Source organism: Artibeus jamaicensis, unplaced genomic scaffold (genome assembly GCF_021234435.1).
Source record: "Artibeus jamaicensis isolate MK-2021 breed Jamaican fruit bat unplaced genomic scaffold, CSHL_Jam_final contig_1284, whole genome shotgun sequence".
Lineage (NCBI taxonomy): Eukaryota > Metazoa > Chordata > Mammalia > Chiroptera > Phyllostomidae > Artibeus > Artibeus jamaicensis.
This window is the reverse complement of record NW_026521249.1, coordinates 1-63,510: the sequence shown is the minus strand read 5'-3', so window position 1 is coordinate 63,510 and position 63,510 is coordinate 1. Positions and strand designations below refer to the sequence as shown.

At 36.0% G+C, this 63,510-nt stretch overlaps 1 protein-coding gene across 2 annotated transcripts; it reads right to left on the bottom strand.

Annotated features, from left to right (window-relative positions):
- Nucleotides 1–12,321: 12,321 nt before the first annotated feature.
- SLC35F5 (solute carrier family 35 member F5) lies at nt 12,322–58,481 on the bottom strand. Of its 2 annotated transcripts, none has more exons than XM_037127115.2 (16): nt 58,281–58,481; nt 57,400–57,508; nt 57,109–57,250; nt 51,956–52,099; nt 51,116–51,178; nt 49,043–49,124; nt 48,081–48,271; nt 34,569–34,650; nt 33,509–33,596; nt 32,172–32,236; nt 28,564–28,668; nt 25,233–25,392; nt 19,804–19,894; nt 16,140–16,294; nt 15,563–15,656; nt 12,322–13,135 (listed from the first exon to the last, which is right to left on the bottom strand). In XM_037127115.2, exons 1-15 carry the CDS (start codon nt 58,318–58,320, stop codon nt 15,581–15,583), a joined length of 1,593 nt encoding a protein of 530 aa, XP_036983010.2. In that variant the 5' UTR covers nt 58,321–58,481; the 3' UTR covers nt 12,322–13,135; nt 15,563–15,580. The 2 variants fall into 2 exon arrangements, with proteins under 2 accessions (XP_036983010.2, XP_036983011.2); XM_037127116.2 differs by having other exon boundaries at nt 57,400–57,490.
- Nucleotides 58,482–63,510: the final 5,029 nt, after the last annotated feature.

The following is a 63,510-nucleotide window of genomic DNA, read 5'->3' as shown; positions in this document are numbered from 1 at the left end:
AATAGTCTTTTTGTTAATAAATGGAAGAATAAAATTATTGGGTTTTTAAACAAATTTGAGGTAAAAATCTGCATTAAGTTATCCACACCAAGGGAGATATATCTAAAAGAGTGCTTGATTTATCATAAACATTTCATCTTTCTAAAGTACTCTTTCATTACTTCTGGGCTTCTGGGTCTGGTAACTGAGTTTAAGTAAAGCGATTTCTCTACTACCCACTACTTCTCTAGGAGTATTTCCACTTAGGTACTGATTACTCGATATTGACTGATTACTCGATATTACCTATTAGATAAAATTTCAGTGCTGCAAGTTGATCAGAATGATGCACCCTTGTTTATGTAAAAATACAAGTTTCAGTATGCTGATATTTGATAACTTCAGCTTTACTAGCCAAAGGGGATTAAAACTATAGTATAAAACTTTAGAGGGGACTTCTGCCAAGATGAAGGCATAGGTGGAGATGCCATGCTTTCTCCCACAACCAAGTTTAGAGACAACAAAATGTTAGCAACAGAAAACACAGCCAGAACACAGAAAATTGAACTTTTTAGAAGTCTGGTAACAACAAACTCTTCAGCCTGACCGGTAAGAGGGGCAGAGCCAGCAGCTGGCGGAGCGGGGTTGCACAGGAGAACTCGGTCAGACGGACTGAGGCACATAGATCCCAGGTGTGGGGTTGTAACAGGTGGATCCAGTGTGACCCAGTGAGCAACCGGTGTACCCAGCGAGGGTGCAGGGCAGCAGGTTGACTGTGGTCCTGCATTCGTGTGCATGTAGACCAGCGAGGGAATGGGCGGTGAGACGGGACCAAGCAGGCCCCAGGGGCGAAAGGCAGCAGAGGGGGCCGCCATTTCCCCGCTCTGACCCTGCCCCCATATACAGCCTCACAACCCAGAGACCTGGGCGGCCCCGCCCTGGTAAATACCTAAGGCTCCACTCCTCATAATTAACGGGCACAAACAGACCAAAAATGGCTCAAGAAGATCTCACAGCCTCACAGCTCATATATCTAAGCGACGAAGAAATAGCAAAACTATCAGATGCACAGTTCAGAACACTGGTGATTAAGATGCTCACAGAACTGGTTGATTTTAGCCACAAATTAGAGGAACATATGAAGGCTAAACTAATTGAAATGAAGGGAATTGCACAGGAAACCAATAGTGATGAAGAGGAAACTGGGACTCAAATCAAGGCAGTGGACCAGAAGGAAGAAAATAATGGCCAAACAGGAAATATGAAGTAACAAGAATTCAAAAAAATGAGGAGAGGCTTAGGAACCTCCAGGACATCTTTAAACGCTCCAACATCCGAATTGTAGGGGTACCAGAAGGGGGAAAGGAACAGCCACCAGTGGAAAACTTATTTGAACAAATAATAAAGGAGAATTTCCCCAATCTGGCAAAGGAAATAGACTTCCAGGAAATCCAGGAAGCTCAGAGAGTCCCAAAGAAGTTGGACCCAAGAAGGAACACACCAAGGCACATCATAATTATATTAGCCAAGATTAAAATGAAGGAGAGAATCCTAGAAGCAGGAAGAGATAAGGGGACAGTCACCTACAGAGGAGTTCCCATCAGCCTGTCAGTGGATTTCTCAAAAGAGACCTTACAGGCAAGAAGGGTCTGGAAAGAGGTATTCCAAGTCATGAAATCCAGACCTACATCCAAGATTACTCTATCCAGCAAAGTTTTCATTTAGAATGGAAGGACATATAAAGTGCTTCTCAGATAAGATCAAATTCAAGGAGTTCATCATCACCAAGCCCTTATTATATGAAATGTTAAAGGGACTTACCTAAGAAAAAGAAGATAAAAAAGATGAACAGTGAAAGGACAGCAAACTCACAGTTATTACAACCACACCTAAAACAAAAGCAAACTAAAAGGACAGGTAGATCAGGAGCGGAAACATAGAAATGAAGATCTCATAGAGGGTTAGCAACAGGGGAGTGGGAGGAGGAGAAGGGGGGCAAAGGTACAGAAAATAAGTAGCATAGACGGTAGGTAGAAAATAGATAGCAGGGGAGGGCAAGAATAGTATGGGAAATATAGAATCTAAAGAACTTGAGACATGTGATCATAAACTATAGGGGGAAAGGTGGGGGCAGGGGGTGCAGGGTAGAAGGGAATGAAGGGGGGAATAGAACAACTGTAATGGCATAATCAATAAAATTTTAAAAAAAAGAAACAACAGTATCAGCCATTTGCAGCTGGGTGATAATGTGGTGTATGTTGAACAGTTATTTATTCCTTTTGGGAAAATAAGGGTATAATTAATAATCTGTAATATTATTACTTGATGCAGTGATTAACCAAAAGATCCAACTGTACCACAATGCTGTTCTATAAGTCAAAGAAGTACCTTCATCAAGGCATCAGATTTTGATTAAGATCAGAAGGGGAAGGGAATGGTAGAGGGAAGGAGAGACTGTGATGATGGAGCAGAAGATGTTAACTGTGTATATCGTGTTACCTGAAGTATGACTGTTTCTTGAAGACTTTAAAAGTTCATGTGATTCAGGAAACTCTTCTGAATGATAAAATCAAGGGACCCCTCACTAAAACAGTTTGGAACAGTTTATTCTTTCAACATTCTTCTGTTTATTAAATGAGGTGACAAAAATCTCTCATCTTCCTACCCCCAATATTTTTTACTGTAACTATCTGCATGTCTCATCAACTGGAATATTAGCTTTCTGAGGAAAGATGCTGCAGAATATAGGCATGTAAATAAATATGCCCACTGTCTGGGAACTTAACTTCCCGTTGGGTACAATAAAAAAACACCTATGAGGATAACTAAAACAAAACAAAACAAACAAACAAACAAAACCTATAATATAAAACTTTTTTTTAACTTAGGAAATATTTCACATTCAAAACAAAACTTCACATTCAAAACATCCTTCAGAAGAATGACAATAAAGAAATACAAATGAATATACAAGTGAAAAAGTCAGTTTATAGTTGTGAATATGTGAAACAGATTTTATTATTTATTAACTATTATTTTTCATACAAACACCTGTAAATCTACCTTTGTCCCACCCTGTGTATACCTGGTCCCACACAAATATTGCTGCCTAACCTCTAACACTGATCTAAATTTAGGTGATATTAGTTGAACTTTATCCTACATTGTATCCTAGCACTTGATTCTTTTTTTTTTTTTGCCATTATCAGGTATATCGTGTTGTACTTAATGACTTATTTTCAGTGCCTGCCTGCATTTTTCTCTAGACTCTTTCTGCTCCTGTTTTTACAGATAGGTATTTCTAATGCAGCTGCAGCGTCCATGTGTGGGAAAGGCCGTCCCTCCCATGCCCTCATGTTCATTCTGCAGGACTTCAGCAGTCAGTAGTTTGAGACCATTTTTGGTGGATTTAAATGTTTTATTTTTTTAATATTTTATTTATTTACTTTTCGAGAGAGGGGAAGGGAAGGAGAAAGAGTAGGAGAGAAATATCAATGTATGGTTGCCTCTCATGTGTCCCCTGCTGGGAACCGGCCTGCAACCCAGGCATGTGCCCTGACTGGGAATCGAACCTCGAATGTCTAGTTTGCAGGCTTGCCCTCAATCCACTGAGCTACACCAGCCAGGGCTAAATGTTTTATTCAAGCCAATTAGTTATATACACTTTTTATGAAATGTGCTCTTCTCTATGTTTACAGAATAGCAGATTTAGACGGTGGGGGAAAGGCCAGAGGACCCTAGTGATAACTATTTTCTTTAACAAGATGGAATTAAAAGATGAGAGACTCTAATAGTATTTTAGCATCCCCAAATTTTAAGATTACAAATTTACAATAGTGAATATGCCAGTGACTGTTTTAAAATAAAACCTGAGTATTTACATGCTATAAAAATTATATGGTCACAATTTTATTTCAAATTTGTTTTGCAGCTTATTTAATGCTATCTGAAAATCAAGCAGGTAATGAAAACTATGTTATTTTGAACATGTATTCTATGAAGCAATGTACTGGAGACTCTAATAAGGCCAGTCACTTAGAAAAGCTAGTCCATTTATCTGATATACTCAGGCTCCACAAAACTGTCATGAATTCTAACTGTGCTAAAATATAACTCTTCAATGCTGCTTTATATATCCAACTGAAATTTTTTTAAGGGTTGCTAAGCCCTAACAAAAACAAAAACGTAAGTATAGTCTATGCAGTATCAGTTACTACTACTCTATCTATAAAACGCCTAGAACATATAAGGTGCTTGGCATTGCCTCTTGAACTAGAGAACTTCAGAATCACAGAATCTGAGAACTGAGAGGAACTTGGAAGACAATGAGTTTAGCACCTCACTTTCCCCTTTCAGAATAGCAAAGGGAGGACTGACCAGGGGAATCAGCATTTATCAAGTACACAGGCATGGGAAGCTGGGCACTTCCAACTTAACTACATCATTTCTCACAGTCCCAGGTAGGGAGGAGCATTGACAGCTAAGGAAATATAGGCCTACCTGGATTAAATAATTCCCCCCAAATAAATACACAATTGGGAAACAGAGGAAATCATCCCTAAAGTTAGCACTCCTTCCTCGAAGTCATGATTCACAAAGTATGGTCCTGGGACCAGCAGCAGAGACATTACCAGGGGACTTGTTAGAAATGCAAATTCCAGGCCTACCCCAGACCTACTGAATTAGAAGCTCTGGGGTAGGGGGCCCAACAAGCCCCCTGGAATACTGATGCACACACAAGTTTGAGAGCCACTGCCAATCTTTAGCATGTTGTCTCTATGAAACTTTACCTGGAGTGTGTGTATTAAAATATAAATAATTTTATATTTAAGCTACTACAAAAGTCAAAAGAACTTAGTGTATTATTGGGTTGGCCAAAAAGTTTGATATGGTTTTTTCAGTAAAATAAAACACATTTTTCATTTTCACCAATAACTTTATTGACTTGGATATTTTGTGTATGTCAGCTGTCTCCTGCTATTGGCTTCTAGTGGGTAGAGACCAGAGGCCTCCTACACATCGTCTACTGCATTAGACAGCTCCACAGCAAAGAATTATTTGTCTGAATGTCAATGGTACCATGAAACTTTGCAAACCACTTTTGACACATTTGATTGGACACAGTATCTTCTCCATACACTAATCTTTTTTTTTGCATTTCGGTTGTTTTTACCTGTCTCAAAATAATAAAGCATAATGTGTCAAAATGTTGCTTATATTCTTCTACCTTCAATATTAAAATGGCTACACAGAAATTTACCAATTTTGATAAGTTTTTTTAAATGCACGTTGATATGACAGCTGTCACATTACAATCTAACGAAATTGTTTCAAATGAAGTTAAAGACAACTAAGCACTACTATGGAAAAGACGTAACAGACTTCCTGGCCAACCCAATATTTATACCAGAATAATTAAGACAAGGATATCCTTCAACAAAATTTAACTTTGGATGTTACATGGTTTAACAATTGACAATGAATTTTTTCATAAGAAAAGAAACTGTGAAAGCTATTCTGAGTAAGAAAATAGTGTTGATAAGATTGTAAAGAACAATTTTCATATTGTCTCAACAATAAAGCTCTTGAAACAGAAATCTGCGAACCCTGCAAGGACCCACTGAACTGAACAAATACCTTTGCCTGACTGACTTGATTACTATTTGCTATAATTACAACTAAGTATAGGGAAACCAAGTAGAGAAATGTTAAATGCTTAGCATATAAAAATCTAATTTAAAAAAAGGAAAAAGGACTTGTGGACATGGACAACAAACAGTGTGATGATCTCAGGAGGAGGGAGTATAAGTGGGATAAATGGTAATGGAAAAAAACAATAAATTAAAAAACAAAGTTAATAAAAGCAGCTCTTAAAAAAAGAAATCCCATTAAAATTAAATTAAAAACTAAACATTTCATAAAGTACCTTGTTAAGAGTTAATTTGGGAGTTTTACTTTAAAGTCCCAATTTGGAAGTCTTTCCTTCCCAACATTAAAATATCATGAAGGAAATGTCTTCCTCTGATTTGTTTCCACCCCAAATCCCCAACTCAAAAATAAAATCACATTCACGGTACCAAAAACCCAAAGTTTTCGTTGGATAGTTTGCCATCTCAATTAGCATTCTGGCAAATATGCCTAACCAGAGAATACTAATTACATTTTATATGTTATTTACCTTAAATGTATGCCAATGATTTTACTTGGCATTCTAACAGTTAATGTATAGTGCATACAGAAAATTTTATAGAAAACCATTATTTTAAAATGCAACAGTGTTTTAATGGTGCTTAGCTTTAAGATACATAAACTATAATTTTTAATCAAAATATTACAATGAAAATAAAGTAATCTAATAAGAGTTAAAGTTAAAATAAAGATTTCAATTATCATGCAATCCTTATACCCAATGGCAAAACAAAAAAGCATCATGTTAATACAACAGTAAATTCCCAATAGTCATTATTTGCTTCTAATTTATAACAACTTCATCCTCTGCCCCCAGTTTATGACAGATTCTTAAGATTTAAAGGGAAATTACCTGTATACATATAGTACACAAACTAGGAAACACTGTATTATTAATTTGTGTGCAGCTGCATGAGGGCTACACTACAAAAAAAAAGAGAAAATGTAGGTCTATTTTAACTCTATGTAAAAATATACATCAACTTATTTAAATGGAATTTTTGGTGCTTAACAAACATTGAAATAGAATTCTAACTTCAAATTCTGTAAACTAAACTCATATATGTCATGTCACCATTTTAAAAAAACAGCACATAATATACTAGCTAAATAAGTTAATCTGCAGATGTCACAGGTAATATTCATCTCTTATTTCTGTGACTTTCCTAAAATATTATTTAGTGATAAAGAATCTCTCAAAAGGGGATAAATCAAGGTTTATAACAAGTGAAAATGCTTAAAATAACATTTTATTTATTTGCTATTACGAAAAAAGTATTTCTAATGCCTACTTTATTCTATGATATTTTGTTTCTTCAGCCCTGGCTGGTGTAGCTCAGTGGATTGAGTGCAGGCCTGTGAACCAAAGGATCGCAGTTCGATTCCCAGTCAGGGCACATGCCTGGGTTGCAGGCCAGTTCTTGGCAGAGGACACATGAGAGGCAACCATACATTGATATTTCTCTCCCTCTCTCCTTCCCTTCCTTTCTAAAGACAAATAAATAAAATCTTTTTAAAAAGATACGTTGTTTCTTCAATCAGCACACAGAGCATTAGTGCTAGCAACCTTCCCAAAGCACAATACGAAAAGCCTTGGCTTCCAATGAAGTCCCCCTGCAACCCCAAAAGGGCCCCAAATGGGCTCTACATGACTGACTGTGAGTGTAAAGGAAACATGAACATTCTTCCTGCAACAAGGCTTCATACCTTTGAGAATATCCACATTTAACCTGCGAGCTCACATCTACAGCAACAATAAACCTTATTCATCAGTTGCTGGGAGGAAATCGGTTTAATTTAGAATTATTTGAGGCCAATAGTCAATATTTCCATTTTTTTAAATAAAAATTTATTTAGAGGAATACATATAGGTGCATTACATACCTCTTAATGACCTAAGCTCCAAAGAGCATTCATCTAACTTCAAGGCTGCCTCATCTTTGTTTGGTTTTACTACAGATTCTGATGTTCATGTAACAGAAAGTCTTTCTGACAAAACAGCAGACTTCCTCCAATCAAGGTCATAATTTGAAACATTATACAATAATGAGATTTAAATTATGTATGGGAAGAAAAGTAGAAGACTATAATGAGGTATTAGAAATCCCCATGTATATCTTTAGATTCAGAAAAATATAAACATGAGCCAACTGTTCTAAGAGATGTAATCTCTCCCCAACATTTCCAAAGGCCTGCAGTGTGGTTGCTGTGACCCTAGGGACCTGATGCCTAGACTTCTGGGTAATCACAGAGTGCAAGTAATCTATCACATCTTCATTTCTTGAGAAGATGAACCCTTAACTACAAAGGTGCAGAAAGAAGTCCTCAGTTGCTCACTCTATGGTGACAGCTACCAAATACAAAAATCATTCAGATAAATAAAACCTGACAGGAAAAAATAGGTGGGTGCACAAAGCAGCAGTAATTCAGAACTCCAGTTAACCAATCTAATGGCGCTTCCTTCTACAGGGGTTGATCTTCAACTAAAAAAACAGCTGAATGGCTGTCTAGAAGTCCTCAAGATCTCCCCAGCATGTTAACTGAGGCTTACTACTTCCAGAATCCCCAATGACAACACATGATCTGGATGACATGTGAACACAGGACACATGAACAACCAAAAAATTCTAAGTTCAACTTCTTTTCCTACTTAAATAATTTAAAATTTCAATGTCACTTGCACTGTTTTGACTATTTTACCTTGTAAATGGTTGATGGTCTTGGTGAACTAATAGTGAAACCAGAAGGTACAGGTAGCTAGATAATAAACTTCAACCAAAATTAGTCTTTGAGTAACTGAAATGTTACTTCATTAAGTTCTTTTTTAGGAGAAAATTCCTTAGATGTCAACACTCTTTACATGCCTTTACGCTGTGTCAAGCCAACAAAATCAATATTATTTTCGATTTAACAAGAATTATTGGTGGCAACAAATGAGAACAGTAGTCTGTTTTTAAAGTATATTATAAACAATCTTTTAAGCTAACATATTATAGAAGCTCTTAAGCCAAGCAGAAAGATGGCTAAACTTCATTTTAGACTCATAGTAACACCAAAGCATTTTTAAGATTGTCAGTAACTTCCGCCAAGATGGAGACGTAGGTGGAGGAACCACCTTGCCTCTGTGCACAACCAAATCTAAGAACAACTATTTTTAACAGCAGTCACAACCAAGCCACACGGAAAATCGACAATACGGAGTCCAAAGGACAACTAGATACTCAGCTGGACCGGTATGAGGAGCGAAGCCAGCAGCGGAACAGGTTAGCAAGAAAAAATTCCCGGGCGGTGCGCGCTGAGCGCGAGCAGTAGAAAGCGCTGATCGAGAGCGAGCCAGCTACGGTAGCGCACAGGGAAGAGGTGCGGCGGGCTGTCTGCGGTCGGTTGCGCACCTGCATGCGGAGAAACCAGTGAGAAGGGAAGCCTGCTTGAGGCAGCAGGCTCGCACAATTCCGATCGGATAAACAAGCCTGAGGTGTGTGGTGTGACTGAGGCGGGCTGGGCTAGCGGAGAGGACCGCCATTGCTCCCTCTCTGACCATGCCCCCACACACAGTGTCACAAACCAGCGACCTGGGTCTCCCCGTCCTGGTAAACAACTAAGGCTTCGCTCTGCTTACTTAACAGCACGAATAGACCAAAAATGGCTCTAGGACAACTCAGAGCCCCAGAACCGATAGATCTAAGCGATGAAGAAATAGCCAGTCTTTCAGATGCACAGTTCAAAACACTGGTTATCAGGATCCTTATAGAACTGGTTGATTTTAGTCACAAATTAGAGAAGCATATGGAAGCTAAACTAATTGAAATGAAGGGAAATACACAGGAAACCAATAGTAATGGAAAGAAAATTGGGACTCAAACCAAGGGAGTGGACCAGAAGGAAGAAAAAAAATGATCAAACAGAAAAGAATGAAGAAATAAGAATTCAGAAAAATGAAGAGAAGCTTAGGAACCTCCAGGACATCTTTAAACGTTCCAACATCCGAATTATAGGGGTACCAGAAGGGGGAAAGGCACAGCCACCAGTGGAAAACTTATTTGCACAAATAATAAAGGAGAATTTCCCCAAGCTGGCAAAGGAAATAGACTTCCAAGAAATCCAGGAAGCTCAGAGAGTCCCAAAAAAGTTGGACCCAAAAAGGGACACACCAAGGCACATCATCATTACATTAGCCAAGATTAAAATGAAGGAGAGAATCCTAGAAGCAGCAAGAGCTAAGGAGACAGTCACCTACAAAGGAGTTCCCATCAGCCTGTCAGTGGATTTCTCAAAAGAGACCTTACAGGCAAGAAGGGGCTGGAAAGAGGTATTCCAAGTCATGAAAACCAAAGATCTACAACCAAGATTGCTCTACCCAGCAAAGCTTTCATTTAGAATGGAAGGGCAGATAAAGTGCTTCTCAGATAAGACCAAATTCAAGGAGTTCATCATCACCAAGCCCTTATTATATGAAATGTTAAAGGGACTTACCTAAGAAAAAGAAGATAAAAAAGATGAACAGTGAAAGGACAGCAAACTCACAGTTATTAACAACCACACCTAAAACAAAAGCAAACTAAGAGGACAGCTAGATCAGGAGCAGAACCATAGAAATGAAGATCTCATGGAGGGTTAGCAACAGGGGAGTGGGAGGAGGGGAAGGGGGGAAAAGGTACAGAAAATAAGTAGCATAGACAGTAGATAGAAAATAGATAGGGGGAGGGTAAGAATAGCATGGGAAATATAGAATCTAAAGAATTTGAGACACGTGTTCATGAACTAAAGGGGGAAATGGTGGGGGAGGGGTATGCAAGGTGGAGGGGAATGGAGGGGGGGAATAGAGCAAATGTAATGGCATAATCAATAAAAAAAGTTAAAAAAAGATTGTCAGTAAGATAAACTGAAGCTAATAATAGATAAACAATGTTTTAATTGAATTTTTGAGAAATTAATATTTTTTCTTAAAGAAATTGGCTCTAATTAACCAAAAGCCTGGATCAATCCTTAGACATGAGAGGTCTGTCAGGAAAAAGTCCAGCCATTATTTTCTTTCTTTTTTTATTGTCATTCAAGTACAGTTGTCTTCATTTCCCCCCACTATTCCCCCGACCCCTGCAATCCCCACCTCCCACCCTTAATACTACCCCTCTTTGGTTTTGTCCATGTGTACTTTATAGGGAAAACCCTTTCCCCTTTTCCCCACATTATTCTCTCCCACCTCCCCTCTGGTTAGTCAGTTTTGTTCTTAATTTCAACATCTCTGATTGTATTTTGCTTGCTTGTTTGTTTTGTTGATTAGGTTCCAGTTAAAGGTGAGATCAAATAGTATTTGTCTTTCACCGCCTGACTTATTTCACTTACCATAATGCTCTCCAGTTCCATCCACATTATCACAAAAGGTAGGAGCTCCTTTCTGCTGCATAATATTCCATCATATAAATGTACCATAGTTTTTTTATCCATTCATTTACTGATAGACACTTAGGTTCCAGCACTTGGCCATTTGGACTATGAACATTGATTGGGGTGCATAGGTTCTTTTGGATTGGTGTTTCATGGTTCTTAGGGTATAATCCTAGCAGTGGAATGGCTGGGTCAAAAGGCAGTTGCATTTTTAGTTTTCTGAGAAAATTCCATACTGTTTTCCACAGTGGCTGCACCAGTCTGCATTCCCACCAACAGTGTACTGGGGTTTCCTTTCCTCCACACCCTGGACATTGTTAATATAATGAGAATGGTTTGTGCGACATCTGTGTAATCTGGCAGCCAAAGAGAGTGGACTGGAATGTGTATGTATGAACAATGATGGCTTCACTGTACTAGTCAGTGGAGGTGGTAGACCACTGAACGAGCATGTGTACTCTATGGCTGTCACATTCAAAATGACTGAGTGAGTACAGCAATGAATCTGCATCAAATTTTGTGTTAAGCTTGAACATCCCTCTATGGAAACTATTTGGATGATTCAGGTCACAGCTATGGACAACTGGTGATAGACAGCTTACCTACATATGCGTTAGGGCTCATGCAGAGTTTTTTTGCCAAACATATTATTCAGGTGAGTCAGTCACCCTACATCCCAGATTTGGTGCCCTATAATTTGTGGCTTTTCCCAAAACTAAAACAACCTTTGAAAGGAAGAGATTTCAGACCAACAGTGAGAGTCAGAAACATATGACAGGACAGCTGATGGCAATTTGAACTGTGTGAAGTCCTAAGGTATCTACTTTGAAGGGGACTAAAGTGTTATTGTCCTATGTACAATGTTTCTTGTATCTTGTATCTTCAATAGATGTCTCTATTTTTCATATTACATGGCTGGATAGCTCCTGGACAGACCTTGTATATGCATCTGGATGTCTACAGCAAACAGAATCTAGGAGCAGCTGCATAATAAGAATATACATGTATGACCTAAGTTTAAGAGTTAAAATTAGGAGCGTTTTATATTTAATTTAAACTGCACAGAGGAAAAATTAAAATGTAATTTTTAAAGCAGAGATTCTTCTTGTCCTCTTTCTTTGGTATTTTACCCATTAAAACTATTTTTTTAAACTAGAATTATTTAAAGGAGAGGCATCCAGTTCTATAGTAATCTGGCATATCTGTACATAAAAAAACTCAGAAACCAACCAAAAGATCTATAATACACAAATATATATAAACATTTTATTTTAATAATTACTCTTTACCACTTCAATTTAATTCGTTCCATTATGAAAATGTCTTAATTGAAGAGAGAATATTTCTTTAAAACTCTAAATTAAGCAGAGCTTTATCAATTAAATTTATAGTAACACAGCCTTTAGAAATACATGATTCTTCATTTTACAATATTTCCCCTTTAAAAATTTGTCATGGTTTGTCACAGATTTAAAATACAAGGCACCTAATGCTATGAAAGGATAATACAGTATATAGTGTAAGTGAACCACATCTTTTCTTAAATATTGTTTCTGAAGTCCAACCAAATTTGCATGAACATACTTTTATATAAATTAAAGATTTTTTTGTGTTAATTTGCAATATTCTACTGAACTCAAAAATATAATCTGTACCCATTATAGGCAGCTTAATTTAGCATTTTACCTATAAGAAATACTGATCTACATACTAAATGATTTCTTGAAAACATTTTCATAATATAGTCCAGCATTTAACAAATAATATGTGAAGACAGTCTCCAAAACATTAGAATTTTATCCCTTGATTAGCTCAAATTATTTCATTAGCTGAATTTCTTGAGAGGTGTAAGGCAGATTGGTCCTTTAGATGGACTATGGATGGAAACTTCCTATACAGTGATATACACACAGCTATATAGCAAAGTACTTCATTATGAAAATGAAGCAAACTGATATGAGGAAAATACATTTTAGAGTTCCAAAGAACTGAAACTGTTATTTTTCAGACTAGGCACTGAAACATTTTTCTCCAAAAACTTGCCAGAGATTGTCTCTTCGCTATACAATATTCCATTGTCAAGCTGAAAATAAAGCAAACACAAAGTCCTTGTTAGATAACACCTGTCACAGCTTTAATTTTCCATAGTATATATTTTAAAAATGAAAATTATCTTAACATTGCAATATATGTCAAACACAGTATGTGTCTATATAAATTGTATATAATTGGATATTTGCACTTGAGGCAAGTACTGAGAACCCATGAAAGTGAGTTCTACAGCAATGTCAAAGGCTTATACCTAATACTCCTTAAAGATCATGCAGTCAGTTTAATCATGGTGTATTTCACCACTACCCCCCGTGACAGAGACTCCTGCCGGCCTGTCCTACTTTACTCTTTTGTAGTCCACTTTTGTTAGTCTGGACTCTCTCACCTTTAACCAGTACTCATGTCCAAAAATATCAAAACCTCCCCTGTGTGGGAGATGGCCATGAATGTGAGTATAGGAACAATGCACAACATACTAGGAAGGGAAAATGCTTACATTACAATAAAAAGTTTAAAAAATAACTATGTGTATATTTATTAATTTAAAGATGGCAAATAAACACATATTTAGTTCCACTCTGTCCCTGAAACCTCAGTAAAAAGGCAATAAAGGAATTTTTTAATAGTTTTTACATTTTTTTTTATTTTATTTATTCATCTTTAGAAGGGAAGGGAAGGAGAGAAATACCAATGTATGGTTGCTTCCGGTGCATCCCCTACTGGGAACTGGACCCTGCTGGGATCTGACCTGCAACCCAGGCATGTGCCCTGACTGGGAATTGAACCATGATGTTTTGGTTTGCAGGCTCGTGCTCAATCCACTGAGCTACACCAGCCAGGGTTTCAATAAAGGAATTTTTAAAAAAGAAATAAATCACATGGACAAAGAGGAGAACAGAGAGAAGAAAATAGCAGCTAACTCTTAGCTAGCAATGAAGAAATGTGACCAGATATCTCTCTAAAGTGAAGACTCAACTGACAATAAGCAGAGTGTTATAAATTTTATAGAAAAAGCAGTTAGACACTCAGATGCCTCTCTTAATTTTTCACAAATGGTGCCTCTGCACTATCCCAGGAGAAAATCTGAGGTTTATTCCCTAAAAATGGTGGTAACCTAGGGTCTCTGGATTGGGGAAATAAGCACAATCCTATACGGCTCATGTGTTTAGTCATAGCAATGCAAACACTGGTTATAGATTTATCCAAAATTATGCACTAACTATACTGGACTGAGGAGGAATAAGGAATGATATAATTTTGGGAAACAGGCAAATAGGGTGGGAGCTAAGGATTGGGACACTTGAAATAAACTATGTTCATTTACCATGTGGGAAAACCAACTGAGTATGCTGAGAAGCTGAGAAATCAAGAAATAGAAATATAAGCATGGTACTTAGAGGGGCAGGGAGAGAAATACCAAAAGACTTGACGAAGAGTTTAAAGAGATTCCTGAGAGTGGGAAGAGAATGAAAGCAGGGTAGATGGCTCAGAGCAGGAAGACGTGCCTTGTATAAGAAATCTTGTAGAACTCTGAACTGTGGGAATGTATAACCATCATAACAAAAGGACCAATCACAGCAAAACACAAACCCAAGACAATTAGCTTTAGTTTAGATGTGAATTTACCACAAAGAATTTACTGAAGGTCACTGCGATTCAAGGCATTGACAGGAGTTCTTCAATGTTGTAGGTGGGCAGGGGAACCCCAGTTGCAATCAGGAAACAATTCCATCTAAATTGCCTAAAGTTATCTCAGAAGAAAGGGGCCTGAATCTCCAGAATCTCACTAATTTACTGTGATCTCTCATTCTAAATAAATATATCACTTTTGTACCTGCTAAAGATACATGTCAAATATATTTCAAGCATTCACTCAGTGAAGCATACAATATCATATACTTTCAATCATGTAAGAAATATAAAAGGTAATATTTCTTGAAACATTGTTAAGTGAAAAAGCATAGTCAGAGAATCAAGATATAAATTGTGTCAATTATGGTTTTAACACACACATGCACAGAAAAAGACTGAAATACACCAAAGTATTATATTTTTTTCCTGAATTTTATACTCAAGGAAAAAATGTTTCTAGAGTATATCATTTAGTAAAATTAATAAAAGTAATAGTTAAAATTTGGGATCGCTTAGTTTGGGTCAAGAACTAATACTATAGATGCTTCAAGCTTATTAAGTATTTACTACTTCTAACAACCTTATGAGGGAGGTTCTATTGTAACCCCATTTCACAAGTAAGAAAACTGAGGCAGAGGTTAAGAACCTTATATAAAGTCACACGGCTAGTACATAGGGAAACTGGAATCAAAACCAAGCACTTTGACTCCGTTAGCCTCTAGGAGTCAAAACAACTCAAACAACTAATTATGGAAATTCAAATCTGCATTTAAGCAATACAAAAATTAGAACCTTAGTCAACACTAATGCCAGCCGACATACAAACCTGGACTACTGACAACCGCTAACTCACTCCATCCTCCTGAGAAACACCGTGCATAGGAATAAGGCTCTCACACTGTTCGCTGTCTTCTGGAACCCTTTAAAACAAACCCATGGTTAAAAAGAGCTTTAGAGCTGAAGGGAACCCTTAAAAATAATCTACACAAATGTCTGAAGCTATGTGGTCAGAACTAAGACAGGGAAAAATTTCCCAGTAACTTGTCCCAACTTCTTTTTATAATGGAATGTGAAAAGCTCTTCCTCTTGAAAAACATTGAGGAAGTGTTATCATATTTTATGAAGAATTTTATTCAATAAAAGTTTTCTACATTTAAATGTTATAGCAAAACAGTAAGAACCCTGATTTTATCTGTGACTCAAAACACTTTAAAAAATAGTTGTGAAGAAAAAACTATTTTATCACCCAAAGGATCTGAACAAACATTTAATTTTACCTGGCATAGTACATTTAAATCATAATCTTTCAACTATTCCTCACAAAATCTCTAAAAATTAGCATGATATGATACCCAGATTATTTAACAATTATCTTTTAAAATATATATTGTAATTAAACCTACCTCTGAATTCTATGTTTTCTGCATATAAAGGCAAAAATTCTTCTGATTCCCACCATCACAGGATCCCAATTATTATAATGGCATAGGAGAGTTACAATAAAAAATGAAAAAAATACAGGGACAGCACCTGCAAAAAATAACCAGGAAAACTGCACCTAAAAATAAGAGATAGGGAAAAAAAACACAGTTATCATGAAGACAATTTTATCCTTCAATATATTTTGCATTCATGAAAAGTTGCAGGAATAAAATAAAACACCAAGAAAATAATACTAAGCACTGACAACACATTACTAAGTAAATTTGTATTAAATATAAGGATTCAGGACTTTAACATACTAACCACTTGCATAAATTACCAACAAAAATATTTCTCACTTAGAAAACAGCCTAAAAGAAAGCCAGGAAGGCCTGCTTTGCATTTATTAGTCATAGTGTACTGGGAACAGAATTACAAAGCTTTAAGCTTTTATCTTACACATCATGTTGCCCATTTCTTCTTTACTGACTACTGCTTATTCTCAAGTTGATCCCTCTCTTCAGTTTTTGAAGTCATCGTCAAAAACTCACATTAAAAAAATGTTATGCTCTAGTTGTGGTATGTTGGGTTGTTACAGTTCTTTTCATATAACAGTATTAAAAACAGATGAAATTCAACTGAATTTTTTCTAACCTTTTATTAACAATTTGTAACAAACTCTAATCCTCACACTTAAAACAAGCTTGATTAACTAGTAACAAATGAAAAAACTCATAAAGAAATTATGACTAAGTAAAGTAAAAACTATAAATAGAAATACTTTTACTAAGAAATGTGAGCCACAGAAGAGAAACAGCAAGCCAAGCCTCAGTGGTACAGGGCCCTAAGACATCACTAAGTCTGACCTGCCAATCCATCACTTTATCAGAGTTGTCAAGAAAATTAAAATAAGAAATACATAAAGTCAACTGCCCCCCCAATCAGTAGTTCAGTTTTTACCACATTCACCTAAAATAAAACAAAACAAAACAAAAACCTGTGTCAAAGAAGTCTGCACTGATGAACTACTACTGGTACTTGACTACAACACGATGGTGGTTTGCTTTCAAAATAATGACAAAAACAGTAACTCCAGCCTTTAAAATAAGGAGGAAAAACTGCTTATGTTCTTTAAGGGTTAAAAAAAAAGGTTTAGAATCATAAACAAGACTCCTTCCGGTGGGAAACACACTATTTCATTTCATAGCACCACTAGAGCAAAGGGGTTTTGTGAGAATAATGTTTCTACAAGGGACTCACAACACATAACACGTGAATAATCACTGACAACGTTTAACATGTACAACCTGCTTGTACTGTATACAAACGTGAGTTGAGCCAGCCTAAGAACACCCAGGAAAGCTCACTCAGTATGAGAAAATAAAAAGCCTTCATGTTGTTATCAAACTATTGGTATAACAAATTCTTGGAACATTTGTCAGCCTACTTAATAATCTAGAAAAACCATGATGCACTTAAATAACCCATGACCAGAAAAGTATGAGGAAACTAAGACTAATAAGAGTTAAAACTGGAGATCTAGTTGACAGAATGACTTCATGAATATTCAACTAAAAACCCCATTTTATAACTGAATTAAAGCAAACTTTATAAAGGTAGTTAAAACCTTAGATGACTTTTAAAGGCAAACTTCACATTTAACAATACAGGCAGATGTTACCAAATAAGAAAAAAAACTTCTAATTTGACTTTCAAGAAGTTAGGAAGATACCTTTTTAAAATGAAGACATTTATTAACAACGAAAATTGCCTACATAAACAAAAAATGTCTAATTCCCAAATATATCTGAATATAAATCTGAATATATGAGCCATGGACATGAACTAAGGGAGGGAATTCAGGTGGGAGTGGGGTGCAAGGTGGAGGGGAATGAAGGGGGGAAATAGGGCAACTGTAATAGCATAATCGATAAAATATATTTAAAAATAAATCTGAATACAATCAGGGATGCTTCCTAATATACAAAATATCCAAATAGGTTAAAACAATCAGTTTGCTTGAAGCACAGTAAGTATTATTAATAAGTGCTAACTAAAACTTCAGAAACTATGTATAAACATGGCTGGCTACAAGAATAAAAAGCCCCATGAAAGCAGATTTCCCCTGTCCTGCATCTAGCACCGCTCTGGCATGTACCCTGCTACTCTTTCCATAAGGCATTTTCCTCCTCTCAAATCCCAGCGGAGACTCTGCCTATTCATTTAAGTGGATGCCTAATAATATATGTGTGAAGACAATCAAGAAAAGACTATTTGGTTATGTTTTTCTAATTAATGAAACATATGTATATATTTTCCCTTTTCTTGTGTTTTGCCTTCATCTTAAAATATTTGATTAAACAGATTCTAAAATTATTTAATAAAATTAAGTCCCCTATGACAATTCTTTGTTAAAAACTCCTTAAAATTAACCACCAATCTTCATTTTTCAAATCTATAAAAGCTGATGTTTTCAAAATACCAGAAAAGTTCATTTCTGCACTGGTCTACCCAAACCCTCTAAGAGGCAGCACTTCCCCAGTTTCACTAGAACGATTCTGGTTGCTATTCAAGATTATGACCCTGAGATGTAGAAGGACTTGGATATTACTTAAATCTATAAAAAAATTTAATGTATATAACTTTAATGTTATATATACTTTATAATATTCACATTCTCTGAAAATGTATGGTATATAAGATATTTAATTCTTAATTAAGGAGATATCCATTTTTAACCATGACAAATAAGAATTTACTGAACCACAAAATAAGTTAAATAAAGAAGATAGATACCATTGACAGTATTTTGCTTTTATCCTATCAAGTACAAAAATACCTAAAGAAAAACAGCTTTCAAAATCTGATTATAACTTCTAACCATTATAAGCCTTTGGGCTTTGAAGTATTTCCTTTTCTAATTATATTGAACCAACCTCTCCCCCAGCCCACACACACCACTTTGTTACTTAAAAGCTTACGGATATTGAACTGGGTGATACATGGCTACACTACACCTTTTAGCATTTACAAATGGCACATCTCCTTTCTCCCTGCTAACCCCTAGGAAGACTAAAGAATCTCCTCCCTTCAGGCTGTTGGGAAGGACGAAGGTCCTCTTTTCTGAGATGTACCCAATGGTGCCAATACTTATCATAGAATCCCGGTATCCAGGCCAGGACTTCATAGAAGAGGGAAGATGCCCCTGCCCTGCTGAGTACAGGTAGAAATGAGCATTTGCTGAGAAATGACACAGCTAACATGCCTCTCATGTCTACAATAGTATAAGCATAGTGTGAAGGAGTTTATCTTACAAACCAAAACACTAATACTTATATGACAAAATATACCTCCTACTCCAAACCACTGACTTACCAAGAATCTATGGAATGCAATCAGCTGCCAAACTGAACAACTACATATGAAGATACTGCTCTTAAGATAAAAAAATGCAAAAGCTAAAAATGCAAGATATTACCCATTTACTTTGCTACTTTTTATATCTCTATGTAGTAAAGTACCTTGGGAGAGAAGGCATCAAGTATTATTCATGGTTGTATCCCTTATAATTTAGTCATATCCCTTAACTTTCATTATCTTTTTTTAATAATATACCTAAAATATCTAATAAATAGTTTGCCTTACCTTTTGCATACACATGTCAGCTATTATGGACAGAGGTATTGTAAGGCTTAGTGCAAGGGTGCCTATCAATGATGAGGTAAGAAAGCAGCCCCTAAATACAAAAAAGAAAACACACATTTCCATATTACGAAAGTAAAAGAACCAAAGAAAAACAATAATCAAAGACTACCTATCCTAAAATATAGATGTGAAATCAAAAGGAAAACTAAAAGCTTAGGATGGACTAAGACATAATAAATAATAAAGTTACTAAGATAATTCTTAAAGTTTATCTTCAAATATTAAAAATCCAAATATAAGTATAAAATTTTGAGGTATTTATGCTATTTTCAAAATCTGTTTACAGATACTTTCAACTTTGAATGTATAACCTACTTTTCCTTAACATTGTTTATAAAAGTGTCAAGAGTTGTGAAAATGATACTTACCTAACAAAGGAGGGAGCTTTATTAAAACTGTAGGACAATACCTCACAACACAGACTTCAAGAAAGTGATAAGCCAACATATTAGTCGGTCATCAAACCAAAAATATCTCATAAAAACTAAAAGCCTTTATACGTGTGTTTCTCTTTTTGTTTCGCTTAGTATTGAAAAGAAAAAAAGTGATTGTTTTTAAAGGATATTTCCTTATTTTCCATTTTTCTAGCAATTTTCCTAACCAAAACCTATTTTATTTTTACCATAAACTATCAATATTGTATCAAATTTTAAGATATCAATCTGCATATAAATTTGTTTAGCTGAAAAAATGAAGGAAAGCATTATATCAAATACATGAGCCATTTATAAAGACTAATAATTTAGGTGAATAAGAAAATGAATTATAGGCCAAGGTAAAACATAATATATCTAATTAAGACTATAGACCCATGGAAATTATAGGTAAGCAAATTCTAGCCTTGGATATGTTAAAGTTAATAATACTCTCCTACAATAAAAGAGACTATCTCTTAAAAATGTCACTTGAAGTATTTGCATTCAACAGAGGCTGAACAATTAGTTCTTTCTTAAATCATTTTTTATTTTTCAATTACAGTTGACATGCAATATTATATTAGTTTCAAGTGCACTAAGTGATCATCCCAATAAATATCACGCCCATCTGACACCATGCATAGTTATTAGAATATTATTGACTATATTCCCAGAGTTCCAGCCAAGATGAAGGTGTAGGTAGAGACCCTTTACTTTCTCACAAAACCAAAAGGATCAACAAACAGCCAAATCTAAAATCAACAAACAACCAAAAGCACCAGAAAATCAAACTGCATGAAACTCTGACAACCAAGGAATTAAAAAAAAATCAACCAGAACAACCAGACTGGTAAGGTAGGGGACCACCAATTCAGACTAGGAAAAACCTCTGAGACTTGGCAGCCTTAGGGGCGGGACTGACTGAAAAGGAAAACTGAGACTCACAGCTGACTGTGGTCTAAGGCTGGGGTTGCTGCAGTGAGAGACACTCCCAGTCTCACAGGAGAATTTGTTGAAAACTGCTGCAGAGAGGAGTAGATGAGCTGCACAGTTCTCTCTCCGGCCCCTCCGGCACAGGCAGCAAAGAGGGTTGCCCCGACCGATGAATACCTAAGGCCCCGCCCCCTTACAACCTATTGGCTTCGCCCAGACTAAGAAATACGGCCCAAATTAAAGAACAGAGCAAAGCTTCAGAAAGAGAACTAAGCAAGGAAGAGATCACCAACCTATCTGATAGAGAACTGAAAGCCCTGGTAGTTAAAATGCTCACAGATCTGATTGAGCTTGGTTGAAAAATGAAAAAACAAATGAAGGATACCGAAAGTAAAATAAGCAAAATATTCAGGAAACCAATAGTGACAGGAAGGAAACCAGAACTTCAAGCAACTACTTGAAAAATAAATAAATAAATAAATAAATAAATAAATAAATATTCATTCAGATGAAAAGAAACAAGAAGTCAAAAAAAAATGAAGAGAGGCTTAAGAACCTCTGGGACAACTTGAAATGTTTCAATATCCGAATTATTAGGGTGCCAGAAGAAGAACAACAGCAAGAAATTAAAAACTTATTTTAACAAATAATAAAGGAAAAATTCCCTAATCCGGCAAAGAAAATAAGACCTCCAGGAAGTCTGGGAAGCCCACAGAGTCCCAAAGAAGGTAGACCCAAGGAAGTACACACCAGGGTACATCATAATTACATTACCCAAGATTAAAGATAAGGAGAGAACCCTAAAGGAAGCCAGAGAAAAGGAGACAGTTACCTACAAAGGAGTGCCCATTAGACTATCAGCTGATTTCTCAAAAGAAACTTTGCAGGCAAGAAGAGGCTGGAAAGAAATATTCCAAGTCATGAAAGGAAAGGACCTATATCCAAGATTACTCTATCCAGCAAAGCTATCACTTAGAATGGGAGGGCAGATAAAGTACTTCCCAGATAAGGTCAAGTTAAAGGAGTTCATCATCACCAAGCCATTATTATATGAAATATTAAAGGGACTTATCTAAGAAAAAGATAAAAAATATGAACAGTAAAATAACAACACACTCACAACTATCAACAAATGAACCTAAAAGAAAAATAACAAAAATAAAAACTAAGCAAAGCAGACCAGGAAAAGAATCAGAGAAATGGACATCGCATGGAAGGATTTCAGTGGGGAGGGGGAAGGGAGAAATAGAGAGGAAAGGTACAGGGAAGAAGAAGCATATAGTAGGCATAAAATGCATGCGGAGGGATAAAAAATGGTATAGGAAACAGGACTCAAGGAACTTATATGTACAACCCATGGACATGAACTAAGGGAGGAAGATGCTGGAGCATTGGAGGGAACAGTGTGGAGGGGGAATAAAGGGAAAAACTGTAATAGCATAATCAATAAAAAATACTTAAAAAAATATTATTGACTATATTCCCTATTCTGTATGTTATATCCCCATGACTATTTTGTAATAACCAATTTGTACTTCTTAATCCCTTCCCCTTTTTCACCATTCCCACAAATCACCCTCCCAGCTGGCAACTTCAAAATGTTTTCTGTATCTATGAGTCTGTTTCTATTCTTTGTTCCTTTATTTTGTTTCTTAGATTCAACTGTAAATAGATATGTATCTATTGCCATTTTATTGTTCATATTTTTTATCTTTTTTTCCTTCTTCTTCCTAAAGGAGAACCTTTAATATTTCATTTAATACTGCTCCCTTAGTTTTTTTCTTGTCTGGGAAGCTCTTTACCTGTCCTTCGACTCTAAATGATAGCTTTGCTGGATAGAGTAATCATGTTGTAGCTCCGTGCTTTTCATCACTTTATTTCTTGCCACTCCCTTCTAGCCTACGAAGTTCCTGTTGATCGATCAGCTGACCATCTTATGGGAGCTCCTTTGTGGGAAAGTAACTGCTTTTCTCTTGCTGCTTTTAATATTCTCTTTGTCTTTAACAACGTTTACATTTTAATTCTGATGTATCTGGGTAAGGGCCTATTTGGATTCATCTTGTTTAGAACTCTATGTGCTTCCTGAATTTGTATGTTTATTTCTTTCACCAGGTTAGGGAAGTTTTCTATCATCCTTTTTTTGTATAGGTTTTCAATTTCTTGCTCTCTCTCCTCCTTTAGGCACCCTCATGACGTGAATGTTGGTTTGCTTGAAGTTATCCCAGAGGCTCCATACACTATCTTCATTTTTTGCAGGGGGGGGTTCTTTTTTCTTTTTGCTATTCTGATTGGGTGTTTTTTGCCTCCTTACATTTCAAATCATTGATTTGTGTCTCAACTTCATCCACCTTACTATTGATTCCCTATAAAATATTCTTCATTTCAGTTAGTATATCCTTCATTTCTAACTTGTTCTTTTTATGGTTTCTATGTATTTTTCATGCTCTTGAAGTTCTCACAAAGTTCCTTGAGCATCCTTATAACCATTATTTCAAACTTTATATCTGGTAGTTTGCTTGGCTCCATTTCACTTGGTTCTTTTTCTGGAGATTTCTACTGTTCTTTCATTTGGGACCTATTTCTTTATCTCTGCATTTTATATGCTTCTGTAAGTTTACTTCTATGTATTAGGTAGAGCTGCCATGTCTTCCAGACATGGTAGAGAGGCCCTGTATAGTTGGTGACCTGTAGGACCCAGTGACACAGCCTCCCCAGTCACCCGAGCTGGGAGTTTATGTTTTTTCATTACTTATTAATTTTACTGCTACTGAGTTACTACTATAAACACTCTTAAATGCTTGAGCATAGAAGTGTATCTGAAAAATAAATCTTGAGGTCCTGAAAAATCTATCCCAGATAAGGAAAAACATAGCTCGGATCATAATACATAGCTTTCAGGGTCCAATTCAACTAATCAATAATAAACACTCATAATACACAATAGGGACTATGAACAGTTCTCTGTGGAGAATGATTTTGCAATTCTCTATCAAATCTAAAGTCTACTTGTTTGACTCAGTCTTTTCCAGTTACAGGCACTAATCCTACAGAACACTAACATATATAAGGATATTCAATATTGAATTATTCACAAAGCAAAAGACTAAAAACCTAAAATGTCTCTCAATAATACACTGGTAAAACATTATGTTCTATCCATTAGTAACATAATAGATTAGAATATAGCAAAGGCAGTCCTGAGAGGGAAATAGAGATATTTCCTTACCTGGGGAGGAGAAAGAAGTGTAGGCAAAGCATAAAAGAAAAGACTTCAAAGCCTATCTTTGTTGCAGTCTTTTGCAAGAAAAAACTAGTCAGTAGTCTTAACTGTCATATAATAAAATTCATTTAAGAGTTTAAGTAAAATTTGTGCTTCTTTTTAAGTTTCTGTTAAGTGGAAGCAGGACTAAGTATCAAGCTCTATATTTGAAAGGTTTCTTAAGCTCAATACATGATATTGTCTTCTATTTTAAGAATATTATCACATATCAACATATTTGATATTACAACATGTCTAATCAGACTTTAAGGTTTGCATATGTTGCTTACCCACATTAAAAGTCCCAAGAATAAACAAAAGAAAAAAGTCTATGAACGGCCGAATAGTCTCTAAAATAAGCAAACGCTCTTAAACAAAATCCCCTCAGATTCTCACTCAAAACTCATTAATACTTAGGATACACATGTAGTAAGTTTGGATGTCCATTAGATGACACCTTCATTTGCATAACACTAATTCCAAAACCACTTTAAAACTTTACTTTAGATCATTCATGTTCCTTCATTATTTATTAAGCTCCTTTTATGTGCACAACACTACCCTACACAATGGACAATTAGAAGTTAAAAGTAAAAAACAAAGTTCCAGCTTTAATGGCGTTACTGTATTAAACTGTGAAGTGTGTGGGGTGAGAAGGTGCACAGGAAGGGCCATCAGACAAAAGAAACATAAATGCTTAAACTACCCAAAAGTTCATAAACTCGTAACTAATAAATCAGAGGGTAATAAGTAGTACATACCACAACCACAGGAACTCTGAGAGAACTGTTCCAATAAGGCCATTAATGATAATGCACATTAATACTACTTTATTGGGAAATTCAAAGTCCTCAAATCCAGTATAGTGAAGTAAAAAGAAACCTGGCCATAAGAGCAGCAGATTAAACAAACCTACAAAACCTGAATGTATATAAAAGAGATAAAAGTTAGTTTCTGTGATTTATTTAAATTTTCCAAACTTATAACTCTATACTTAGGAAACAGGTTTTGTACAAAGAACTCCAGTAGGTTTCCTTAACTGGAAACAAAAGAAACAAACTTCTGTTTCTTTGTTTTTAAGACAGTCCTTGGAAAGACAACTCATCACCAGAGAAAACTGCACTAGGCAACTGGTGATCACTGAGTCTTCAAGGTTCAAATGTCCACAATGCATCAATTCAAAAAGAAAGGTTGTTAACTTTACCTAGTAATAATATACAAGGTGGGGCAAAAGTAGGTTTATGGTTGTTGAGTATGCAACACAGAGTTTATTCTTGTATTTTTATTTATTAATCAATGCATTATTTTCCATATGAACAACTATAAAGCTACTTTTGCCCAACCCTGTAGTGTCCTAGAAAAAAATAACTAGTGTCTGTATATTTAACCCGAATTAATTATAAGGAATTTACTGTTTGTTCTGATTTAACTCATAGTTGTGTTTAAAGCACCTGCGCTATATTAGGAATAATGGAGGAAGGGTCCAAAAAAGGGCAAAATTCTTGGTTCCTGCCTTCCCAGAGCTCATTAATTAACTGGTAAGATAACACATATATAATATAAATACCTCTTCAATGTGTGAACCAAGCCCAGACTACTTATAAGGAAGGCTGTACTGTTTAGTGGTTAGAAGTGTGTGCTCTGCAGTCTGACTGCCCTGGGTTCTGATCCCAAGCTCTACCATCCACTAGTGGTGTAAACCTTAGGCAAGAGCCGAACCTCTTTTAAGCCCCAGTTTTCCAGTCTATAAGTGTAAAACAACATTTAATTAGGCTATTGGAAAGTACATAAAACAAAATATAGCACAGTACCTGGCAAAGAGTAAACAGTAATAAAGGATAGCTATTATTATAACAATGTAAGTTTATATATGACTATATACATGTAAAGACTATAAAGACTATAAAGAAAAATTATAATAATTTTGTAGTAATTTTACTGCACTTTCTATACAGTTAAACATTATTGCAGGTCCACTGTGAGATGCATGAAGTAACTGTAAAGCTTTTTTAAAAGAAAGGTAAATTATTTTATATTGGTTGCTAAATAGTAAACTAGTATTTAGGATACCTAGTTAAATCTAAACAAGACTGGAGTATCCACTTTCACCTGCCTTCTCTAAAGAGCTGTCCTTGGACAGTAAACAAATCTGTCTTCCCCAGGAAGTTCCCTCCCCTGCATACCCCGCACCCTCTGCAGCCAATGACTGCACTCACAGGGCCAGGCCTGTGGCAGAAACCTCAATGATTCAAGACCAGGACATCACAGAGGACTGCCTAGACATTAGGCTCTACCTCCCACCTACTCTCTCACTCCCCTGCCAATTTTTCCTTCAAAGCGACCCCTCAATAAACCATCTACACTAAATCCCTGCCCCATACCCCTAATCTAGGAAACCCAGTTTAAGATATCTAGTGATACAAATAAAACAAAATGACACACACATACAGAAGAGACTCATAATCTAAAAGGCTTGTATAATATTAAAAATTATAATTAAAATGCCAAAATTTGGCATTAACAAGAACCAAAACTATTTTCTGGTGCTTGAACTATCAAGTCTGTGCAATCCTACATAAATTAACAATGTTTGGACCTACAAATCATTTCTTCTACTCTCCAGACCCTTCAGAATCTGGCCTGCACATCTTCCTCTTCTTCCCTAAAGTGAATGCTCTAGCACAAACACGTTGACCTGTGGCCTGCTATGTTCTCACTTCCCCACATCTAAGAACCCCCCACATTCCAATCATAACTTCTTTTTTCCCTAATCCTGTCTATTATAAAGCTCAAATCAGATTCACATTCCTTTCCAGGTCACATCATATATGAAGACCAAGTTACATATCTACAGACATTCTATTAAATTAAGCAATTTTTGTTAAAAGTTACCCATTCTTAAAAACAAAACCAAATAATGTTAGCATTTTATTCCATCACAGATGGAATTTTCTATGACTCTACAATAAGATATTTTTAAAATGATCTTCATCTTTCAGGTGTATTTATTGAATTTTATACTTAAAAGGAACTCGAGTGACTACTCAGCTTGGTGGTTTTTCAAACATTGTATTTTTGTTAGTCTTTACATAAAGATATTCAAACTGTTTTTAGCACAAAAATCTTTTCTACAAATTAAACAATAATGCAAAAAGACCTACAAAGTACAGCTATTCCAGTTGAAGAAGCAAAGGAGTCCAAGAACTAGACTCACACATACAACTCCACATCCTCCCAACATTCCCAGGATCCTTTGTAAATCAGTAATTTGAAAGTTACTTATCTAACTTAATCTCATCATTTTTCAGATGAGTATGAGATAAATGAAGTTATAACAGCTATATTGCAGATCTCCTGATTCCCTGTAAGCTGTACTTTGAACCCTCATCACTAGGCTTCTTTATCTATTGGTACTCCATTATCTTTTGAAAGATATCTTCAGATATCCTACAGATAACACAGATTTTTTACTGAGCTGATTTTTGGCAAAAGAGAATTTTATAAATCACATCAGGTATTTTATTTGCCAAAATAAATAACTTATTCCAAAAACTATAGTTGGGTAATTTGAAAAATCTATGTCATAAAAGAATCCAAGTGTCAAAGATAAAGTACAAATGACAAAACCTGAAATGGCCCACAATTTTTAATGAAAATAAGTACATGGACTGGAACAGTATTATTCATATATCATTTGGGGGCAGTTTCCCCAATCCTATATTTCCAGCAACTCAAAAGGGCAAAATGTATAACACAACAGGTATACTCTCACTGCTTATAATACCATGATTCTGTCATATCACTGGGGAAAATATCTGATTCACAGGCTGAAGACATTAATGCAAAAGGAATTAGAAGGAATTTCTTTATCTCCCATTGAGGAAATGGGCAGTCCTCAGAGGTGCACAACTATGAAGGTCAAGGTAAGAGAAAAACATTGAGATTGGACTTCATGATCTTTAAAAGCTAAAGGTTTTAAAGAATCATATTGGGAGGAGACACGGAAGCCTTCCCTATTCCCTCCAAAAACCAAAACCATAACCTTAAGTCAATCATTCAGAGTAAACAGCCTCGCAAATTGAACATTCTTACCAAAGAACATCGGAATATCCAACTTATCTTCTCTGTCTACTCTTCTCTTAATCATGACAATATAGACAGCATAGAGCATGGCTCCAACAAGGGACCAAATGGAACCTGTAAAGGTCAACATAATGATTTAAAGCATTTGTTCATTAACTCATTTAAAACACACTTATTTAAAATCTAACAATGTGTCAGAGGCTATTTCAAGAAATGAGTGTACATGAAAAGATATGTATAGCCCACCCATCCTTGTCCCCCAGGAGTGCAGGAAAGACTTTAAAGAGTAATAAACAAATGAGTGCAAAAACATTCACCTCAATGATCTAATCATTTATACATGTCATAATGCTAAAATTCATGTACATAGCACTTTGTTTCTTAATTTTGAAATGCACACCTCCTATTGCTCCTACATAAACAATTTTGTCACTTGACACAGTCCAACTTGAACACTGCTTCTTTCTCTCCCTAAGCTGTTGCTTAGATTGTTCTCCCCCTGCATGTATCATTTTTAATATACATTCTACTACTATCTTCAAGGCCCTGTAAAAGTCCTTTCTCTGCCATAAAGTATCCTTTTTCTACTCTGCTGAATTTCTATCCTACCTGTCCTCTATTTTAGACAATTTAATACTTACTATAGATAAATGTGGTATTATTTTATTCTCTAGTGGCTTCATTTTATAAATCTCATATACTCATTACAATCAAGAATTTCTTGAAAACTGCAAACACATAAATTATGATTTTTAATGTTCCCAAATATCTGAAATAACACACGGCTCACAGTACATGCATAATGAATACCAGCTCTCTTTAATATGTTAACTCATTCTCAGAAACATTGCAGCAAACCTTTAAAAAGAACTAAATAATGTGCTGTCTGCCAAATGACCATAACAATACTTTAATCAATTATCTAAAAGTCCAATGTTTCATTAAATATGTTTATCATCAAACTTTTAAAAAATAGCAACAGGAAAGCATGTCAGCGCAATCTCACATATGCAACAAATATGCATATTGTTTTACACATACAAAGCTGCTCTAGGTGAAAATAGTTGAGGCAATTCAAGATACAGCCTACTGGACAGTAACCAGGAATAGTTAAGAAGTATTATTCTATTCAATAAACTTCAAATATCTAAAGTACCCAAAATATCTAAAGTACCCAGAGGAAAAACATTAACTTTGTTTTTGTTAAATCTAACAATGAATCAAAAACACTAAATGACCTGGCAGATACCACCTTAAAACTAACATCATTATTAATGTCACTAATAACATCAATATCATGTATCTTCTGATAAAATGTGCTGATCAGAACACAATATCACTACCATGGTATTTTTATAAATAATGCACAACATAAATTTAACCATAAGGAAATATCAGACAAAACCAAATTGTGGGACATTCTACAAAGCAACTGGACAATATCCTTTAAAAGTGTTAAGTTATGACAGACAGAAAAAGATTGAGGGATAATCCCACATTAAAGGAAACTTAGCAGGCACAAACAAGTTAATGCAATAAGTGATCCTGTATCAGAAAAAGAACATTAGTGGAAAAGTAGTGAAGCTTGAAAGGGACTACAGACTACATAATAAAATTCTAGCCAATGTTAACTACTCATTTTTATAATTGTAATGTAGTTATGTACATAGTTAACAGAGAATCTGGATAAAGCTATATGAGAATTCTATAAACTATTTTTGAATTTTTTAACATTATTCTCAAATGAAAGTTATTTATTTATTTTTAGAGAGATGGGGAGGGAGGGGAAAAGAGGGAGAGAACCATTGATCTGTGAAAGATGCAGTAGTCAATTGCCCCTCCCACACCACCAACTGGGTGCCATGCATGCAACCCAGGCATATACCCTGACCTGGAATCAAATCAGTGACCTTTTGGTTCACAGTCCAGTGCTTGATCCACTGAGCTACAATAGCCAAGGCAGAAAGTAAATTTTTAAAGGTCTGTTAGTGCCCAATCTCTGTGTGGGTGTGTGATGATGATATGCACAAAACTTTTTTTTTTAATTTTTAATTTCATTTTTTAATTTTAATTATTTTTCAAGTACAGTTTTCTATTTCTCCCAACCCAGCCTACCCTGCCCCATGCTCCCCAACTCCCTCCCATTTCCAACCCCCTTAGTTATTGTCCATGTGTCCTTTATATCTGTTCCTCTAAATCCCTCCCCTTTCTCCCCTTAAATTCCCTCCCTTCTGGTTGCTGTTCCCATTTTCTATTTCAGTGTCTTTGTTTTTATTTTGCTTGTTTGTTTTGTTGTTTAGCTTCCTGTTAAAGGTGACATCATATGGTATTTGTCTTTCAACACCTGGCTTATTTCACTCAGCATAATGCTTTCCAGTTCCATTCATGCTGTTGCAAAAGGTAGTAGCTCCTTTGTCTCTGCTGCATAGAATTCCATTGTGTATATATACCATAATTTTTGATCCATTAATTTACTGAGGGGCACCTAGGTTACTTCCAACTCTTGGATATTGTAAATTGTGCTGCTATGAACATTGAGAAGCATAGGTTCTTTTAGATTGGTGTTTTAGGGTTCTTAGGATATAATCCTAGCAGTGGAATTGCTGGGTCAAAAGGCAGGTCCATTTTTAGTTTTATTAGAAAATTCCATACTGTTTTCCATAATGGTTGTACCAGTCTGCAATCCCACCATCAGTAAACTAGGGTCCCGTTTTCCCCACAACCTCTCCAACATTTGTTGTTTGTTGCTTTGTTTATGATAGTCATCCTGACCGGTGTAAAGTGGTATTTCATTGTGGTTTTAATTTGCATCTCTCTGATGGCTAGCGATATTGAGCATCTCTTCACGTGTCTCTGGATCTTCTGTATTTCCTCCTTGGAGAAGTGTTTTGTTCAAGCCCTTTGCCCATTTTTTAATTGGGTTAGTTGTCTTCTTAGAGTGGAGTCATGTAAGTTCTTTGTATATTTTGGAGATTAAACCTTTGTCTGAGGTATCGTTGACAAATATGTTTTGCCATATAGTTGGTTCTCTTTTTATTTTAATACTGTTTTCTTTAGCTGTGAAAAAGCTTTTTTATTTTGATGAGATCCCATTTGTTTATTCTCTCCTTTATGTCCCTTGCTCCAGGGGACATACCAGTAAATATGTTGCTGTGTGAAATATCTGAGATTTTCCTGCCAGTGTTCTCCTCTAGGACTTTAATGGTTTCAAGGCTTCTATTTAAGTCTTTCATCCACCTTGAATTTATTTTGGTGTATGGTGTAAGTTGGTGCTCAAGTTTCATTTTTTTGCATGTAGCTGTCCAGTTCTCCCAACACCATTTGTTGAAGAGTCTATCTTTACTCCATTTTATGTTACTGCCCCCTTTGTTGAATATTAATTGACTGTAGAGAGTTGGGTTGATTTCTGGGCTCTCTGTTCTGTTCCATTGGTCTATGTGCCTGTTTTTATGCCAGTACCAGGCTGTTTTGATTACAGTGGCCTTGTAATACAGTTTGATATCAGGTATTGTGATTCCTCCTACTTTGTTCTTCTTTCTCAAAATTGCAGCTGCTATTCGGGGTTGCAAAACTTTCTTGTATAATCTAACAGAAAGAATGCAGCATCAGATACTTACCTATTGTATTTCTTTCAGCAGATTTTTCAGATCCTGACAGGTTTACCAGCACGACACCTCCAATGCTATGAGAATAACAGTCATTACTGATGAACAAGATAATAAATTCCTTAAAACAGGGGTGTCAAATTCATTTTCTCCAGGAGCCACATCAGCCTCGCAGTTGCTTTAAAAGGACTGAATGTAATTTTAGGACTGCATAAATGTAACTACTCCTTAACTAGGGGAAAAGAGCTCTACATTCAGCCCTTTGAAGGCAACCACAAGGCTGGTGTGGCCCCTGGGGAAAATGAGTTTGCACCCCTGCCATAAAAGGACTAATTATAAAGATTATTTAAAAATGATCAAGATGAATTTTCAGGTAAAACTGTCAAAGAATTCATGATTTAATTAACCTCTAACAACAGTGTCAGTATAGTGTAAGTGCTATAATATTAACCCATTTAATCCACACAAAATGCACAATATTACCTTAATGAAAGCTATTATTGTTAGTGCCATTCTAATTTTACATGTGAGAAAATTAAGCACAAAGAGAAGTACTTGACTGAAATCACACAGCTGAGATGAAAGAAATCCTCTCAAGAAGATTTAAGGGAAGTGTCCATGGACACAGAGCAGACCTGTGATTCACACCTAACTCAAATAGTTGGTACTAATCTCTCCATTTAAATCATTTTGCTACCTCCTCTGATTTAATTTCCTCTCACAAAAGCCATAGCTTTACCAAACCAACACAGCTTTCTTGAGCTATTGGCAGCAAAGTACTGTGCTAGACCTAGGATGACACAAAGCTTTTGGCCTTTAAAGGATTACAATCTCATAGGGAAGACAAAACAAACATACACAAAGTTAAATAAAAATAAAAGGTCAAAAATAGTTATTGATAATATTGATGCTATATAGTAATACCAAATGAAAGATTGAGGGTGATACAATCAGAGAAGACTGCATGTTAAGATTTCTAGAAGTGGGAGGAGTAAAAACCAGAACCCAAAACAAAAAAGGGAACTTGTTTTAAGAAAAGGAAATGGAAACTTGGGAGGTCATGAGCATTAAGTTGCCACATTAACTTAAATGTGAATGTCCCTACAATACTTAGTAAGTCTGCAGTCACATGCATGGGAACCAAAGCTGCCTTGGGGTCCTTCCCTCAGGTCACCCTCCCCAGGAGGGTTTGGGAAACTGGCCAAGGATGTGACACAGGGTTGAGTACATGTCTGTTTAAAACTTTCTTCACCTATACAGTGTACCACAACTTACTTCTATCACTATCAGAAAATGTTTAAATATCGTATTTTTAACAGAGTAAACCAGATATTACACTATATTTTTACCTTAAAATTACAGCCAATAGTTTAGAAAGAGTAAATCTATCTCCACTGTTGCTTGGAAACACTGCAGCAAGTATTAAGGTAAAAAGTCCTATGGAGAGAAAAAGACAAAAAAGAATACATTAGCTTAAACACTGTCAAAACTATTCACTGCCAATTTGATTATTTAAATAAATCATACACCTAATTTTAAACTGATTTTCTCATTTTTAAATAACTGAGAATAAGACTGCAGTCACCTAGGCACCTAGGCTGAGATGTTCAAACACCATACATAAAAACAGCCTTGGTCTAAACTAAACCATGTTTATTTCAACAGTACAGATCAAGTATAGTCCTGTTTGTTTAAATTAAGAGAGTTAAACTGAGCATTCAGAGTAACATTCTGACCTTTTCATGATCAAGCTTGTATGCTAAAGTTATTTTTAGAGCTTCAAAGCACTTTTTTTATCTTCCAGAATTGGAAGTGATCAAATTTAAAAATAAAAATACCTTTCATAGGACAAATTATAGTTCTGAGATAAACAATTACATTTAGGCAAAGGGTGTAGAAAAAGATCTTTGGAAAGAATATGGGAAAGAAAGGATAATTATAATACAAAGCACCAGCATATTGGTATAAAATATATTACAAAGTATATATTAGAAATATAGCCCTGGCTGGTGTAGCTCAGTGGATTGGGCACTGAGCTACAGTGCCCAATGGGTCACCGGTTTGGTTCCCAGTCAGGGCACATGCCTGGGTTGCAGGCCAGGTCCCCAGTTGGGGCACATGAAAGGCAACCAAACACTGATGTTTCTCTTCTACTCTTTCTCCTTCCCTTCCCTTCTCTCTAAAAATAAATAAATAAAATATTTTTTAAAAAAGGAATAAAAATAGCACAAGGCTATGGCATAAAACTATAAAGATTAAGAAGTGGTTAAAATACACTAATCTAATGGAAACAAATGAAATAATTTATAACAAGATAAAAATGTATGTATATGCACATGCACACACACAAACACACACACTAGAATAGATCTCAATTCATAATGAAGATTTTGAAGATACATTCCTTACCAGAAGTTGAAGACAGAATATTAACGATAGCAACTTGTGTGTCTGAAAGTGCTTCTTGATATGACAAATTTGCCAAAAACCACTAAAGAAACAGAAAACATAGTGAAACGTAATAAATGGCGTGCTTATATTTGCCATTACAATTTATAGTCTGCCTTTTTTCCCTCCCCCTAACCACTGTTATCATAAGAGGTATTAAAATCTGCTCTGTATTGAAAAATCACAAGCCCCCCAAAGACAAACATTTATAATCAGACTTGAGATCTTTTCCCATAAAAAAGTAACAATAGTTGGTTAAAAATTAAAAAGATCATACACCATGACCAAGTGGGATTCATCCCAGGGATGAAAGGATGGTTCAATATTCGCAAATCAGTAAATGTAATACATCACATAAATAAAAGCAAAGACAAAAATCACATGATCATATCAATAGATACAGAAAAAGCTCTTGATAAGGTACAACACCCATTTATGATAAAACACTCAGCAAAATGGGAATAGAGGTAGAATTCCGCAACATAATAAAGGCCATATCTGAGAGAACTACAAGCTTTTCCACTAAAATCAGGAACAAGACAAGGATGTCCACTTTCACCACTTCTATTTAATATAGTATTGGAAATTTTAGCCACAGGAATCAGTCAAGAAAAAAAATAAAAGGCATCCAAATCGGAAAGGAGGAAACAAAACTGTCACTGTTTGCAGATGACATGATAGTGTACATAGAAAATCCTATAAACTCTACCCAAAAACTGCTTGATCTAATACATGAATTTGGCAAAACAGTGGGTTACAAAGCCAATATTCAGAAGAAACAGCAGAAGCTGAAATCAAGAAAAAAATCCCATTTGGTACAACAAAAAGAAAAATAAAATACCCAGGAATAAACCTAACCAAGGAGGTAAAAGACCTGTATGCAGAAAATTACACAACACTGAAGAAAGAAATCAAGGAAGATACAAACAAATGGAAACATATACCGTGTTCATGGATTGGAGGAATTAACATCATCAAAATATCCATACTACACAAAGCAATTTACAGATCAATGCAATACCTATTAAAGTACCAATGGCATATTTCACAGACATAAAACAAACACTTCAAACATTCATATGGAACCATCATGGCTGGTGTAGCTCAGTGGATTGAGAGCAGGCCTGCGAACCAGACAATAGCAGTTCAATTCCCAGTCAGGGACATGCCTGGGTTGCAGGCTGGTTCCCTGCAGGCCAGTTCCCAGAAGGGGACGCATGAAAGGCAACCATACATTGATGTTTTTCTCCCTCTCTCCTTCCCTTCCCCTCTAAAGATAAATAAGTAAACAAAAATTTATATGGAGTCATAAGTGACCCCGAATAGTAGCTGCAATTTTGAGAAAGAAGAACAAAGTAGGAAGGATCACAATACCTGATATCAAACTGTATTACAAGGCCACTGTAATCAAAACAGCCTGGTACTGGCATAAAAACAGGCACATAGACCAATGGAACAGAACAGAGAGCCCAGAAATCAACCCAAGTCTCTACGGACAATTAATATTTGACAAAGGGGGCAGTAACATAAAATGGAGTAAAAACAGCTTCTTCAACAAATGGTGTTGGGAGAACTGGACAGCTACGTGCAAAAAAAAATGAAACTTGAGCACCAACTTACACCATACACCAAAATAAATTCAAGGTGGATAAAAGACTTAAATAGAAGCCATGCCACTATTAAAGTCCTAGAGGAGAACACTGGCAGGAAAATCTCAGATATTTCACACAGCAACATATTTACTGGTATGTCCCCTAGAGCAAGGGACATAAAGGAGAGAATAAACAAATGGGATCTCATCAAAATAAAAAGCTTTTTCACAGCTAAAGAAAACAGTATTAAAATAAAAAGAGAACCAACTATATGGCAAAACATATTTGCCAATGATACCTCAGACAAAGGTTTAATCTCCAAAATATACAAAGAACTTACATGACTCCACTCTAAGAAGACAAGAAACCCAATTAAAAAGTGGGCAAAGGACTTGAACAGACATTTCTCTGAGGAGGAAATACAGAAGATCCAGAGACACATGAAAAGATGCTCAATATCGCTAACTATCAGAGAGATGCAAATTAAAACCACAATAAGATACCATTTTACACCAGTCAGAATAGCCATGATAAATAAAGCAACAAACAACAAGTGCTGGAGAGGTTGTGGAGAAATAAGGACCCTAATTCATGGTGGGACTACAGACTGGTACAACCACTATGGAAAACAGTATGGAATTTTTTAAGAAAACTAAAAATGAATCTGCTTTTTGACCCAGCAATTCCACTGCTAGGATTATATCCTAAGAACCCTAAAATACCAATCCAAAAGAACCTATGCACCCCAATGTTCATAGCAGTACAATTTACAATATCCAAGAGATGGAAGCAATCTAGGTGCCCATCAGTAAATGAATGGATCAAAAACCTATGGTACATATACACAATGGAATTCTATGCAGCAGAAAGAAAGAAGGAGCTCCTACCCTTTACAACAGCATGGATGGAACTGGAAAGTATTATGCTGAGTGAAATAAGCCAGGTGTTGAAAGACAAACACCATATGATCTCACCTTTAACAGGAAGCTAAACAACAAAACAAACAAGTAAGCAAAATATAACCAAAGACACTAAAACAGAGAACAGGCGGACAGTGACCAGAGAGGAGAGGGGAGGGAATTTCAGGGGAAAAGGGGAAGGATTTACAGGAAATAGTATAAAGGACACATGGACAACAACTAAGGGGGGTGGAAATGGGAGGGAGGTGGGGAAAGGGGTGGGATGGGATGGGAGTAAAAGACAGAAAACTGTACTTGAATAACAATTAAATAAAAAATAAATAGGGAGAAATAGATTAAAAAAATAAAAAAAATGTACTTGAAAAGTAACTAAATAAAATTTAATATTATAAATAAATAAATAAATAAATAAAATCAAGAACAGAGGTATAAAAAATTAGCATTCAGGTCTTTTCTAAAATGATTAAATTTAGTATTAAGTCAACTTAAAAATTTCTTTATTCAAGCACTGCTAGTACTCTATTAAGCTCATATAAATCAAATTTAAGTAGGGGGAGATTCTCAAACATTACAATATACACACTTAAACACAGCAGGATGAGAAATGAACAAAATGATATCCCATTGAGATAGATGAAACTAGCTAGCTAGCTAGGTTGCTGGACAAAAGGCCAAATTTACTTTGGAAATTTAAAAATGTGAATTTACTGCTTAACTGATCATTTATCTGATTCTGTCTGGAGACACAATACAAAGAGTTCTCACAACTTCAGATATAATGAAGGAAGTTTTCCAGCTATGATAATCTTTTTTCTTTTTTCCCTTTTGCTCGCCTAGACTAAGATACTCTTATATTCCCATCCCTGTGCCTACTTTGATTTGGAGAATAAAAAATAAGACCTCTTTTAATGAAGTCTAGTATATATATATATATATATATATATATATATATATATGTTTTTGTCTATGTGTGTCTTGCCTGTGTGTGTGTCCAAAGTTCTTTTGTTACTGTTATCAAATATTCTGATGCATATTTCCACAACTCATCCATTTTTCTGTTCATGGACACTTTTTGACTATTTCAAACAATGCTGCTATGAATATTCTAACATATGCTTCCTGGGGCATATATATGCCCAGATGGCTGAGTCAATCAAAGTAAATTAACTACTTGTCTATTCTTGGCATCTCTGTTACTTAAACATACTACTGGATAATCATAGTCCTCTGATGAATAACTTGTCTCTGTCAAGAGAGGTATATCTCTTAATCTCTCTCAGACCTTATTATGTGAGTAGTATAATTATTAACATTTACATTTCATTTCAATGAAGTAAAAATCATGGTTTTTGAGCACTGCTAAAAAGTAGTGCTCAAATAGATGAGAGTAGTCTATTTGAGTAATGCTCAAAAGATAGATGAGAGTCTAGTAGTCTCCATTCAGTACCTCAAGGCGAAAGTCAGAACAAAACTATGGCAAAGTTATTCTGATTCCACCTGTAGTTTTCTGACTGCCTAGATCAGCGATTTTCAACCAGTATGCCACAGGAATTTTTAAAACATGCAATACCTATTTAGTCAAAGGTACTGATCTCTTTTCCCTTACATTGTCAAATTTAAAAAAAGACAACAGCCAACACAACATAGCAGTCCATTGAGAATTAATCAAAATTATATCTATTTTTTTGTAAGATCAGCAAAAAATATATTTTTTGGTGTGATGCAGAATTTTAGTAATTAGTTTCTGTGTGCCATGAAATGAAAAATGTTGAAAATTGCTGCATTAGCTAATAGCTGCATGGGCTACTGAGCAACTGAAAGATGTCTAGTCTAAACAGAAATATTTATAAGATGAAATTGAGAGAAATGGTGACAGGAGAGATACTTTTGGTCTCTCCCCTTGAAGTTTCAACAATTTGAATAGCTATACCTCAACAAAGGATTCCCTGCTCAACACACAAACACACCTGAGAAATTCATGCCTTAAAACATCTAAAGGTGGGCAAGTAGGGGCAAGTAAGGGCAAACTGGGGAGGCAAGAAGGGAGAAAAATCTGAGATGAGCCAGGAATGCAGCTTTAAACATGGGAACTCATGGTGGGGCTCAGCCTAGAGATGGGAGGAATCAAACTGTGGCTGTAACTCCCTTCAGCCAGCAAGAGCTGAGAGACTTGGTAGGCATTCTGCAGGAATAGGCAGTATGAGCTGTGGCTGAGCCCAGAGACCTGGCAGTCAGTCCTTGTGGCCACAGTTGTCACACAGTCCAAATACAAGATAGGGAAACAGCCACAGATCCTAGCTACCTAGTAACCTCCCAGAGCTCATCTCCCTCTGCCCTTGGTGTCAAGCTGCAGAGCACATTATTTGCAAACCCAGGAACTGGTACTACAGAATCACTTTTTTTCCCTAGGCAAAGGATGCACTCTGTGACTGGTCCTGGGGTAAGAGCACAGGGGAAGCCCATGGAGGTCCAAGGTTACCATTACCGTAAAGGTAAAACAAAAAAGAAGCTGGCTGGGTTCCTCCAGCCCAAATCACTCCCATTCATCATTGCTACACTGATGGCAGCATCTGACTACAGAGGATAGCACTGGGATTTCACAGATTTGGAACCCTATCGCCCACCACATTCCCCTGTGGGGCTGGACCCCTGGAACTGGAGTTACTAGAGCCAAAGAAATAAGACCATCTACCTAGGCAAAACCACCCCATGAAGGTCTGAATGACTAAAAAAGTGCGAGAAATCTAAAAACTTGAGATTTGGTGCCACCTAATGGAAAATAATAGGAAGACCTCTTTGTATTAATTTGCTAGAGAAGAGCCACTCGACACACAGATGCCTAGACAGAGAAGGAACCCATCAAATACCATGAATAACCCAGGTAGCAAGGAAGCTCAGAAAGAAAATGAAAAATAAAAATAAAATTAAAGACACATAAATATGTGATATAAATGACAGGGAATTTAAGATTATAGTTCTGAGAAAACTCAGTAAGATACAAGAAAATACAAACAGGCAATTAAATGAACTCAGAAAACAATCAACAAACAAAATGAGTAGTTTAACAAAAAGATTACAACTTTATAAGAACCAATAAAAAATTCTGGAGAGGAAGAACTCAATAAAAGAGGTCTAGTGAGCATTAACTAGTGAGCATAGGAAATACAGAGAACCAGATGGAGGGAAGAATTAGGAATATTAAAGACAGAAATCTAAAAATGATGCAGAGGGAAGAAGAGAGAGACTTGAGCATAAAAGAAAAAGAACTCTATGAGAACTATCTGACTAACTCCATCAGAAACTGCAATATAAGAATAGTAGGCATACCAGAAGAAGAAGAGACAGAGAGAAGGAAAAGGAGAGCCTACTCAAATGAGTACTTGATGAGTACATCCCAAACCTATGGAAAGAGCTAGATCCTTAAATGCAAAAAACAAACAGAATACCTAATTATCTCAACCCAAAACATCTCCTCCAAGGCACATTGTATTAAAACTGTCAAAAATTAATGACAAAGACAGAATTCCCAAAGCAGCCAGGGAAAAAAAGAAAGTAACCTATAAAGGAACACTCATTAGGTTATCATTGAACTTCCCAGCAGAAATTCTACAAGCTAGAAGAGAATGAAATCAAATATTCAAACTACTGAAAGAGAGATATTACTAGCTAAAAATAATATATCTAGCAAAATTATCCTTTAGATATGAAAGAGAAATAAAGACTTTTCTAGACATACAGAAACTGAGGGAACTTTTCACCAGAAATTCTCCACTGCAGGAAATATTCAAGAGGGTTATCCTACCTGAAACAAAGAGCAAAAGGTCACGACAGTATGAGTAAGATCACCAACAAACTTAGAGCATAAATAGGGATAATTTATGACGACAAAAACATAAAAGGGGAGGGGATAAAGGTCTGAATTTGAGAAGGAAGATGGAGATCAGATACATTCAAAAGAAAAAAAACTATATACATGAAACTTTCTTTTTCATAAACCTAATGGTACTACATACAACAAACCCAAAATGGAGACACATAACTTTTAAAAAAGGAAGAAATAGAGGAAAGAAGTATGGAATACCACCAAACAAAAACAACAAAGGAAAAGAACCAACAGAGGCACAGAGCTACTAGAAAACAAAAGATATAAAATGGCTATAGGAAATCCTCATATATCAATTATTACCCTCAATGTAAATGAACCAAATCCACCAGTAAAGAATCACAGGTTGCATACTGGGTCAAAAATAAAACCCAACCATATGCTGCCTTCAGGGGACATATCAAAGCTGCAAAGACAAAGTTAGACTCAAAGTGAAAGGGTGGAAAATGATTTTCCAAGCAAATAACATCCACAGAAAAGCAGGTGTACCTATACTTATACGTGACAAAACAGGTATCAAGATAATAAGGATAACAAAAGACAAAGATAGATATCTTTTAATGATAAAGGAGACAAAATATCAAGAAGACATAACACTTCTTAATGTATATGCACCTAATCAGGGAGCCCTGAAATATATAAAGCAACTACTAACAGAACTAAAGGGAGAAACACACAAAAACACAATCATAGTTGGGGGCCTTAATGCTGCATTGACAGTTCTAGAAAGATCATCCAAAAAGAAAATCAATAAAGAAATATTGGCCTTAAGTGACACATTAGACCAGGGGTGTCAAACTCATTTTCACCAAGGGCCACATCAGCCTTGTGGTTGCCTTCAAAGAGCCGAATGTAATTTTAGGACTGTATAACTGTAACTACTCCTTAACAGTTAAGTGAGAGCTCAGCACTGCCTCCAGGTAGAAATAAGGTGCCAGGCTGTATAAAACAAGGTGGAGGGCCGGATTCAACCCGCAGGCCTGTGTTTGACACCTGTGCATTAGACCAAATGGACATAATTGACATTTATAGAGCTATTTAACCCAGAATATCAGATTATACATTCTTCTCCAATGCACATGGAACATTCCCAAGGATAGTCATATGTTTGGTCCAAAAACTGGCCTCAAACCAGTGGATTGAGCCCAGGCCTGCGAACCAAAGCATCATGGTTCAATTCCCAGTGAGGGCACATGCCTGTGTTGCAGGCCAGTTCCCAGCAGGGGACGCACGAGAGGCAATCATACATTGATATTTTTCTCCCTCTCTCCTTCCCTTCCCCTCTAAAGATAAACAAATAAATAAATCTTTTAAAAATAGTTTTAAAAACTGGCCTCAACAAGTTCAAGATGATTGAAATCATACTGAGCATATTTTCTCTGACCACATGCTTTGAAATTAGAAATCAACTGCAAAAAGCAAGTAAAGAAACCCACAAATATGTGGAGATGAAACAACATACTACTATAAAATGACTGGGTCAGAGAAGAACTAAAAGGTGAGATCAAAAGATATGTCAAGACAAATGAGAATGACAATATGACATATCAAAACTTCTGGGATACAGTGAAAGCAGTAATAAGAGGGAAGTTTATAGCATTACAGGCCTACCTCAAAAAACAAAAGAAATCCCAAGTGGACAACCTAACATGACACCTTAAAGAACTAGAAAAAGAATAAAAGCAATCCAAAGTCAAAAGAAAAAAAATAGAATTCAATGAAATAGAGAACCAAAAGACTACATAAAAAATACAAAAGCTGGTTCTTCAAAAAGATCAAAGAAATTGACAAACTTGTGGCTAGACTCACTAAGGAAAAAAGAAAAAAGACTCATATAAACAAAATCTGAAATGAAAGAGAAGCACCACAGAGATGACAGAAGTACAACAGATCATACTAGAATACTATGAAAGGGTGTATTACAACAAATTCAATAACCTACATGAAATGGTTAATTTCCTAGAAATATATAACCTTCCAGGACTGAATCATGAAGAACTGGAAAATCTAAATAGACCAATCAACAGTGAGGAAATTGAAACAACCATCAAAATTCTCCCCCCTCAAAAAAAGACCATGACCAGATGACTTCACTAGTGAATTCTACCAAACATTCAATAAAGACTTGATACCTATTATTCTTAAACTCTTCCAAAAAATTAAAGAGGCAATACTTCTTAGCATATTTTATGAGCCCAAAATAATCCTGATACCAAAACCTGTCAAGGATAACAAAAAAGGAAAACTAAAGACTAATATCTCTGATGAACACATATGTAAAAATCCTAAAAAAAGATACTAGCGAATCAAAAATAACAATACATTTAAAAAATAATACAACATGATAGAAAGGGGGGTTCATTCCAGGGGCACAAGGATGGTTCAACATATGCAAGTAGTTCATTGTAATATACCACATTAACAAAACAAAGGGCAGAAATAATATAATCTTATCAATAGATGCAGAAAAAGCATTTGATAAGATACAACATCCATTTATGTTTAAAACACTCAGTAAGATGGGTATAGAGGGAAAGTACCTCAACATAATAAAGGCTACATATGACAAACCCTCAGCCTATATCATATTCAGTGGTGAGAAACCGAAAGCTCTTCCTCCAAAACCAGGAACAAGACAAGGATACCCACTCTCATCACTCTCATTCAGCATAGTTTTGGAAATCCTAGCCAAGAAATATGTCAGTCAGGCAAGAGAAAGAAAAAAGGCATCCAAATTGAGAATGAAGAAGTAAAAGTGTCACTTCTACAGATAACATGATTCCATACATAGAAAACCCTAAGGACTCTACAAAAAACTATTAGAAACAATAAACAAATACAGTAATGTTTCAGGATACAAAAGTCAATGCACAAAAATCCACTGCTTACCTATACACTAAAATTGACACTTCAGAAAAAGAAATGAGAAAAGAATCCTTTTGCAACTGCAACAAAAAGAATAAAATACCTAGGAATACACTTAACAGAAGTTGTGTAGGACTTATATACTGAAACTACAAAGCATTATTAAGAGATGAAAAAGACATGCTGAAGTGGAAAGATGTTCCATGTTCATGGATTGAAAGAGTCAACATAGTTAGAATGAACATATTACCCAAAGCAATATACAGCTTTAATATAATCAAAATTCCAATGTCATTTTTTAAATAAATAGAACAAAATATCAGCGGATTCGCATGGAACCATAGAAGACTCCAAACAGCCAAAGCAATCCTGAGAAAAAAAGAACAAAGCTGGAGCTATCACACTACCTGACTTTAACTACAAAGCTATAATCATCAATACAGAATAGTATTGGCAGATAAACAGATACACAGAACAATGGAACAGAACTGAAAGCCCACATGTATATGGCCAAATAATTTTTAACAAAAGAGCCAAAATACCCAATGAAGAAAAGAAAGCCTCTTCAATAAATGGTGCTGAAAAAACTGGAATGCCACATGGAAAAGAATTAAACTAGATTATGGTTTATCCCCATACATAGAAATTATGGATTAAAGACCTAAATATAAGATCTGAAACTGCATAGAAGAAAACATGGGTACTAAACTTATGGACCTTGGTCAAAGGGAACATTTTACAGATTTGACCCCAAAGGCAGGGGAAATAAAGGCAAAAATAAATTAATGGGACTATATTAAACTAAAAAGCGTCTGCACAGGAAAAGAAAATGCCAATAAAACAAAAAGGCAACCAACCAAATGAGAGATAATATTTGCAAACAATAGCCCCCACAAAGAATTAATATCCAAAATATACAAAGAACTTATACAACTCAGTACCAAACCAATAATCCAATTAAAAAATAGGCAGAGGCCCTGGCTGGTGTAGCTCAGTGAATTGAGCACAGGCCTGTGAACTGAGGGATTATGGTTCAATTCCCAGTCAGGGCACATGCCTGAGTTGCAGGCCAGTTCCCAATAGGGGACGTACGAGAGGCAACCATACATTGATATTTCTCTCCCTCTCTCTTTCCTTCCCCTTTAAAGATAAATAAATAAAATCTTAAGAAAAAAGTTAAAAAAAATAGGCAGAGGACCTGAACATTTCTCCCAAGAAGAGATAAAATGGCCAACACATCTATGAAAAGATGTTCAACTTCAGTAGCTATTAAGAAAATGCTACAATGAGATACCACTCACACCTGTTAGAATGGCTATTAATAAAAAAGATAGGTAATAACAAGTGTTAGAGAGGTAGAGAGAAAGGGACCTCTATCACTGCTGTTGGGAATGTAAACTGGTACAATCATTATGAAAAACAGTCTGGCAGCTCCTCCAAAAATTAGAATAGAGTAACCATATGACTCAGCAATCTCTCTTCTAGATTATCTACCTTAAAATCTCAAAAACATTTATTCACAAAGACATATGTGCAGCCCTATGTTCACTGCAGCATTATTCACAGTGGTTAAGGTATGGAGACAACCAAAATGCCCTTTGCAGATGATTGGATAAAAAAAGATATGGTACATATATACTATGGAATACTACTCAGGTATAAGAAAACATGAAATACTGCCACATGGATGGACCTTGAGTATATTATGCTAAGCAAAATAAGTCAGTCAGAAAAAGCTAAGAGGCATATGATTTCACTAATATGTGGGATATAAAACTGAACTCACAGACACAGACAACCAAGTATGGTGGTTACCAGACAGAAGGGGATTTGGGGGGTATAAAGGAAAAATAGGCCAAATATGTGGTAAGAAAAGAAAATCTGACTCTGGGTGGTAGGTATACAATGCAATATCCAGATATAATGGAAATGTACACTTGAAACTTAAGTAATCTTATTAACCAATGTTGCCCCAATAATAAAAAGTAGAAACTGAAACTGAAATTACTAAAATGAAAATTAAATATAAATTGAAATGCTTACAATTTTAGTACAAAAAAGAATTCTATCATCAATGATTTTTATATGGTGGGTTAAATAAAAATATAGTATTAAAATTAACTTTCCTTGTTTCTTTTTTTAACTTGTCCACTAGAAAACTTAAAAATACATATGTCACCTACGTTTGAGGCTGACATTATTCTATTGAACCACACTGCTCTAGGCCTCATCTCACCTTATAACTTCATTAAGTAAGGTTTCCAAAAAAGCTTGGACTTGGACTTGGACTACATTACTCTAACTTTCTACAGAAATGCCTTTACTAAAAACTATCATACCTCTCTGCTCTTACAAATTATTTAAGGTTGATTTTTTTTAAAAAAAGACTTTTACAGGTGGAAACAACCCTACACATATCAACAAACAAATGAATAAACAAAATGTGGTATATACATGCAATAGAATATTAGTCATGGAAGGAAAATCTCACACATGCTACAAGGACATTATGCTTAGTGATATAAGCTAGTCACAAAAGAAAAAAATACTGTATAATTCCACACACATGAGGTATTTAGGAAAGTCAAATTCATAGACATGGAAAGTAGAATGGTAGCTGTCAGAGGATGGGGGAGGTTGGAAAGGGTTGTTACCATTGAATGGGTATAGAGTTTGTTTCGTAAGACAAAAAAAAGTGCTGTAGGTGGATGGTGGTGATGGCTGCAGAACAATGTTAATGTACTTAATGCCACTAAACTGTACACTTAAAAATGGTTAAGATGGTAAATTTTATGGTATGCATATTTTACCACAATATTTTTAAAAGACTATTATCTGCACGTATCTATCTGTGAATGTGCTACACAGAATTGTGCCTCAGTATATTCTCTTGGAATTTTGAATTAGGAAAAAGTTTACTTTATCCCATGACTGGTACTCCCTTTTAATAGACAGTAAGTTGTGTGACTCAGGAAGTTTTCCTTTTTGCCTTCTTGTCAATTTGCCTACAGATAAATTGTGTGCTCACCTGAAATAGCTTTCTTCCTTTAAGCCAAAGTTCCTAATACACGTTATCCCATTCTATAGCCAGCTTCCTCCACAGGCCAACCCCCTCCCCACCCAGACACATTACCCATTTAATCTGGCTCTTACCTCCCCCTACTTTTTTTAACTTTTACTGTTTAAATCTTTTTATTATGTTTTCGCTCAAGTTTCCTTTAAAAGTTAGGTTATATACAAATCCTAGTCTTGCTTTACACTCATTTAAACAAGCAAAAAGAAATCATAATAGTGAAATCAAAATATATGAGCCTTTAAATTAATTTTAATACATAAGTATCATATTTTGATTTCCAAAGGTTTTTTGATTTGTATTGGTGAATATAATTAATCACTGTATCACTTTAAAAAAGGTCATTCAGGCAGAGAGAGGATCAAGAAAAACAGGCAATGCAGTAAGCATGAGAGGCAGATTGTGAGGTAAAAACCTTATAATTAGGCTAATAACATTGACATCAGCACTGCAATATTGAATGTTTAAAAGTGTTCAGTGTAATTAAATCTTAAAGGCTCATACTAAATAAAATTGGACTAGGCTACTTAAAAATATATATATATAAAATATGTATACATATTTTAAAAATTCTAAACTTCAGAGATTTCACAAATTCAGACAAGTCTCTAACTCCAGCTTAACCCCAAATAATATTTTATTTACTATATGATCATTCTTTATAAAATCTAAAGCCCATTTTCAGTTTTTATATTAAAATAAGAGAAGTTATGGTATTACTAAAAATTCCATTAAAATGTTTACTATGAGTACTTGCTAAAGTATTTAACCATATTTACATGAATTTAATGTAAAACTGTGAAACACTATTTGAAGAAATCAATACATATAGTAAACTCTTATCTGGATATTTACTAGCCCTTGTATATGGTGTAAAATAACTCTATTCATTACTCTGACCATGAGGCAAGGTCCAATTCTGAATAGATATGAGTAGCTGTAGTGCTAAAATATTTATTAAATTCTTTGAGGTATGACAAGCATTTATTAAGTTCAATACTCTAATTCCCCAATGATGCAACATAACAGAGTTTAAAGTCATAAGTAAGCAACTTAAAGATCTTACACTTCAGTTGTATAGTTGGTATGTATACTGTCTTAAAATTCAAGTTCCAAACATACAATAAAAAGAAGACCTACCACAAAGCAGAAGAAAAAGCTAATTTTTGCTACTTGAGTTGCAGTAAGTTTCCCCACAGTTTTGAGTAAGGATTCTTGTTCTTTCACAGTAGGATATGACATACGAGACAACTTAGCCTCCAATGCATGGCTTGATGGAAGCTGTCGAATCTCCATGATATTACTGAACCTTACACGAGACTTTTTGGGAGCTTAAGAGAAAAAGTATAGTACAAATTATTAAATGCTTCCCCTTGCACCCAACAGAAGTCACAAGCTTTAATTTACTGATAAATGCATATTATTTAATCCATCTATGATCAGACTTGAAGATTCAAAGAAAAACCAGAGTTAGAGCATTACCTGGGGCAGCTTGCTCATACAAAACAGTAATGTTTTAATCTATAAAAATCTTTTAAAGGCTTAAAGTAAGACCAATACTGCAACAAGATTTCTGCAACTGTTTCTATATACAACTGCCTAATTCAGGATTACAGTATGATTATTATTTTAGCATTTATAGTAAAACTTTGGATTCTTCCTCATAGATACTCGATTTATGAGAATTACTTTCCAGTCAATCATGTAGACGATTCCTCCTCTATAGGTCCATTCCTTGCAAGAGAATGGTATAGATAAATACTGTGCCTAATGTTGAGGCTGGTGCACTTTACTCAATTGACAGAAGCAGCAAAATTCCTGTAGTTTACTACCAGGTTTTTTGATGGCATGGTTGAAGAGAATATTCTTTTAAAAAATTTATGTGTGTGTGTGTGTGTATAAAATGAAAGCTTAGAGACTTCTGATATTTGAACATTATTTCCATCTTCTAGTCAAACTTCAGGAAGACTACTGGCCAAGCCAATAACATGTGGAACAGAAGAACTGCTAGGTGATCTCAAAATCACTAAGTTTTGGGATGGCTTGAATGAAGCTAAGATTTCTGCCCATTTCTAAGATATGAAATTCTAAGTTCTGCATACTTTTTTCAGCATCAATACTTGCGTTCTCAGGTTTTTCACTGGGCAGATCATGAAATTTCACAGGAACATACAGAGGTTCACTCTGAAACATAAAAACAGAAAATATATATAAACAAAAATGTTATAGCTGATATATTGGCTAAAATTTAAGTGGATAGTATATAGGCACAGATACTACCCAAAACACGGCCATACACCCCCATGTTTGTATAGTGTAATTTCCACAATATACATTTTCAAGACTTAAAAGTGAAACTCAGGTGATCCACACAGAAACAATAACAGAAAAGAATCAGTTTAAAGCTTATAAATATAACAATACAGCATTGGCGCATTACAACACATCACATTTAAATGTCATAAAAGCAGACCTCTCTCTCAACTAACACATGACCTCCCATTCCTTTTCATTCATTATATTAACAAATACATATTGAGTCCCACTGTGCCAGGTGCTATCCTAGGTCCTGGGTATATAAAAAGTACATAAAGACAAAGCCTCTGTCTTCAGCTATCATGTAGTCTGAAGGAAAAGGCGGACAAGGAATAGGTAATCACCTATATAATAAATACATACATATATATATATTTGCAAAAATGACTCCTCTTCACCTAAGTTTCAACTAAAACCAAAAATTCCTGAAAACTTTTATAGGACTAATAGATAAGAAAACAATAGCTATCACTCACCAATTCTTATTATGTACCAAGTACCAAATCCAGACCAGTTAAACACACATTTCTCATTAGACCTTGTAACAACTTTATAAAATGGTGTTTTAAAGTAACTTTTCTAGAAGCTGAGATATAATAACCCATTGGTAGACAACAGAATTAAAGCCAGGTTTATTCTAAAGGTCTATATTTTCAAGTGGTTCTAAATTGCTCAACTGTTTTTACAAATATTCTTCAGATGATCTACACTTAAACAATGCTCCAACTATGCTGTTTCTTAAATTAACACAACATTGTGTTATATATCTTTGATTTGTCTTTTAACTCCTGGTATAGAACTCCACCAGTGAAAAATATTCAGTAAATGAAGACATGACAGGACCTGGAAATAGACAGTCTCTTTGTTACACTGAACTTTTCATTACACCATTTGACCTAAAACAATATGACATATCATCTTACAGATGGTAGCAAGAAATTAGTAGAAGTTAGAAGAGTAGGCAGCCATCTCAGCTGCACCTTCTACAATGAAAGAGACAACTGATAATAATCTTGTTGATGCTTAGATTCCAGAGAAAAGAAATGACATTTTCTCGGAGCTTCACAAACTCTTCACAGCACCTGGTTACCTACCTGGCATACAAATGCAGTTGTAGAAGCCAAACAAACAAAAAACTGTACTGTCAATAAGATCACCCAGCTAGTGCTTCATAAACTGGTATTAAATTTTAAAGTAACTTTTAAATTCTTCTCAGAATACTATATGTTGAAAAATACATTAAAAAGAAATGTTTTAGTAATGGTCTAAAAAGAATAGATTTAGATATACTACCTCTCCAATAAGATTATACATGCCCAAAATAAGTGAATATATTAATTACTTTGCTTGTTGATTACCTGTCTCCTCCTTTCCAAACATATGCTCTCACACTCTAGAGCATAAGCTGTATTTCTACAGTCAAAAGCAAGTGCTAATACATATTAAGCACTCTTAAAAATTGATGGGATAAATGAAAAATCTGCTTTTATATTCTCAGTGTCAAGCAAATACATTTGTTTCTAAGTGATAACCATAATAATAATAAACATTAAGTGATAGAGTTGGTAAGAAACAAAGGACGATGGACTGTCCTTTACTATTTTCACTCCTTACCTATTTCCCCTCCCCTTGCTCCCCATGGTGGCTACTTTTCTGGCCCAAAGTAACCCTAAGGAAAGGGAGTACCAAACTAAAATAATCACAGAGGGCACCCAATATTGTTTTATACACACACAAACACACACATACATATATATACATATTCTAACATAGCTGTGGTATTATCAAAGCTATTTCAGTCCTTCCCACTGTGACTCAATTCCATGTGCTCCATTCCTGAGGAGAAAAGAAGCACTTACCAAAGAACTATTCATAGTTGTATCTGTTGTGCAAGCAGCAAAATAATTTTCAGCATCTGCAAACTATTGATAACAAGACAAAAATCCAATTAAACTCATGTTACAAAGTAGGACTAGTGTTAGTCAAAGCTCAAAAGAATAGAATCAAAAATCCAGAGTAGGCCTATAAAAATATAACTATTATTAATAATAATAGCAGCTAATGTCAAGTATTCAACCAAGCAAGGGAGGTATTATCATCTTCATTTTAAAGAAATTAAGGCTGAGAGATTTCATCTCAGTAACAGAATTTTATATTCTTCATTCTCAAAAATTCAGTTTCTATTTCTATCAGCATGTTATGTTACATCACTGAAAGAATATAATTTGATTAATTAGCCAAATACCTGAAACACACCCTGAAATATGCTATTTTCACTTTAATAGATAAACCTGGAATGATTTTGCTTCTACAGTCAACTTTACAACCAATTAGATGATAGTCCTCCACTGTACAAAAGATCAAAGATCCAGATATTCTTCTTTTCCTTGCCTTTATCATCTTCTCCATATTATTTTGATTTGGGCCAGTTCAAAAATTTTTAATAACTCAGAGAATGTCATGGGGTAAGAAAAAGGAGATTATGTACCTCTGATTTCTCACAAGATATTCTGACACCAAAGTGATTAAAAGACTACAATTAAAATTTTGGAAAAAAGTAGGTTTTTCTTATAACATGCTATGTTCACTCACTTAACCAAACCACTTAAAATTGAGCTGCCCTTCAAGAAACTAACACATCTTTAAATTTTGAAAAAATATACCCTCTCTTCAACAAACACTTAAAATTAAAAACTCACAAAAGCAGCATGCTTTCCTCGAAATCCTCTTGTACACTGTTGTCTCCATGGCTTCCAAATAATAAAGCCCAAAAGGTACAAAACAAACATAGATGTTTTTGCAAAGGTGCTGAAGAATGGTTTGTTGTACTGAGTAAAAACATACTGTAGAGAAAAAAGTTATATAAACTATGAGATGACTTTGAACCTTTTACTTATCTCTAATAAAACAAGGCTATTAGATGATTTTCAATTCTAGAAGTTCATTTGGAAAAGCAGGTTCCAAAGGGACTATAAAATATTTTCGATTCATTTCTGAATATTGTATTTGCTTTGCATAAAATGGATAATTTACCCAAACAAAGCAGGGACAACTTGCAAAAAGAGTTCTCTTCAACATTACTGAAAATGTACTATGCAACAGTATTTACGCTAGGAGCTAACAACAACAAAAAAGACATATCTCCATGTACATATCTTCCTGAAAGGAGATATGTACACGGAGAGTACATAGTATAATGTGCTAAGTACCATGATAAGGGTATGGAGGGTACCATGGAAGTACCAAAGAGAGACAGACTATTTTGAAGATTATGGAGATTATGAAATTTTAAGAGCAGCTATTCTTCAGCTGTTTGAATAGTTAGCTCAAACAGAGTAAAAGGCAATGAAACACTATGTTGTGTGAAGAAAACTGCATGAAATTTAACGTTATTAGGAAATTGCATAAAACCAGAAATCGGTATGAATTCATGATTTTTTTCTGTCCTAAAAAAATTTCTGCCCTGGTATAGTTCAGTGGATTGAGCACTGGCCTGCAAACCAAAGGGTTGCCAGTTCTATTCTCAGTCAGGGCACATGCCTGGGTTGTAGGCCACGTCTACAGTAGGGGGTGCATGAGAGACAACCACACACTGATGTTTCTCTCCCTCTCTTTCTCCTTCCCTTCCTCTCTCTCTAAAAATAAAGAAATAAAATCTTTAAATTTTTTCCTAGTTATATGTACTGAAAGACCTCCCAAAATGACAACCTTGGAGTAATGAGCATCTCTAGAATCCATATAGTGATCTGAACCATTTTGCATCAAAGAAACCATGTGTTATTGAAGAAATGACTACATCCAACTATAAGGTAGAAAATGTACCAGATAAGCCTGGAGTACCTTGTGCCAGAAAGCAAATGAGATGTTAAAGACAGGACAGTTTAAGCATCAAAAGAAATAACTACAATTGTTTGAAACTTCAACTATACAAAAATTCATGAATTTATAATGATACTAAAAAAACCCCTCAATTGTGACTACTGGAAGTTTAGTAAGCAACATTACTCAAATAAATAGAGGAAAAGAATCAAGATGTATACAGCCTTTCCTATATTAATCATGTTTCAGGATAACCAAAGAGTAGTTGTAGAGAAATTCTCCTTCAAGAATTCCTTTCCAGCTAAAGAATGACCATCAGAAAACTTACCACTTTACCACTCCTAATGAAATACTCTATATAGGCAATAATCATAAGGATATTCAACTATTACCTACTGGTTGGTAAGTAACTTTATAGTTCTCAAATTGGCACTACCCAAAGCAAGACTTGCAGCTATTATGTGCCATATCATGTGATATGATAGGAAGTGCCCAGTACCACCAAGGCTACTTTTTACTAAATACTGAACTGAATCAAATTAAGACTTTATTTCTAACTACCATTTTACAATCAAACCTTGGTTCTCAAACATCTCCCATTTCTTACACTTTGTTTCTTGACCAAGTTGTTCATGGAAAAAATATCTTGTGTGTTGAATAAAACTTCAGCTCTTGACAACACTTATAGGCTGATACAGGAGAATCTCAGTTCTTGAACTTAATTTGTTCAAATTTTGCAAGTGACAGGGTAGAAAAAGGAGAAAGGGAAGATATTCCTATTTCACTAATCAAGGAAATGCTTGGGAAATGGAGAGAAATACAAAGTTTTATTGAGAAATATCACCCTGACAAGGAAATAGCAAGCCGTGACATAAACTTTTTGAATGACAATGCAATCAATGTTTTACTTCAGGCAAGTGTTAAACCTGTAAGTGGAACCTAATTGACAAAACAAACAAGAAAGCAAAATACAACCAGAGATACTGAAATGAAGAACAAACTGACAATGATCAGGGAGGAAAAGGAAGAGGGATAATGAGGGGACAGGCCTCAAGGAACATGTGTGAAGGACACATGGACAAAGCCCAAAAGGGTGGGTTTGAGGGTGGGAGATGGGGATGGGTTGGGGGAGGGGGCATGGTGGGGTAAAAATGGAGACAACTGTAGTTGAACAGCAATAAAAAAAACACAGGCAAAAACAATCACTGGATGGGTTTTTAGTGAGGCAGAGAAGCCTGGGAGCCCAAAGCAAGTTCTAGTAGAGCAAAGAAACAAAAACAGAGAAAGAACCCCAGAAAAACAGCTATATGATATTTTTATGGAAAGGGCCTCCTCTTCTAAACAATAACAGCCTTCCATTCCTCCCCTCTTACTCCATATTCAGTCATCAATAGCTCTCAACATTAAACGTAAGTTATGTACACATTAAGTGTGTACATAAATTTTCACTTCTTACTGAGCAATTCATTTCCTATATTTGTTAAATGTTCACTTACATTTCATGTCCTTTTTGTTTTTAAAGTATTTGTTTATAGATTAAACAGTATATTTGATGAGAAATGTTAAAATGGAGTCATTTGGAGGTCTGGAACAGATTAATTCATACATTATTTATAATAGAAAAAAATGATTCAGTTTTCGAACAAATTGCTTCTCAAATAGCCTTCTGGAATGAATTACGTTCAAGAACTGAGGTTCTATGTACAAGGAATAAAAGAGAAAAATGATTAAGTTGAATGACACTCCAAGGAAGCAATCAGTCAAATCCAGAAGGTGTGTGTGAGGGACTAAATGTTTGGGTTCCCCCAAAATTCATATGTTAAAATGTCAACTAACCCTCAATGTAGTGGTATTAGGAGTTAGGGCCTGTAGGTAAAGGCCTCATGAAAAAGACTAATAGCACACAAAAGAGAATCCCAAATTTCCCACCCCTTCCACCTTGTGAGGAGAAAGCTGCCATCTAAGAACTAGTAAGAGGCTCTACACCAGACATAGAATCAGCCTGTGCCTTGATCTGGGACTTTTCAGTCTCCAGAATTGTGAGAAATAAATGTTATTTGAGTCACTCAGTCTATGGTAGTCTTGCTGAAGCACCTCAAATAGACTAAGACCATGTGGTCTATCCCACATGAAAAATATCATTTCTCCAACAAATCAATGGTATAATAAAGGTGGGGCAGGGCAGGGCAGGAAAATAATAAAAGTGACTTAAAAGTTATAATAAGTGGCCCCGGCTGGTGTGGTTCATTGTACTGACTGCTGGCCTTGAGGACCAAAGGGTCACTGGTTCAGTTCCCAGTCAGGGCACATGCCTGGGCTACAAGCCAGGTCCCCAGTAGGGGGCACATGAGAGGCAACCACACACTGATGTTTCTCTCCCTCCCTTTCTCCCTCCCTTCCCCCTCTCTAAAAATAAATAAAGTCTTTTAAAAAGTTATAACAGATGCAATGTATGATCGTGTTTAGATATTAAACTAAAGATATCCTTAACACAACCAAAGAAATTTAAATATAGACTACCATATTTAAGAAATTATAATTAATTTTGTTAGAGATGCTAATGGATGATTATATTTAAAAAAATTAAAAGTCCTTTTCAGTTTGAGATGAATATAAAAAAATTTTTACATGAGATTACAACTAGCTAGAACTTGCTTTCAAATACTCCAGGAAAAAAATGGGGAAGGGTTAATAAGATTAGCAAAATTGGTAATTGTTGTAAGTGATGGGCATATAAAAATTCATTATACTACTCTCTCTACTTTGTATATATTATATATTTTCCATAACGGAAAGATTGATTTTTTTAAATATACAATTAATCTCAAAAGTTTGATAAGCATTTTTGGCTAGAGAATTAGATACATTACATATGCTATTGGATAGTGAAATTATAAAATATCCTCTGAGTAAGAGATTTTACTTTTTTAAAATAGGGGCAAATTCTTTTTCTTTGCTTAGATAGGAATTGCTAAATTATAATTTAATCAGGTGCTCTTTTGTCATAAATGTTATTGCTTGGTAAATAAAAACCAAACTTTAAAACTAAAATAAAATTTTAAAGATAGGCTTATTTTTCTGTCAACATTAAAGAGATTTATTTTTATTTACACCACAGAATATTAATTTTAAAAAAAAGGTTGTAGAAGTATGAAAGGTTAGAGAAGAGTTAAAAATAAATGGCCTGTTATGTTCCAGAGCCTACTTACAAAAGGACTAAATATTTCTGCATTGGTACAATGTCAATGCCAACTGTTTACTTAACTATGCTATGAGATGACCCCGCAGTATAAACTGCTTCTTTGATAATTAAGGCCATTTTATAAATGCTAGTTTACTTTTACATATTATCCCTAAATTTAAATGCAGTAATTTATGAAATTAAAAGTGCTTTTCTTTTTATAGGAATCACTAAACAAAAAGAAAAAATAACTACACAAGTAGAAAGAAAAACTGAGTTGTTAATTCAAAATAGCACATTACTACCAATAGGTCATCAACAAAGACATCATAAAACAATTAAAGGCATTCACTGTACTTTTACAATATGTTTGAATCAGTACACAGAAAAATGTGTGTGCAATCATGCATGTGCACAATAGTGACCTGTACATGAACACTCTGGTCACTTTCACTCTTTGTGCAAAAGAATTCTTACTTTCTACTAAATGGACAAATGGTTTTGCAGCCTAGATGGTTGTTCTTCTAGAAAACAGTATTTATAGAGAATGAAACTGAATTTAGGAAAAAAAGAAAAAAACAGGTGCACCTCCCAATATTAAGAAAATATGTGTATAACTTACTTTCTAAATAACTACCCCTAAAAGATACAAGAAAGCTGTTCGAAACAACAAGCAATATCCTTTCAGTTTCAACAAATTGACCCTAATCCAATATGAAAGAAAACAAATAATTCAACAATATTCAAAATACTGCTTTAGGTAAGCATGGGAGACAGTAATGACTAGAGATACAGTAGATGAACAGGAATATTATTATAATGCAAGGACATTCCAAGACAAGGACTACATACCGAAGTAAGTTCTGAGGATGCGACCCATATCACATCAACAAGGAGGAGAATAACAATCCCCAGAGCCATTCGCCTGCGCTGAGTGAAACTATTGCTCTGAGAGTTCATTCGGTTCATGATAAATACACACACCATTTGCAGTCTGTTTTTTAGAAAATGCAGAGAAGATTTTTAAAATCACCATAAAAATGAGAAAATCCATATAACAGAGATAGCTGACATTTGTTAGCTAATTACCTAACAAATTAAGTTTGAAAGTCACATAGTATAATTAAAAGGTGCAGAATTTACCTTGTTTTAAAGGCGTTTCTGAGATCTTCAAGGGTAATACCTGAAAACTTGGCAGATCTGTGTCTAAACGGAGGTGAAGAACTCAACGAACCTAATCGGAGGTGAAGAGCTTAAAATAAGATTCATCACATCTTTTTTACTCATCTTTAAAATGAACACAAATGAAAGAACAATACTAAAGTGTGTTAAGCATAACTGACAGTACTCTCAAGACTTCAAATTATATTCAGAGACGTACACGTTACAGAGGGGAAAAAGCCAACATTCCACAAATTGCATATATAAAACTAACTAATTACTCGAAAATACAGAACTCCCTTCACTCTCTCACCAGAGGAATCCATCCCCGGGCAGTGTCTACACACGCGGCTGTTTCTAAGTGTTTTTTCAGTCCCTGATCTCGAGTGGGATTCGACTGAGAGGAAGTAATTTGTTCCGAGTCTGGGGAGCACGTTTTCAATCACCTACGTGGCAAAGGGGAAAGATCCTACACCCTCCTACACCTAACTAACCCTGTCACTAACTATATCTAGATATTTTAGACCGAAATCACGATTCACGAGAGCAGGGAGGAAACAGCTGTTAAAGGGAATCCTCCTCCGTTTTTGGAGGAAAAAAAAAAACTGTTAAGCCAGTGACGCCTCCCGGGGTGTGAGTTAAAGTCCTAAAGCAGCGGCGCAGGAGTACTTCAACCGCCAGAGTCTGGACCAGACTCGCACGCCCCTGTCAGCTTCCCCCCTACTCCGCCCCTACAGACCGTTACCATTTTGGTCTAGGTACTGTGGCTGTCACCAAGGGCTGGGGGTGGGGCTGCTGGTGGCCACTCCGTCCCACCCAGTTTTGGCCCCTGTTGATTTCAGGGCCCTCCTCTGCCTACCTACCTGGCCTTCCTGCCCCACGATGGCTTCGTGGTGGCACCATGAGCAGACCTGGCTGGCCCTGCCGCCTCACAGCGCCACGGCCGCGGCCTCGGACTCAGAGAGCTGTTGTGGAGCCTGACATTGTGCTGCGCTGAAGGCCCAGCCCCTAAAGCCACGGGGCCCTTCTGGGCGAGGCTGCCGATGCCACCCAGCTCCACTCGGCCCCGGGAGAGTGGCAGCCAGTGAGGGGAAGGAACCGCGCAAGCTGCGATGGCCGCGGAGGCCCAGAGCCGGACCCAGGAGCCGGACCCTGGAGCCGGCCCCACCCCCGGCCAGCCAGGCTGCCTGCCCTGCGGCCCCGCCCCTTGCCCAATGGCGACTGCGCAAGGATTACGTCAGGGCGACACCGAGGCAGACCTCTGGGGGTGTGGCTCCTGGGTGATTCGGCTTCGCTGAGCCTGAGCAGTTTACTGCCAGGCGTTGGGGGCAGAGCGGGGAGACGTAGTGCCAGGGAGGAGCGGAGTTTAGAAGAAATAGAGCAGGGCGTGGTGGTTGGAGAAAGCCGGAAGCGAGAGGGCGTGGGTGGCCGGGCGGAGTTTAGGGCACTGTAAATGGCCAATCTGCCAGATGACCAAGCATTAGAACAAGAGCTAGCAACTATATTACTTACAGAGTTCTGCCACGAAACTCCATATCCCTTTCTTTCAGAAGGACCTAAAAGCAAAGTGGCTTGGGAGGTTTTTGCTTTCTGGAACCTTCTGTGTGAGAACTAGATCCCAGCTCTTGGTGCAAGAAGCTGCGTGCATATAAAGCAAGCTCTTTCACTCCCCCCCCCCCCAGCCCACAGTTTCCTCATCTGCGAAATGGGCGTAAGGATAATATCTCTCTTTTTTTTTCTATGTATGCCAAGAGTACACGTGTACCAGTGTGAACAATGCGTGGCACCGCAAATGATAGTAATTATTAAACTATAGGTTTTTCTTAACTAACTTTTGAATATCCCACAGGGGAAAAGCTTGGCCAATGTCCTAATTTGTATTTAGAAAACAAATACGAGATAAGAAGGTCCAGTAACTTAACCATTTGTAACGTCTTTATAAGATGATGGGAAGAAATTAAATTTTGTTACAGAGAGCATTTCTTACCTTTTAAATCTTGTTTTCCTGAAATTAAATACACATTCAAATGACGAAACCATACCAGTGGACTTTTTTGTGTTGACCCAAGAAATTATCAGCATGAAGCATCTCTAGTAAATCATTCAGAAGCCAATCACGCAGAGAGAAAAATCTAAACCATCTACTTAAAATTACTACTTAAGGAAAATTGGTTGAATGACATTAATCAAATTATTTCAGCATCTGCTTTCTTTCTTTTCCATGAACTTCCCTTAAGGAGTCAGGCTCATAGTACGAGAAGGCATACTCGTATGCTTAAAATTATTTTGCTGAATGTATGATATGTAAACTGAAAAAAATAATAGCATTATGAATAACTTGCAGTATCTAACGGAAACAGTAAGTTCAAATTTTTAACCTGACCACAATTTGTTATGTAACCTTAAGCTTATTATTCTCTCTACTGTGCCTCAATAACCCATAAATATGTTGATACTGTTACTCTTAAATAATGCAAATAATATTACTTTGAAATGTATCTAAATATAAATTGTGAATATTACCACCTATTTCCAGAGCATCTACTATAGGACAGTGCTGTAACATTCCTGTGATGGCTAAGGTAATTCTAGACTGTCTTCAAGTCGTCTCTAATTCTAGATTCATTTTCTATTAACCTTTTTTCCCAGAACTCTCTTGAGGGAAATTCCGATGGACTACTCTGACAATGGGACTTGGTGTGATTTCTGTACTGTGATACGATCAGATCATGTCCTTAGGCATTCCTTTCTTTTGTCCCCATATAGCTTGCCCAAGATTAAGTCCTCAGTAACTTCAAAGTCTTTGAAAACTGCTTTCTGATCTGATAACTTTTACTCATCTTTATGTGAATGTCTTATCTTTACCTTTTTCTCCCTACCAAATCCCAACTGTCTATAAATATAAAGTCCACAAGAGCAAAGAGTTTTTGCCTATATTATTCTCCACTATATCCTTAGCCTCTACAATAGTGCTGGCAGTCAATATTTGTTGAATGAACCTGAACATCCTGTTGTCTCTTGACTTTTCGAAACCTAATTCCTTTCCGATGCCTTTATTTCTGTCAGCCAGTATCACTATTTTCCTAGTCTCACAAGCTTAGAAGTTTGATATTTCATTTTCATTTATTTTCTTTTTACTCTTCAAAGTCAATTACTCTTCAAGTCCCTTTGAAATCCCTTAATAGTAGACCCCTAAGATCCATCACGCATGAAATCTAACACCTTTAAAAAATCCCCTGAAATATAGAGAATATAATTTTCCCAGTAAAGTACATATGCCGCAATATGAATATAACAGCATGGTTGTATGTATGTACAGAGCAGTCACTAACTAACTTATTCTCCTGTACACCAAGGTCAAAGACTACATTTCAAATGCAAGCCCTGGTAAAATTATAAATGACTGTTGGGGGCTGGGATAAGCCTGACACAGGCTGGTACAATTAGGCCTGAGAGATAAGCCTTGAATGGCAGGATGTTGCAGTCAGGAGCCATAAAAACCTCCCCTCCTGGACATGCAGGTAGCACACCAATCAGTGCCTTGGTCATGCGCCCACCATGCGCCCCCCGCCCAATCGTGGGCTAGAGCACGCCTTGAAGCCCCCTATCCACTGCACTTCCCCCACTGCCCTCCTCTATATAACTCCCTCCATTTTGAAATAAAATTTGCAGCTTGATCAGAATCCTTTGTCTTGCTGCCATTCTTCGCGCCTCCTGTCCCATCCCCCTTCATCCGTTACAGGTATATCGGCGGACCCCGTTGACTGCCTCGCGGGCCGAGGCAAATGACTATGTCACCAGGCAGGTTGGAGGAGCAAAATATCCAGAGATTTGAATAAAAGTTCTAAATATCTATAAAACAGGCATCCCAAGATAGTGCTTGATTGATGGCCACGCATAGTCATGCCCCTGAGGGCATGGTCCTGAGTCCTGAGGGCATGATCTTTTCTGGTAAGTATATTTAGAGAAGGGTTCAGGAAACATTTTTCAGAAGGGTTCTGCTTCATTTTAATAATGTGTAGGATTTTTGATGGGGGCAGGGGAGAGGAATGATAATTTTTTAAGAGAGTAAGAGTATGAATGCAGGGGTGACACATTCTTTTTTCTTTTTCTTTTTTTAGCCTCTTAGGTTCTTTGGTGGGGGGCCCGGTAAAATTAGGCAGATAACAAAAGAAAAACAATTTATTAACATATAGAGTGCACATCATACTGGATAAACTGTAAAGAAGAATAACTCAAATGGGTGGTTAGAACTTGGACATATACAGCATATTAACAAGACAACAGTAATTGGTAGAGAAGTGATAAAGAAAAGAAGTTTAGACTTCGAAGAGCTCCAAACCAAGGATAAGTAATACATGACTGAGAGTAATGCAATAAGGATTGTTTGTGCAGGTTCTTCTTGGCTTTCCATCTTCTTCATGGTCATAAAGCTCTCCTTTGACAGGGATTTATGACAGCCTTCATTTTTCAGTTGCTGCTTCTACTCAGCTAAGAAAAGCTCCAGGAAGCCTTCTTTCTGCATCTATTGATTCTCAATTGCCACCAGCTCAAAAGAGAGGAAAATGAGGGTGGTTTGCCAAAGTGGGTGTTTTGGGGTGGCATATTCTGGTCCCCTACATGAGCAAGAGAAAAGGGTGTGTCAGGTGGCAAGTTGGCACAGCACAAAATGTATGTAAAGAAGCAATGGGAAATAAAACAGAATAGGTGAATTCTGGGGAGGTTGCAGCATGCTCTGAAAATACAGGTCAGGGAGCTTTGACTTTTAATTTGTGAGAAAAGCCTAAGAACTTTTAAATGAGACAAATATTGTTATTAAATGAGAAATTATTGAGTGTCCAATGGATGTCCACCAGCATAATGGAGACTGCATAAGACATGGGGCCTGCCTTCAAAGAAATCATGGTATAGACAGAATTGATGATATAGTTAAGGTAGGTATTTGCTAAGCTAAAAGATACTGAATCTAATTGTACTATTCTAGTATCCTCTTAGCATGCTGCACACCAAACTGATGCTCAGTTTGACATAGTCTCATTTGACTATCACTTCCATTTATATCTTACTGAAGGCATAAACGACAAGAAACTAGATAAGAAAATAAAAGTCCCATCCAGTTGATCCTGAGGAATTTCAAATGGCACTGTCCATGCCTGTCCTGTGCCTTCAACAAGCTGACCCTGTCAGCAAAGTGACCATTTCAGAGGCTAGAGCATGGTAATGAGCTCATTGACAACCACTGCCACTTCCCAACAGGATCTAGACCTCAGATTCTAACTTGCTCTCTTATCTCCTATCTTTGGCTTGTGCTCTACTCATGAAACCTGATACCTGACATCTCTCATCCAGTACAATCTGGGTTCTTCCCTCTGTTATTTGCAGCCAACACCTAAGTTCACACCTGCTGTTAGTCACTAAGCAAATAAACCAGCCTGAGCCTCATAGTCCCTGGAATACTACTCAGCCCATGTGGCCCATATATGGCCCAGGTTGCCTCAAGTCCCAAGTGAGAAAATAAAATTAAAAAAAAAAAAAAAAAACCAGACTGAGATCTGATATATATAACGAGGTGTTGGATATGACTCTTCCTACTGTCTCCTGCACTGAGCACAGACACCCAAACACAGAACAAAGAGTATGTAGCAAGATTGTGATCAAGTAAGAAAATCTTGGTCCTTAGAAAAGAGGAACAAATCTAAGTAAAACGCTGTATTGGTCTATATCCAGTCACTTCAGCTTCACTAAAGACTAGAAGTGAGAAGGTAACAAATGAAGAAAAAACTGCTTCCTTTGAAAATTCAGTAAGATATTTTTAAAAAAGCGATACACTAAAAGAACTAAACACAAAACACAAAATAAAAACCAAACAACCTTGATATAATCAAGGGCATCAGTGGAGGTACCCAGCAGTGCAACAAAAGTGCTGGAGGTGGAAGTCCTTTATGGGGCCCCAAAATATAGTGGCTTCACCCAGCAAGAGAAGGTGTATGTTCATGTACACATATGTTCATAGCAGCACTATTTGCAATGGTGAAACAGGAAAATGACCTGCCTCAGTCCATTCATAACAAAATACCTCAGCACATGGGGACT

What these genes read in the sequence shown, in the direction of transcription:
- SLC35F5 (XM_037127115.2), bottom strand. Translation starts at nt 58,320, where the DNA reads ATGGTGCCACCACGAAGCCATCGTGGGGCAGGAAGGCCAG. An exon ending in GCTTTTTCTTCTGCTTTGTG is followed by an intron (nt 34,651 to 48,080) that starts GTAGGTCTTCTT and finishes CTGTTTCTTTAG; the next exon opens with TGGTTTTTGGCAAATTTGTC. An exon ending in CTATTGGCTGTAATTTTAAG is followed by an intron (nt 32,237 to 33,508) that starts GTAAAAATATAG and finishes TTATTCTCATAG; the next exon opens with CATTGGAGGTGTCGTGCTGG.